Source organism: Ranitomeya imitator, chromosome 1 (genome assembly GCF_032444005.1).
Source record: "Ranitomeya imitator isolate aRanImi1 chromosome 1, aRanImi1.pri, whole genome shotgun sequence".
In the NCBI taxonomy this organism is placed as follows: domain Eukaryota; kingdom Metazoa; phylum Chordata; class Amphibia; order Anura; family Dendrobatidae; genus Ranitomeya; species Ranitomeya imitator.
In genome coordinates this window covers 510,679,637-510,751,725 of record NC_091282.1, presented here as the reverse complement: position 1 = coordinate 510,751,725, position 72,089 = coordinate 510,679,637, and positions in this window count along the sequence as shown.

Below are 72,089 nucleotides of genomic sequence, written 5' to 3'. Positions count from 1 at the left end.
ACTCCTTCAAGCCAATGACGCCACTCCTCGAATGCCCACTTCATGGCCAACAACTCACGATTACCAACATCATAATTGCGCTCAGCAAGCGAAAACTTTCTAGAAAAGAAAGCACATGGCTTCATCACTGAGCCATCAGAACTTCTTTGCGACAAAACAGCCCCTGCTCCAATCTCGGAAGCATCAACCTCAACCTGAAACGGGAGCGAAACATCTGGCTGGCACAACACAGGGGCAGAAGAAAAACGACGCTTCAACTCCTGAAAAGCCTCTACAGCTGCAGAAGACCAATTGACCACATCAGCACCCTTCTTGGTCAAATCAGTCAAAGGTTTAGCAACACTAGAAAAATTAGCGATGAAGCGCCGATAAAAATTAGCAAAGCCCAGAAACTTTTGCAGGCTCTTCACAGATGTCGGCTGAGTCCAATCGTAAATGGCCTGGACTTTAACAGGGTCCATCTCGAAAGTAGAAGGGGAAAAAATGAACCCCAAAAATGAAACCTTCTGAACTCCAAAGAGACACTTTGACCCCTTCACAAACAAGGAATTCGCACGAAGGACCTGAAACACCATTCTGACCTGCTTAACATGAGACTCCCAATCATCCGAAAGGACCAAAATATCATCCAAATACACAATCAGGAATTTATCCAGGTACTCTCGGAAGATGTCATGCATAAAGGACTGAAATACTGATGGAGTATTGGAAAGCCCGAATGGCATAACCAGGTACTCAAAATGGCCCTCGGGCGTATTAAATGCTGTTTTCCATTCATCGCCTTGTTTAATACGCACAAGATTATACGCCCATCGAAGATCTATCTTGGTGAACCAACTAGCCCCTTTAATATGAGCAAACAAATCAGACAGCAACGGCAAAGGACACTGAAATTTGACTGTAATTTTATTAAGAAGGCGGTAATCAATACAAGGTCTCAAAGAACCATCCTTCTTGGCCACAAAAAAGAACCCTGCTCCTAACGGTGATGACGACGGGCGAAGATGGCCTTTCTCCAAGGATTCCTTTACATAACTCCGCATAGCGGCGTGTTCTGGCACAGATAAATTCAACAATCGGCCCTTAGGAAACTTACTACCAGGAATCAAATCAATTGCACAATCGCAATCCCTATGAGGAGGTAGGGCACTGGCTTTGGGCTCATCAAATACATCCCGATAATCCGACAAAAACTCTGGAACTTCAGAAGGAGTGGAAGACGAAATAGACAAAAATGGAACATCACCATGTACCCCCTGGCAACCCCAGCTGGACACAGACATAGATTTCCAGTCCAATACTGGATTATGAACCTGTAGCCATGGCAACCCCAAAACGACCACATCATGCAGATTATGCAACACCAGAAAGCGGATATCCTCCTGATGTGCAGGAGCCATGCACATGGTCAATTGGGTCCAGTACTGAGGCTTATTCTTGGCCAAAGGCGTAGCATCAATTCCTCTCAATGGAATAGGATACTGCAAGGGCCCCAAGAAAAAACCACAGCGCCTAGCAAACTCCAAGTCCATCAAATTCAGGGCAGCGCCTGAATCCACAAATGCCATAACAGAATAGGATGACAAAGAGAAAATCAGAGTAACAGACAACAGAAATTTAGACTGTACCGTACCAATGGTGGCAGACCTAGCGAACCGCTTAGTGCGCTTAGGACAATCGGAAATAGCATGAGTGGAATCACCACAGTAAAAACATAGCCCATTCCGACGTCTGTGTTCTTGCCGTTCAGCTCTGGTCAAAGTCCTATCACATTGCATAGGCTCAGGCCCATGCTCAGATAGTACTGCCAAATGGTGCACAGCTTTACGCTCACGCAAGCGTCGATCGATCTGAATGGCCAAAGACAGACTCATTCAGACCAGCAGGCATGGGAAATCCCACCATGACATCCTTAAGGGCTTCAGAGAGACCCTTTCTGAAGATTGCTGCCAGGGCACATTCATTCCACTGAGTGAGCACAGACCACCTTCTAAACTTCTGACAATATATCTCCGCTTCATCCTGACACAGAGCCAGCAAGACTTTCTCTGCCTGATCCACTGAATTAGGCTCGTCATAAAGCAATCCAAGCGCCAGGAAAAACGCATCAACATCACGCAATGTCGGATCTCCTGGCGCAAGGGAAAATGCCCAGTCTTGAGGGTCACCACGTAACAAAGAAATAATGATCTTTACTTGTTGAACAGGGTCACCTGAGGAGCGAGGTTTCAAGGCAAGAAACAATTTACAATTATTTTTGAAATTCAAGAACCTAGATCTATCACCAAAAAACAAATCAGGAATTGGAATCCTAGGCTCTGACTTCGGATTCTGAACCACAAAATCTTGAATGTTTTGTACCCTTGTAGTGAGATTATCCATCCAAGAGAACAGACCTTGAATGTCCATGTTTACACCTGTGTCCTGAACCACCCAGAGGTAAAGGGGAAAAGAGAGACAAAACACAGTGCAAAGAAAAAAAAATGGTCTCAGAAATTCTCTTATCCCTCTATTGAGATGCATTAGTACTTTTGGCCACCTGTACTGTTATGACCTGGTGGTTAGGACAATAATGGACCTGGTGGTTAAGAGCACACGGAATGACCTGATAGTTACTGATAATAAAGGACGAGCTCTGGGACGTGGGAACTCTGCTGACCGCAATCCCTAATCCTATCACACACACTAGAAATAGCCGTGGATTGCTCCTAACGCTCCCTATGCAACTCAGCACAGCCTAAGGAACTAGCTAGCCCTGAAGATAGAAAGATAAAGCCTACCTTGCCTCAGAGAAATTCCCCAAAGGAAAAGGCAGCCCCCCACATATAATGACTGAGTAAAGATGAAAATACAAACACAGATTAAATAGATTTAGCAAAATGAGGCCTGACTTACTGAACAGACTGAGGATAGGAAAGGTTGCTTTGCGGTCAGCACAAAAACCTACAAAAAGACCACGCAGAGGGCGCAAAAAGACCCTCCGCACCGACTCATGGTGCGGAGGCGCTCCCTCTGCGTCCCAGAGCTTCCAGCAAGCAAGACAACAATCAAAATAGCAAGCTGGACAGAAAAATAGCAAACCAAAGAAAAATAAGCAGGAACTTAGCTTCTGCTGGGAAGACAGGTCACAAGAACGATCCAGGAGTGAACTAGACCAATACTGGAACATTGACAGGTGGCATGGAGCAAAGATCTAAGTGGAGTTAAATAGAGCAGCCAGCTAACGAATTAACCTCGTCGCCTGTGGAAGGAAACTCAGAAACACCCACAGCCACCAGAGGAATTCCATGGATAGAACTAGCCGAAGTACCATTCATGACCACAGGAGGGAGCCCGACAACAGAATTCACAACACCTAACCCTACCCCTAACCCTAACCCTAGCCCTAACATTAGTGGAAAAAAAAATTCTTTATTTTTTTATTGTCCCTACCTATGGAGGTGACAAAGGAGGGGGGGGGTCACTTATTATTTTTTTTATTTTGATCACTGAGATATAATCTATCTCAGTGATCAAAATGCACTTTGGAACGAATCTGCCGGCCGATTCGGCGGGCGCACTGCGCATGCGCCCGCCATTTTAGAAGATGGCGGCGCCCAGGGAGAAGACGGACGGACCCCGGCAGGAACGGTAAGTATGATGGGGTGGGGGGGAGCACAGGGGGCGGGATCGGAGCATGGGGGGGTGGATCGGAGCGCGGGAGGGGTGGAACGGAGCACGGTGGGGGTGGATCGGAGTGCAGGGGGGGTGATTGGAGCATGGGGAGGGTGATTGGAGCACGGGGGGAGCGGACAAGAGCATGGGAGAGCAGAGCACAGGACGGAGGGGAGCCGGAGCAGTGTACCGGACAGATCAGAGGGCTGGGGGGGCGATCGGTGGGGTGGGGTGGGAGCACATTAGTGTTTCCAGCCATGGCCGATGATATTGCAGCATCGGCCATGGCTGGATTGTAATATTTCACCAGTTATAATAGGTGAAATATTACAAATCGCTCTGATTGGCAGTTTCACTTTCAACAGCCAATCAGAGCGATCGTAGCCACGGGGGGGGGGGTGAAGCCGCCCCCCCTGGGCTAAACTACCACTCTGCCTGTCCCTGCAGATCGGGTGAAATGGGAGTTAACCCTTTCACCCGATCTGCAGGGACGCGATCTTTCCATGACGCCACATAGGCGTCATGGGTCGGATTGGCACCGACTTTCATGACGCCTACGTGGCGTCAAAGGTCGGGAAGGGGTTAATGCATCCCATTATTTTATTTGCCTTTGTAGCAGCTGCCTCACACTGGCCACTGAATATGAGTTTGTCATCCACACATACACCCAGGTCTTTTTCATTGACGGTTTTGCCCAGAGTTTTAGAATTAAGCATATAATTATACATCTTATTACTTCTACCCAAGTGCATGACCTTACATTTATCCACATTAAAGCTCCTTTGCCATTTATCAGCCCAAGCTTCTAGTTTACATAAATCATCCTGTAATATAAAATTGTCCTCCTCTGCATTAATTACCCTGCAGAGTTTAGTGTCATCTGCAAATATTGAAATTCTACTCTGAATGCCCCCCACAAGGTCATTAATAAATATGTTAAAAAGAAGAGGGCCCAATACTGACCCCTGTGGTACCCCACTGCTAACCGCGACCCAGTCCGAGTGTGCTCCATTAATAAACACCCTTTGTTTCCTATCCCTGAGCCAGCTCTCAACCCACTTGCACATATTTTCCCCTATCCCCATTATTCTCATTTTATGCATCAACCTTTTGTGTGGCACCGTATCAAAAGCTTTTGAAAAGTCCATATACACTACATCCACTGGGTTCCCTTGATCCAATCCGGAACTTACCTCTTCATAGAAACTGATCAAATTAGTCTGACATGAACGGTCCCTAGTAAACCCGTGCTGATACTGGGTCATGAGGTTATTCCTCTTCAGATACTCCAGTATAGCATCCCTTAAAAAACCTTCCAGGATTTTACCCACAGTAGAGGTTAAGCTTACTGGCCTATAATTTCCGAGTTCAGTTTTTGTCCCCTTTTTGAATATTGGCAGCACATTTGCTATACGCCAGTCCTGAGGTACAGACCCTGTTATTATGGAGTCTTTAAAGATTAAAAATAATGGTCTATCAATGACTGTACTTAATTCCTGCAGTACTCGAGGGTGTATCCCATCCGGGCCCGGAGATTTATCAATTTTAGTGATTTTTAGATGCCGCCGCACTTCCTGCTGGGTTAAGCCGGTGACATTTAATTGGGAATTTTTATCACTAGTCATTTTGTCTGCCATGGGATTTTCTTGTGTAAGTACTGATGAAAAAAAAGTCATTTAGCATATTGGCTTTTTCCTCATCCTCATACACCATTTCACCCAGACAATTTTTAAGGGGGCCAACACTATCATTTTTTAGTATTTATGTAGTTAAAGAATATTTTAGGATTATTTTTACTCTCTCTGGCAATGAGTCTCTCTGTCTCAATCTTTGCTGCCTTGATTTGCGTTTTACAGAATTTATTTAATTTTCTGTATTTATTTAATGCCTCATCACTACCTACTTCCTTTAATTCTCTAAATGCTTTCTTTTTGTCACTTATTGCGCCCCTTACAGCTCTATTTAGTAGGGTTGAGCGAAACGGGTCGTTCATTTTCAAAACTCGCCGACTTTTGGCAAAGTCGGGTTTCATGAAACCCGATCCGACCCCTGTGCGGGGTCGGCCATGCGGTACGCGACTTTCGTGCCAAAGTCGCGTTTCAATGACGCGAAAAGCGCCATTTCTCAGCCAATGAAGGTAAACGCAGAGTGTGGGCAGCGTGATGACATAGGTCCTGGTCCCCACCATCTTAGAGAAGGGCATTGCAGTGATTGGCTTGCTGTCTGCGGCGTCACAGGGGCTATAAAGGGGCGTTCCCGCCGACCGCCATGTTACTGCTGCTGATCTGAGCTTAGGGAGAGGTTGCTGCCGCTTCGTCAGAAGCAGGGATAGCGTTAGGCAGGGTCCATTAACCACCAAACCGCTTGTGCTGTAGCGATTTCCACTGTCCAACACCACCTTCGGTGTGCAGGGACAGTGGAAGCTACATTTTTTTTTTTCCTCAGCGCTGTAGCTCATTGGGCTGCCCTAGAAGGCTCCCTGATAGCTGCATTGCTGTGTGTACGCCGCTGTGCAAACCAACTGCTTTTTTCAAAGCACAAATCCTCTTGTTCCTTCCTTTCTGCACAGCTATCTTGTTTGTTTGTCCACACTTTTTATTTAATTTGTGCATCAGTCCACTCCTTATTGCTGCCTGCCAGACCTGGCTAAGATTACTGCAGGGAGATAGTAATTGTTGGACACTCCCTGTTTTTATATTTATTTATTTTTTTTTTTGTGGGAGATTAAGATTGGCATTTTTGCTAGAGTGCCATCCCTGTCTGTGTCATCTCTCACTCAGTGGGCCATAGAAAGCCTATTTATTTTTTTGCTTGATTTGGGTTCTAAATTCTACCTGAAAAAATCACTACATCAATCAGTGGGAGAAAAATATTGGCCTCAGGGCTTGTGTGCCACTCCTGACTCCTGTGTGTGCCATCTCTCACTCAGTGGGCCATAGAAAGCCTATTTATTTTTTTGCTTTATTTGGGTTCTAAATTCTACCTGAAAAAATCAATAAATCAATCAGTGGGAAATTAATATTGGCCTTTGGGCTTGTGTGCCAGTCCTAAGCGTGCCATCTCTCTCTCTCAGATAGTGGGACATAGAAAGCCTATTTATTTTTTTTATTGGGTTTATAAACTTTCCCTGAAAAAAAAAAAAAAAAGGTGGGAGATTAATATTGGCCTCTGGGCTTGTGTGCCAGTCCTGAGCGTGCCATCTCTCTCACAAATAGTGGGCCATAGAAAGCCTATTTATTATTTATTTTATTGGTTTTATAAATTTTCCCTGAAAAAAAAAGGGAGATTAATATTGGCCTTTGGGCTTGTGCGCCAGTCCTGAGCGTGCCATCTCTCTCACAAATAGTGGGCCATATAAAGCCTATTTATTTTTTTGGTTGATTTGGGTTCTAAATTCTACCTGAAAAAAATCAATAAATCAATCATTGGGAGAACAATAGTGGCCTCTGGGCTTGTGTGCCACTCCTGACTCCTGTGTGCGTAATCTCTCACTCAGTGGGCCATAGAAAGCCTATTTTTTGTTTTATTTGTTTTCTAAATTCTCCCTGAAGAAATCATTTTATTTTATTTGGTTTCTAAATTCTTCCTTAAAAAATCATTTTATTCTATTATTTTTTTTTCTAAAGTCTCCCTGAAAAAAAAAAAAAAAAAAAAAAAAATCAGTGGGAGATTAATATTTACATTTGTGCTTCAGTGACAGTGCTGCGTGTGTGGCATCTCTCTCATTTGTTGCCACCAAAAACAGAGTGTGTAACATTGTGCCTGATTTTCGTTGTGGTCTCACCCACCTGTAAAGGGGTAGCTGAATCATACTGAAGTTATAGCTCACCGTGTAAGTTGTGTGACAGCAACAAATACCGTTAGTTTGGTTACGTTTTTAAAACAATGAGGAAGTCTGGTGGAAGAGGTCGTGGCCGGGGGCGTTCATTGTCAGCTGGTAATGAGGGTAGTGGTAGTGGTGGAGCATCAGGTGGTCGTGGGAAAAAAAATATTGCACCTAAGTCTGGAGCTGTGGAGCCAGGTTCGTCGTCGTCTACACAAGGCCTCGAACGCTCCCTTTTCTGGGAGTAGGAAAACCGCTTTTAAAGCTGGAGCAGCAAGAGCAAGTTTTGGCTTATCTTGCTGACTCAGCCTCTAGCTCTTTTGCCTCCTCTCGTGAAACTGGTAAATGTAAAAGCAGCGCGTCGTTAGTGGATGTTCACGGTCAGGGACAAGTCGCTTCCTTGTCCTCTTCAGCAAAAACAACAACAGAGAAGAATGCAGCAGGCGACACAATGGGTTACTCCATGGAGCTCTGTACACATACCGTCCCTGGCTTAGAAAGTGAAGCAGTTAACAGTCCATGCCCATTACAAGTTGAATCTGACATGGAGTGCACTGATGCACAGCCACAGCCAGACTACTATGCTGGTTCTTTGACTCAGACCACAACATTGCCCTCGCAGGGTAATGATCAAGAATCAGACCCTGATGAGACTATGTTGCCCCATCACGAACGCTATACCACCGACCGACACGGTGACACAGACGAAGTTGCACACGAGCTACAAGAAGAGATAATAGATGACCCAGTTCTTGACCCCGATTGGCAGCCATTGGGGGAACAGGGTGCAGGCGGCAGCAGTTCTGAAGCGGAGGAGGAGGGGCCGCATCAGGCATCAACATCGCAACAGGTTCCATCTGCCGGGCCCGTATCTTGCCCAAAACGCGTGGCAAAGCTAAAACCTGTTGGAGGACAGCGTGGCCATCCGGTTAAAGCTCAGTCTGCAATGCCTGAAAAGGTATCCGATGCTAGAAAGAGTGCAGTCTGGCATTTTTTTAAACAACATCCAATTGATCAGCGCAAAGTCATCTGTCAAAAATGTTCAACTACCTTAAGCAGAGGGCAGAATCTGAAAAGTCTCAATACAAGTTGCATGCATAGACATTTAACCACCATGCATTTGCAAGCTTGGACTAACTACCAAACGTCCCTTAAAGTTGTAGCACCCTCGGCCAATGAAGCTAGTCATCAACGCAACATCCCTTCCGGCAGTGTAGGGCCACCATTTTCCGCACCACCTGCAGTATCTGTGCAGGTTTCTTTGCCAGGCCAAAGCAGTCAGGGTCAGGGAATCACCAGTTTCGTAGTAGGAAACACTGCATGTAGGGCACCGGCGGCAACAATATCTCCCACCGTCTCTCAGTCTGCCATGTCCACCGGCACCCCCGCTAGTTCCACGATCTCCAGCTCTCCAGTCCAGCTCACCCTACATGAGACTATGGTTAGAAAAAGGAAGTACTTAGCCTCGCATCCGCGTACACAGGGTTTGAACGCCCACATAGCTAGACTAATCTCGTTAGAGATGATGCCCTACCGGTTAGTTGAATGCGAAGATTTCAAAGCCCTGATGGACTACGCTGTACCACGCTACGAGCTACCCAGTCGACACTTTTTTTTCCAGAAAAGCCATCCCAGCCCTCCACCAGCATGTTAAAGAGCGCATCGTCCATGCACTCAGGCAATCTGTGAGCACAAAGGTGCACCTGACAACAGATGCATGGACCAGTAGGCATGGCCAGGGACGTTACGTGTCCATCATGGCACACTGGGTGAATGTTGTGGATGCAGGGTCCACAGGGGACAGCAATTTTGGGACAGTTCTGCCTAGCCCACGGTCTAGGAAACAGTTGGCTGTAGCCGTTCGCACCCCCTCCTCCTCCTCCTCGTCCTCCTGCAGAAGCGAGAGCTCGTCCACAGACCGCAGTCGCACAACCACTCCATCCGCAGCTGCCACTGTTGCACACCAGGTCTCCCATTATGGGGCAGCTACTGGCAAACGTCAGCAGGCTGTTTCGGCTATGAAGTGTTTGGGCGACAACAGACACACCGCGGAAGTTCTGTCCGAGTTCTTGCAGAAAGAAACGCAGTCGTGGCTGGGCACTGTAGATCTTGAGGCAGGCAAGGTAGTGAGTGATAACGGAAGGAATTTCATGGCTGCCATCTCCCTTTCCCAACTGAAACATTCCTTGCCTGGCTCACACCTTAAACCTGGTGGTGCAGTGCTTCCTGAAAAGTTATCCGGGGTTATCCGACCTGCTCCTCAAAGTGCGTGGACTTTGCTCACATATCCGCCGTTCGCCCGTACACTCCAGCCGTATGCAGACCTATCAGCGTTCTTTGAACCTTCCCCAGCATCGCCTAATCATAGACGTTGCAACAAGGTGGAACTCAACACTGCACATGCTTCAGAGACTGTGCGAACAGAGGCGGGCTGTTATGTTTTTGTGGGAGGATACACATACACGGGCAGGCAGTAGGATGGCAGACATGGAGTTGTCAGGTGTGCAGTGGTCGAAGATTCAAGACATGTGTCAAGTCCTTCAGTGTTTTGAGGAATGCACACGGCTGGTTAGTGCAGACAACGCCATAATAAGCATGAGCATCCCCCTAATGCGTCTGCTGATGCAAAGTTTGACGCACATAAAGGATCAGGCGTCTGCAGCTGAGGAAGAGGAAAGCCTTGATGACAGTCAGCCATTGTCTGGCCAGGGCAGTGTACAGGACGAGGTAGCGGGCGAAGAGGAGGAGGAGGATGATGGGGATGATTATATTTTTAATGAGGAAGCTTTTCCGGGGCCACTGGAAATTGTTGGCGCGGCAAGGCCAGGTTCTGGTTTTTGGAGGGACACAAGTGACGTGGATTTGCCTGAAACTGCCCCTCAACCAAGCACAACCGCAGATTTGAGAACTGGAACTTTGGCCCACATGGCGGATTATGCCTTACGTATCCTCAAAAGGGACACACGCATTACTAAAATGATGAACGATGACGATTACTGGTTGGCCTGCCTCCTTGATCCTCGCTATAAAGGCAAATTGCAAAATATAATGCCACATGACAACTTGGAAATAGCAACCAAACAATCAACTCTTGTTGACCGTTTGCTTCTGGCATTCCCTGCACACAGCGCCCGTGATCGTTCTCACACGAGCTGCAGGGGCCAGCAGACCAGAGGTGTTAGAGAGGCAGAAATCAGAAGTGGCGTTGGCCAGAGGGGTTTTCTGACCAGGTTGTGGAGTGATTTTGCTATGACCGCAGACCGGACAGGTACTGCAGCATCAATTCAAAGTGACAGGAGACAACATTTGTCCAGTATGGTTACAAACTATTTTTCATCCCTTATCGACGTTCTCCCTCAACCGTCATTCCCATTTGATTACTGGGCATCCAAATTAGACACCTGGCCAGAATTGGCAGAATATGCATTGCAGGAGCTTGCTTGCCTGGCAGCTAGTGTCCTATCAGAAAGAGTATTCAGTGCTGCAGGTTCAATACTAACAGAAAAAAGGACTCGTCTGGCTACCCAAAATGTAGATGATCTAACCTTCATTAAAATGAACCACAACTGGATTTCGAAATCTTTTGCCCCACCTTGCCCGGCTGACACCTAGCTTTCCTATGAAAAGGTCTTGCCTGTGGACTATTATGAATGACTTTTCCAATATCGTAATTTGCTGCACCTGATTGTCCAGCATACGACATGTTTACACCTCCCTAAATGGCCAAACTCCCCACACGGGGCCATGGTATCGCCACTTGGCGCCAGCACCCGTGAGAGTGCTGTTTTTTTTCCTGAAGAGGTGGGTGTGCCCGCTTTTGGTCGACGGCACTGCCACTGGGTCCCTCATAGTACAATAAAGTGTCTCTGGCGGTGGTGGTGCGCACCCAACGTCAGACACACCGTTGTAATATGAGGGGCCCTGGGCCTGTACCGCCGGCCACAAGACAGTTCCCCCCCCCAGCTCAAACAGTGCTCTACCACTTGCAAAATTATCTCTCACAGCTCCACCAATGTTTAGTCTATGCACTGACATCCTTCAATGACTGGCACTGACAATACCATTGTATTGACATTTTTGTTATGTTAGGCCTTCGAAGCCTGTCTGCGGTCCCTCCTTCCACTAGGCCTCCACTGACCATTGTACTGCTGCCCGTGTACCCCTGGAACCAATTTTAAATTGCCAACAGCCCAATTTTGTTATGTTAGGCCTTCGAAGCCTGTCTGCAGTCCCTTCTTTCTACTACTACTACACTGACCAGACCACTGCTGCCCGTGTAGTCCTGGAACCAATTTTAAATTGCCAACAGCCCAATTTTGTTATGTTAGGCCTTCGAAGCCTGTCTGCGGTCCCTCCTTCCACTAGGCCTCCACTGACCACACCACTGCTGCCCGTGTACCCCTGGAACCAAGTTAAAATTGCCTACAGCCAGCCCAATTTTTTTATTTTAGGCCTTCGATGCCTGTCTGCGGTCCGTTCTTTCTACTACTACTACACTGACCAGGCCACTGCTGCCCGTGTTCCCCTGGAACCAATTTAAAATTGCCAAGAGCAATGTGTTATTATGTTAGGCCTTCGAAGCGTGTCTGCGGTCACTCCTTCCACTAGGCCTCCACTGACCACACCACTGCTGCCCGTGTACCCCTGGAACCAATTTAAAATTGCCTACAGCCATCTGTTATTATGTTAGGCCTTCGAAGCGTGTCTGCGGTCCTTCCTTCCAATAGTTCTCCACTGACCAGACCAATGCTGTACGTGTACCCCTGGAACCCAGCTGAAAGTGCATGTAGCCTCCTTTTTTTCTTTGTTTTATATTTAGAAAGCCCAGATGAACTACGCTGTGCAACGGTTCAAGCTACCAAGTCGACATTTCTTTTGCGAGAAAAGCCATCCCAGCCCTCCACCGGCATGAAAAAGTCTGCATTGTCATAGCACTCAGGCAATCAAACAGTAGAAAGGTGCGCCTGACAAGAGACGCATGGACCAGTAGGCATGTCCACAAAAAGTTACGTGTCCATTACGGCGCACTGGGTTAATGTGTTGGATGCATGGTCCACAGGGGACAGCCTACAAAGTCTGTCTGCAGTCCCTAATTCCAATTTTCCTCCGCTGACAACACAACTGCTGCCCGTGTACCCCTGGAACCAATTTTACAGTGTCTACAGCCTAATTTTGTTATGTTAGGCCTACTACGCCTGTCTGCGGTCCCTCCTTCCACTAGGCCTCCACTGACCACACCACTGCTGCCCGTGTACCCCTGGAACCAAGTTAAAATTGCCTACAGCCAGCCCAATTTTTTTATTTTAGGCCTTCGATGCCTGTCTGCGGTCCGTTCTTTCTACTACTACTACACTGACCAGGCCACTGCTGCCCGTGTTCCCCTGGAACCAATTTAAAATTGCCTACAGCCATCTGTTATTATGTTAGGCCTTCGAAGCGTGTCTGCGGTCCTTCCTTCCAATAGTTCTCCACTGACCAGACCAATGCTGTACGTGTACCCCTGGAACCCAGCTGAAAGTGCATGTAGCCTCCTTTTTTTTTTTGTTTTATATTTAGAAAGCCCAGATGAACTACGCTGTGCAACGGTTCAAGCTACCAAGTCGACATTTCTTTTGCGAGAAAAGCCATCCCAGCCCTCCACCGGCATGAAAAAGTCTGCATTGTCATAGCACTCAGGCAATCAAACAGTAGAAAGGTGCACCTGACAAGAGACGCATGGACCAGTAGGCATGTCCACAAAAAGTTACGTGTCCATTACGGCGCACTGGGTTAATGTGTTGGATGCATGGTCCACAGGGGACAGCCTACAAAGTCTGTCTGCAGTCCCTAATTCCAATTTTCCTCCGCTGACAACACCACTGCTGCCCGTGTACCCCTGGAACCAATTTTACAGTGTCTACAGCCTAATTTTGTTATGTTAGGCCTACTACGCCTGTCTGCGGTCCCTCCTTCCAATACTCATCCACTGACCACACCACTGCTGCCCGTGGACCCCTGGAACCTATTTTTAATTGCAAAGAGCATCCTTTTTTTAATAGTAGGCGTACAAAGTCTGTCTGCGGTCCACTATTGAAATTGTCCTCCACTGCCCAGAGCACTGCTGCTTGTGTACCCCTGTAACTTTTTTAAGCTGCAGTGAGCCACATTTTTGGGTTAAGTCCTACTACCTTTGTCTGTCTGCGCCACTCAATTCAGCTGTGTTCCTTTGAAAAAAGCTGAGCGTCAATAGTCTTGTTTTCAGCCTCTAGGAATTTTAAAACTGCATTGGGGGTACAACTTTGGTAGGGCCTACTAACGGTGTCTGCCTCCCCAAGGTGTGCCCCAGGTTTCCTCTCCATTGCTTCGATCTTCATGCTCTCGTTTAGTAGTTGTTGGAAACTACACTGCATTAGGCCTACAAATTGGGTATGGGGTGTAGAGAGATGGTGTGTTCCACTCCAAGGTGTTCCCCAGGTTTCCTCTCCATTGCATCGATCTTCATGCTCTCGTTTAGTAGTTGTTGGAAACTACACTGCATTAGGCCTACAAATTGGGTATGGGGTGTAGAGAGATGGTGTGTTCCACTCCAAGGTGTTCTCCAGGTTGCCTTTCCTGAGCTTCGATCTTCCGGCTCTCGTTTAGTAGTTCTTGGAAACTACACTGCATTAGGCCTACAAATTGGGTATGGGGTGTAGAGAGATGGTGTGTTCCACTCCAAGGTGTTCTCCAGGTTGCCTTTCCTGAGCTTCAATCTTCCGGCTCTCGTTTAGTAGTTCTTGGAAACTACACTGCATTAGGCCTACAAATTGGGTATGGGGTGTAGAGAGATGGTGTGTTCCACTCCAAGGTGTTCTCCAGGTTGCCTTTCCTGAGCTTCGATCTTCCGGCTCTCGTTTAGTAGTTGTTGGAAACTACGCTGCATTAGGCCTACAAATTGGGTATGGGGTGTAGAGAGATGGTGTGTTCCACTCCAAGGTGTTCCCCAGGTTTCGTCCACATTGCTTCGGTCTTCCGACTCTCGTTTAGTAGTTGTAGAAAACTACACTGCATTAGGCCTGCAAATTGGGTATGGGGTGTAGAGAGATGGTGTGTTCCACTCCAAGGTGTTCTCCAGGTTGCCTTTCTTGAGCTTCGATCTTCCGGATCTCGTTTAGTAATTCTTGGAAACTACACTGCATTAGGCCTACAAATTGGGTATTGGGTGTAGAGAGATGGTGTGTTCCACTCCAAGGTGTTCTCCAGGTTGCCTTTCCTGAGCTTCGATCTTCCGGCTCTCGTTTAGTATTTCTTGGAAACTACACTGCATTAGGCCTACAAATTGGGTATGGGGTGTAGAGAGATGGTGTGTTCCACTCCAAGGTGTTCTCCAGGTTGCCTTTCCTGAGCTTCAATCTTCTGGCTCTCGTTTAGTAGTTGTTGGAAACTACGCTGCATTAGGCCTATAAATTGGGTATGGGGTGTAGAGAGATGGTGTATTCCACTCCAAGGTGTTCCCCAGGTTTCCTCGCCAATGCTTCGATCTTCATGCTCTCGTTTAGTAGTTGTTGGAAACTACACTGCATTAGGCCTACAAATTGGGTATGGGGTGTAGAGAGATGGTGTGTTCCACTCCAAGGTGTTCTCCAGGTTGCCTTTCCTGAGCTTCTATCTTCAGGCTCTCATTAAATTGTGGTTAAATGGAACAACTGCATTTGGCGTACTAGTTGGTTTGGGGCCTACTATCGGTGTCTGCCACTCCTTACTGTTCTCCTGGTTTCCTGTCCTGAAATTCCATTTTCAGGCTCTCGTTAAGTAGTTGTTAATGTTAGACTGCATTTGGCCTAGTTGGGTTGGGGCCTACTATCGGTGTCTGCCACTCCTTGCTGTTCTCCTCCACTGAACAAAGCTGTGCCGCCTGTTTACTACGGTTGCCAATTTTGAACTGCATTTCGACTACTTACTGATTTGGGCCTACTCTCTGTGTCAGCCTCTCATTCCAGTTGTCCTCCACTGCAATGCCCCCTGGTTAGTCCTGTGTTACCAATTTTGAACTGCATTTAGCCAACTTTATTCTTTGGGCCTATATCTGTGTTTCCTCCTCATCCTGCCCATTGCCCAGCCAGTGATAGATGAGTCTGCTGGTACATTGACCCATAACGCAAAATTCCCCGTGCACGCTACACAGCAAGATTGTGACCCTGCTGAAAGTCAGGTTCCTCTTCCCGCATACCACCTTACACAGGGACAAAGAGGAAGGTGCAGATGAAAGTGCAGGTTCCTTCATCAGGTGGGGGGAGGAATACTAGTTGGCGACGTCACTGGCACAGGGCCTCTCATAGTACGCAAAAGTGTTGCTGCCGGTGGGAGGCGCCCCCGCCGTGCAAACACACCGCTGTACTTTGAGGGGCCTTGTGCCAGTGCCAATGCCAACAAGTGGGCCCCCCCTGCTTGCTCAGGATCACAGCACTTGCAAAGTTGAAATACTTACCTCTCCCTGCTCCACTGCCTTGACGTGGTCCAGATTTACTGGGCCCACTAATTACTTGAACCAGCCCTACCCCCCACAACTTTAGCCAAATGACCCCCAATTTCAAATGCCTTCCAATTATTATAAGCTAAATTACGATTGACAAGCTTCTGTAACAAGAATGGATGTTTTTGCCATTAAAATGGGCAGTGTAGGTGTTTTCCTGGCCTCCACTCACTGCCGACTATGCTCCCCCATTGACTTGCATTGGGTTTCGTGTTTCGGGCGAAACCCGACTTTTCGCCATAATCGGCCGAATCCACTCGACTCGACTTCTAAGATAGTCGGGTTTCGCGAAACACGACTCGACTCTAAAAAGGTCAAGGTCGCTCAACCCTACTATTTAGCCATATCAGTTTCCTCCTATTTCTAGTATGTTTATTCCCATACGGTATATACTGTGCACAGGTCCTATCCAGGATGCTAATAAATGTCTCCCATTTTCTTTGTATATTTTGGTGTCTCAGGATATCGTCCTAGTTAATTGCACCAAGATCATCTCTCATCCGTTGGAAATTTGCCCTCCTACAATTTAGTGTCCTTGTAACCCCTCTATTACACATCTTTTTAACCCCTTAATCCCATAAGACGTACTATCCCGTCCAGGTGACCTGGGACTTAATTCCCAGTGACGGGATAGTACGTCATATGCGATCGGCCGCGCTCACGGGAGCGCGGCCGATCGCGGCCGGGTGTCAGCTGCCTATCGCAGCTGGCATCCGGCACTATGTGCCAGGAGCGGTCACGGACCGCTCCCGGCACATTAACCCCCGGCACACCGCGATCAAAGATGATCGCGATGTGCCGGTGGTGCGGCGAAGCATCGCGCAGGGAGGGGGCTCCCTGCGTGCTTCCCTGAGACGATCGGTACACGGTGATGTACTCACCGTGTACCGAGCGTCTTCTCCCTGCAGTCCCCGGATCCAAAATGGCCGCCGGGCTGCATCCGGGTCCTGCAGGGAGCACTTCCGGGTCAGGATCAGACTGCAGCTGCAGCTCTAATCCTGCCCGGCTGTATGTCAGATCACCGATCTGATAGAGTGCTGTGCACACTGTCAGATCGGTGATCTGTGATGTCCCCCCCTGGGACAAAGTGAAAAAGTAAAAAAAAAAATTTCCACACATGTAAAAAAAAATTAAAAAAAAATTCCTAAATAAAGTGGAAAAAAAAAATATTATTCCCATAAATACATTTCTTTATCTAAAAAAAAACAAAAAAACAATAAAAGTACACATATTTAGTATCTCCGCGTCCGTAACGACCCGACCTATAAAACTGGCCCACTAGTTAACTCCTTCAGTGAACACCGTAAGAAGAAAAAAAAAAAGCGAGCCAAACAAACAACGCTTTATTATCATAACGCTGAACATAAAGTGGAATAAAACGCGATCAAAAAGACGGATATAAATAACCATGGTACCTCTGAAAATGTCATCTTGTCCCGCAAAAAACGAGCCACCATGTAGCATCATAACCAAAAAAATAAAAAAGTTATAGTCCTCAGAATAAAGCAATGCCAAAATAATTATTTTTTCTATAAAATAGCTTTTATCGTATAAAAGCGCCAAAACATAAAAAAAATGATATAAATGAGGTATCGCTGTAATCGTACTGAACCGAAGAATAAAACTGCTTTATCAATTTTACCAAACGCGGAACGGTATAAACGCCTTCCCCAAAAGAAATTCATGAATAGCTGGTTTTTGGTCATTCTGCCTCACAAAAAAATCGGAATAAAAAGCAATCAAAAATGGTCACGTGTCCAAAAATGTAACCGATAAAAACGTCAACTCGTCCCGCAAAAAACAAGACCTCACATGACTCTGTGGACCAAAATATGGAAAAATTATAGGTCTCAAAATGTGGAGACGCAAAAACTTTTTTGCTATAAAAAGCGTCTTTTAGTGTGTGACGGCTGCCAATCATAAAAATCCGATATAAAAAACGCTATAAAAGTAAATCAAACCCCCCTTCATCACCCCCTTAGTTAGGCTAGGTTCACATTGCATTAATGGATTAACGCTAACGGACAGCATTGCACGGCGAAAATGTCACAATTAACGCCGTGCAACGGGTCCGTTAGCACACCCATTGACAGCAATGTGATTTTCGGGTGTAGCGCATCGCTAGAGCGTGCCACTTTCGGCTCGCGCTAGCAAGGTGCCGTTCTTTTGTGGCGCGCCTCGGACGCTGCTTGCAGTGTCCGCGGCGCGCCCGAGGTCCGATCCCCGATCTTCCAGAGCGGGGACGTTAACGCGACCATCTAAACACGACACCTAAAAAGACATTGCGTTAGCGCAATCCACTAGCGCTAAACGGATTTCTCTAACGCAATGTGAACCTAGCCTTAGGGAAAAATAATAAAATTAAAAAAAATGTATTTATTTCCATTTTCCCATTAGGGTTAGGGCTAGGGTTAGGGCTAGGGTTAGGGTTAGGGTTTGGATTACATTTACGGTTGGGATTAGGGTTGGGATTAGAATTAGGGGTGTGTCAGGGTTAGGTGTGTGGTTAGGGTTACAGTTGGGATTAGGGTTAGGGGTGTGTCTGGGTTAGAGGTGTGGTTAGGGTTACAGTTGGGATTAGGGTTAGGTGTGCGTTTGGATTAGGGTTTCATTTATAATTGGGGGGTTTCCTCTGTTTAGGCACATCAGGGGCTCTCCAAACGCGACATGGCGTCCGATCTCAATTCCAGCCAATTCTGCATTGAAAAAGTAAAACAGTGCTCCTTCACTTCCGAGCTCTCCCGTGCGCCCAAAAAGGGGTTTACCCCAACATATGGGGTATCATCGTACTCGAGACAAATTGGACAACAACTTTTTCGGTCCAAGTTCTCTTGTTATCCTTGGGAAAATAAAAATTTGGGGGGCTAAAAATCATTTTTGTGGGAAAAAGAAGGATTTTTATATTCACGGCTCTGCGTTATAAACTGTAGTGAAACACTTAGGGGTTCAAAGTTCTCACAACACATCTAGATAAGTTCCTTGGGAGGTCTAGTTTCTAATTTGGGGTCACTTGTGGGGGGTTTGTACTGTTTGGGTACATCAGGGGCTCTGCAAATGCAACGTGACTCCTGCAGACCAATCCATCTAAGTCTGCATTCCAAATGGCGCTCCTTCCCTTCCGAGCTCTGCCATGCGCCCAAACAGTGGTTCCCCCCACATATTGGGTATCAGCGTACTCAGGACAAATTGGACAACAACTTTTGGGGTCCAATTTATTCTGTTACCCTTGTGAAAATACAAAACTGGGGGCTAAAAAATAATTTTTGCGAAAAAAAAAAAAATATTTTAACGGCTCTGCGTTATAAACTGTAGTGAAACACTTGGAGGTTCAAAGCTCTCAAAACACATCTAGATAAGTTCCTTAGGGGGTCTAGTTTCCAAAATGGTGTCACTTGTGGGGGGTTTTAATGTTTAGGCACATCAGGGGCTCTCCAAACGCAACATGGCGTCCCATCTCAATTCCAGTCAATTTTGCATTGAAAAGTCAAATGGCGCTCCTTTCCTTCCGAGCTCTGTCATGCGCCCAAACAGTGGTTTACCCCCACATATGGGGTATCGTCGCACTCAGGACAAATTGCACAACAACTTTTGTGGTCTAATTTCTTCTCTTACCCTTGGGAAAATAAAAAATTGGTGGCGAAAAGATCATTTTTGTGAAAAAATATGATTTTTTATTTTACGGCTCTGCATTATAAACTTCTGTGAAGCACTTGTTGGGTCAAAGTGCTCACCACACCTCTAGATAAGTTCCTTAAGGGGTCTACTTTCCAAAATGGTGTCACTTGTGGGGATTTCAATGTTTAGGCACATCAGGGGCTCTCCAAACGCAACATGGCATCTCATCTCAATTCCAGTCAATTTTGCATTGAAAAGTAAAATGGCGCTCCTTCCCTTCCGAGCTCTGCCATACGCCCAAACAATCGTTTACACCCATATATGGGGTATCAGCGTACTCAGTACAGATTGTACAACAATGTTTGGCATCCATTTTATCTTGATACCCTTGGTAAAATAAAACAAATTGGAGCTGAAATAAATTTTGTGTGAAAAAAAGTTAAATATTCATTTTTATTTAAACATTCCAAAAATTCCTGTGAAACCCCTGAAGGGTTAATAAACTTCTTGAATGTGGTTTTGAGCACCTTGAGGGGTGCAGTTTTTAGAATGGTGTCACACTTGGGTATTTTCTATCATATAGACCCCTCAAAATGACTTCAAATGAGATGTGGTCCCTAAAAAAAAATGGTGTTGTAAAAATGAGAAATTGCTGGTCAACTTTTAACCCTTATAACTCCCTAACAAAAAAAAATTTTGGTTCCAAAATTGTGCTGATGTAAAGTAGACATGTGGGAAATGTTACCTATTAAGTTTTTTTGCGTGACATATCTCTGATTTAAGGGCATAAAAATTTAACGTTGGAAAATTGCGAAATTTTCTAAATTTTCGCCAAATTTCCGTTTTTTTCACAAATAAACGCAAGTTATATCGAATAAATGTTACCACTAAAATGAAGTACAATATGTCACGAGAAAACAATGTCAGAATCGCCAAGATCCGTTGAAGCGTTCCAGAGTTATAACCTCATAAAGGGACAGTGGTCAGAATTGTAAAAATTGGCCCGGTCATTAACGTGCAAACCACCCTCGGGGCTTAAGGGGTTAAAGGATACATGAAAACTTATTATTTTGTGATCGCTATTACCCAAGTGACCCCCAACCCTTATATTTGATCTGCAGTCTGGCCTGTTGGTTAATATTAGGTCTAGCAGTGCCCCCCTTCTTGTTGGGTCCTGAACCAGTTGTGAAAGGTAATTGTCTCGCATAGTTGTCAAAAACTGATTACCTTTGCTAGAACTGCAGGTTTCTGTTCCCCAATCTATTTCAGGGTAGTTGAAGTCCCCCATAATAATGACTTCTCCTTGAGTCGCAGCTTCATCTATTTGCTTTACAAGGATATTCTCCATTGCTTCCATTATTTTTGGAGATTTATAACAAACCCCTATCAGTAATTTATTATTTTTTCCCCCTCCCCTTATCTCCACCCACAGGGACTCTACATTTTCATTAAATTCACCAATATTATCAAGCCGGATGGGTTTTAAGGACGATTTTACATACAGACACACCCCTCCCCCTCGCTTATCTGTACAGTCATTTCTGAAAAGGCTATAGCCCTGCAAGTTAACAGCCCAGTCATGGCTCTCATCCAGCCATGTCTCAGATATCCCCACCATGTCATAATTATGCTCCAACAACATTACTTCTAATTCGTCCATTTTGTTGTCGAGGCTTCTAGCATTAGTATACATGCACTTGATGTTCCTCTCTGTACCTCTATTCTTTCTTAAATTATTAACTGTTCTAACCCCAACCCCCATGCCAACGCCACCCCCAACTTCCTTATTTGTTCCCAGGTCTCTATCTGCACTATCTTCCCCTCCTATAAAATGAATACCCTCCCCCCCAATCCCTAGTTTAAACACTCCTCCAACCTTCTAGCCATTTTCTCCCCCAGCACAGCTGCACCTTCCTCATTGAGATGCAGCCCGTCCCTAGCGTAGAGCCTGTAGCCAACTGAGAAGTCGGCCCAGTTCTGCGGGAACCCAAACCCCTCCTTCCTACACCAATTCTTGAGCCACTTATTAACCTCCCTAATCTCCCGTTGCCTCTCTGGCGTGGCACGTGGTACCGGCAGTATTTCGGAAAATACCATGTTGGAGGTCCTTGCTTTCAGCTTGCGGCCTAATTCCCTGAAATCATCTTTAAGGACCTTCCACCTACCTCTAACTTTGTCATTTGTGCCAATGTGCACCATGACCGCTGGGTCCTCACCAGCCCCTCCCAGTAAGCTGTCCACCCGATCAGCGATGTGTCGGACTCGAGCGCCAGGTAGGCAGCACACCGTTCGACGATCCCTGTCTTTGTGACAGATTGCCCTATCTGTTCCCCTAATAATTGAGTCTCCCACTACCAGCACCTGTCTGGCCTGCCCTGCTCTCTTATTTCCCTCCTTACTGGAGCAGTCACTCCTCCGGCTTTCAGAGGACATGCCTGGCTGCAGCAGTGCTACCCCTGTACTGGCACCCCCCTCATCTGCCAACTTAGCAAACTTATTGGGGTGTTCCAGATCAGGACTAGCCTTCCTTGCACTCTTCCCTCTACCCCGCTTCCTAACTGTCACCCAGCTTGCTACTTCACCATCCTGCAGCTCCATCCTACCATCCCCCCCCTCATCTGTCCCATTGAGCGTCTGCTCCGTGAGCAGAAGACTCCTCTCCATATTGTCTATGGATCTCAGTGTTGTCAGCTGCACATTTAGAGTCAGAATCTGGGTTTCCAAATGCACAACATGCTCACATCTCGCACAGCAGTATGCACCCTCGATCGGTTGCTCAAGGACTGCATACATGTGGCAAGATGTGCACTGGATGGCATTAACAAGAGTGGAGCACATTTCCTAATGGGGATTGTACCAGACAGAAAAGTTAAATAAAAAAAATAAAAAATAAATACAAAGTATTAATAAGAAACAGACAGCAATTCAGTAATTCCTCCCCTGGAAACTCCCTGACTCCAAAGTCACTGAATCACAAGTCACACTTACCGCCATCCACACTTACGCTCAGGCCACACTCAGCTCGCTCACACTCGCTATACTGAAGATTTATAGATTTCTTTTTTCTCTAGTTCCCTTAAGAGCAATCCACCTTGCTGTTCAAATGCACTTCCAAAAAGGACTGGAGCCCCAAACAGCTGCCCCTTATAAACCCTTAACTATGAGCCCCCACCCTTAGTTAACCCCTTATGAATATAGCTACTCCCAATTCAGCAACTTACACCAATTCACACAGGTATCTGTAAGGGTCTGTTTCCACGATCAGGAAACGCTGCGTGTCTGACGCTGCATAGAGCCGCAGCGTCAGACACGCAGCGTCCAGATGTTACAGCATAGTGGAGGGGATTTAATGAAATCCCGTCTCCACTATGCGTGGTAACACGCACGCGGCGGCCCTGCGACTCCGGACATGCTGCGCGTCTTTTCAGATCGCAGCATGTCCGTATATCTTGCGGCGACGCTGCGTCGCCGCAAGATATAGCACAGGGCCCTATGGTGGGGAGCGATGATGCCGGATGTGTGCTGTGAACACATCCGGCATCATCGCGTCTCCAGAAGGGGGCGGGGCTTACCGCAGAGCGGCTAAGCCGCTCCGACGATACCGCCGGCTATCCTGATCGTGGACACGCAGCCTTAAAGGCTTTCCAAATACCTCTTCACTGAATCACAAGTCACACTTACCGCCATCCACACTTACGCTCAGGCCACACTCAGCTCGCTCACACTCGCTATACTGAAGATTTATAGATTTTTTTTTCTCTAGTTCCCTTAAGAGCAATCCACCTTGCTGTTCAAATGCACTTCCAAAAAGGAGATCCCTCTGAAGATGGATCCACTCACCATTGGTGCGCGTCCCGGCATGGAGCCGCCGCGGAAGTGGGTTTCAGCGCTGTTCTGTGCAGCGTGGACGGTGCAGGGATAAGCCTCAATCCATCATCCGTTTGTTAGGGAGGTGGAGAGGACCCGTCCGCCTCCTTGTGCCATCCGCTTTCACAGTGGTGGGACAGTGGGGGCTGCTCGGACGCCATAGAGAGGGGCCTCTGTACAGCCACGGAGTTCAGTCCGGGTGGACAGGGTCAGTTGTCCGGCATTGGGCCTGGCTCCAGGAGAGGATACATGGAGGCGACACTCCATATGGTCGCCTGCTGCTGGTGTGCGGAGATCGGGACCATGAAAGGAACCATCGCCCCTGAAGTGAGCTCAGGCCTGGCTTCCCATGTCGCAGGAAAGGGTACGGGGAGGAATACTCGCCGTGCTCACCTGTTGATGGTTCGGGGGAGATCGGAACCTTGAAAAGAACCGTCGCCCCCTTCACTCCGTTAATTAAAAAATAAAAATTTACAGAAAAGTAAACAATAAAATAAAAACGTTGCGGTCTGACAGACCCATGTGCCTCCTACAGACACTAAGCAAGAACTGGTTAGCTGAGAGCCAGCAGGAGGGTGTATACTGCAGGGGAGGAGCTAACTTTTTTTGTATCACTTAGTGTCAGCCTTCTATTGGCAGCAGCATACACCCCACGGTCTGTGTCCCCCAATGAGGCGAAGGAGAAAAAAATGGTTTTGTAAACTTTGTTGAAAAAATGAGAAATCGCTGTTTAACTTTTAACCCTTATAACTCCCTAACAAAAAAAAAATCGGTTCCAAAATTGTGCTGATGTAAAGTAGACATGTGGGAAATGTTATTTATTAACTAATTTGTGCGATATGAGTCTCTGATGCAATGGTATAAAAATTCAAAGTTTGAAAATTGCAAAATTTTCAAAATTTTAACCAAATTTCAATTTTTTTCACAAATAAACGCAAGTAATATCAAATACTGGAAAGAAATATATCTTGGTACCGTGTTAGCCAGTAGATAGAAAAATATTTAGAATTGAGAGTCCTCAGTGGACTCTCATGTGAGGAGTGAGGACTCTCAATTCTAAGTAATATCAAAAAAATTTTGCCACTATCATAAAGTACAATGTGTCTCGAGAAAACAATGTTAGAATCACCAGGATCTGTTGAAGCGTTTCAGAGTTATTACCTCATAAATTGACAATGGTCAGAATTGTAAAAATTGGCCATGTCACTTAGGTGAAAACAGGCTTCGGGGTGAAAGGGTTAAAGGAGTCTTCCCCATGCTATTATCCTTCCATTGAGCACTTTTCCACTCATTTCAACATTTTCACTAACCACAGACCTCCTTGAAGAGTCTGCCGGAAAAATGCTCGGATTTCCCATTTACTCCCACTATATTCGTTACTCGAACCGTGCATCCGAGCATTAGAAATTGCTTTGTTTGAGCAATGAGCACCCGAACATTTTAGTGCTTGCTCATCCTTAGTGTTACTGTTTACCATTTGAGTTAATTACTTTTATATTTTGATAGATCTCACTTCTCTGAATGCGGCAATGTCACATATGTATTTTTTATTATCTTTATTTTAATGGTAAAGGGGAAGATATGTGTTAGGACTAGCGGAACGCACCAAGAAAGGTGATATAGATGCGTTCGCAGTCCGGGGTCCACCGTACAGGTGAAAACCTGCTGCTAGTAAATACAGGCTATGTGGCGGTACACTAAAGTATATACACGTGGGTTCAACCTCACCCAGCGTGAAGGGAGCAATCCTGTTGTGTCACAGGATCGTGGTACCGCACCTAAAGCGCGAGCGAGTAGTCAGCGTACTTAACCCCAACTGGGATTGAAGTCCGATTAGACCCTCGCTGGCACTACACCGCAACTGGGTGTGAAAGGAAACTAAATATAAATATATAAATGCACAGGAGTGCGAGCAATGCCGCACTGACGGACGCCACCAACCACACTGGCTTGGGTATGGAAAGCGCTAGGCAAGCGCACGGCGCCGTACAGGCGGACACAGCAAGAGGACGCTGTAATGTGTGTATCGTGCAGATGATTAGTCGGGCGCTAGATAGCTACCAACATCCGCGAGCAGACAACAACTCTAGGGAGGGATATTTAGGAGCTTTCATCCATCGACATACATTCATCTACACACACACATATAACATTATGAGACAATACTAGCACATGGCCGTGCGGTCATGCGCAGTTTATATAGTTGCAGCACAGGAAGTGGCCACAGAACTTTTGCCCTTCCAAGACCTGCCAAGAGGACCAATGGAATGTGCCGCAGAGCCTGAGCACATGACCCTCGATCTCCAACGGGAGATCTTGCCCTGGGCATGCTCAGTGTGTGCAGATAAGGACTTAGTCCCAGAGAAGTCCGCTCGCTGCTGACCAGTATTGGCTTTAAAGGCAGAAACTGGAGAAGCAGCAGTAACTCTTCTCACAGAGCCAGACTGAGCGAGACGCTGGGATCGACGTCCCTGCTGAGCAGACTCCACTGCGGCTGAAGGAGAATGGGAAACCGCAGCGGAGATGGATCAAGATTCCCCCTGTGCAGCAGAGGAAACTCGACTCCTAACATTACCCCCCCTCCTAGGGCCCCCCCCCCCCCCTTGGGCCTCGCTACGTTCGAAGGCAGCAATGAGCTGCGGAGCCCGAATGTGCTCAACAGGCTCCCAGGACCTGTCCTTGGGGCCATAACCCTTCCAGTCCACCAAATAAAATTTTTTACCACGCACCACCTTGCACCCCAAAATAGCGTTCACCTCATAATCGTCCGAAGACGAACCCGATGTCCCAGCAGATGACTCGGAGAACCGGGGAATATACACGGGTTTCAAGAGGGACACATGAAAGGTGTCGGTGATACCCAGGCGTGGTGGAAGGGCCAAACAATAGACCACAGGATTAACCTGCTCGAGGACCTTGAAAGGACCCAAGTAGCGAGGAGCAAATTTAGTGGACTCAACTCGCAGCCTGATGTTACGGGCGGAGAGCCACACCAAGTCGCCAGGAGCAAAGGTCGGAGCAGGGCGCCGATGAGCATCGGCGGAGGACCTCATTCTCTCCTTAGAGGCCCGAATGGCATCCTGAGTGCGGTCCCAAATATCCCGTGCCTCCACAGCCCAGTCTGCCACCCTGGAGTCGGCGGAAGACACGGGCATAGGCACAGGTACCCGTGGATGCTGACCATAGTTGAGGAGGAATGGGGTTTGTCCAGTGGAGTCGGCTACGGCGTTGTTCAGTGCAAACTCTGCCCATGATAGCAAGGATGCCCAGTCATCCTGCCTGGCTGAAACAAAATGTCGCAGATATGTGACCAAGGTCTGGTTGGCCCTCTCTACCAACCCATTCGTCTCGGGATGATAAGCGGAAGAGAGATTCAACTCAATACTGAGAAGATGACAGAGCTCTCTCCAGAACCGAGACGCAAACTGGGGACCCCGGTCACTGACAATTTTGTCTGGCATACCATGCAGGCGGATGATATGTCTAATGAACAACGCTGCCAAGGCCCGTGCAGAAGGTAACCGTGGTAGCGGCACCAAATGCACCATTTTTGAGAAATGATCGGTGATGACCCAAATGATGGTACAGCTGCGAGACTTGGGCAAACCCACAACAAAGTCCATCCCGACCATCTCCCAGGGCCTATCTGCCACCGCAAGGGATAGAGCAAACCAGCTGGCCTTTGACACGGAGATTTATTTTTGGCGCAGGAGACACACGCCAGAACATAATCCCTGACATCCCGGACCATATGCGGCCACCAGTACGTCCTCGCCAGTAGCTCAGATGTCCTCTTTGTCCCAAAGTGTCCACCCACCCTGGACGAATGAGCCCAAAAGAGAACCTCTGGTCGCAAATTAATGGGCACAAAAGTCTTGCCCGGAGGCACAGACTCTAGCGAAACCGGCGCCACAGTTTTCAGGCTTGCGGAAGGGACAATAAGCCGAGGCTCCTCGTCCTCCTCCTCAGTTGACATAAGGGAGCGAGAGAGAGCGTCAGCACGGATATTCTTCTCCCCGGCGAGATAATGAAGAGAAAAGTGGAACCGGGAGAAGAACAGGGACCATCTGGCCTGGCGAGAATTTAGCCGCTGGGTTGTCTGCAAATAGACCAAATTTTTGTGGTCCGTGTAAACTTGGAAGGGAAACCGCACACCCTCCAGAAGGTGTCTCCACTCCGAAAAGGCCAACTTCATTGCTAGCAACTCCCTGTCCCCGATGGAGTAGTTCCTCTCCACTGGCGTGAAGGTCTTAGAGAAGAAGAAGCATGGATGCTTCCGACCTTGAGCATCCTTTTGGTAGAGGATTGCTCCAGCACCAACGGACGAGGCATCCACCTCCATTAGGAATGGCTTATCCACATCGGAACGATGTAAGATGGGAGCGCTAGCAAAGTGGGACTTAATAGAAGTGAAGGCCTTGGAGACCTCTTCTGACCACAATTTGGGATTCGCTCCCTTCTTGGTGAGGGCTACCAAGGGAGCTACCAGAGTTGAGAAGTGGGGAATGAACTGGCGGTAATAGTTTATGAACCCCATAAAGCGCTGCACCGCTTTAAGAGAATGGGGCTCTTGCCAGTCCATCACAGCCTGTAGTTTGGCAGGATCCATAGCCAATCCCTGGGCGGAGATGATATAGCCCAGAAAAGGTAAGGACTCCTGCTCAAACACACACTTCTCCAACTTTGCATAAAGAGAGTTTGCCTGTAGGAGATCGAAGACTCTGCCAACATCTCTCCGGTGGGAGTCAATATCTGGAGAAAAGATGAGAATATCATCCACATAGACTACTACCGAGGTGGAAAGCATATCCCGAAAGATATCGCTGACAAAGTCTTGGAACACGGCAGGTGCATTACAGAGCCCGAAGGGCATCACCAGATACTCATAGTGCCCATCTCTGGTGTTAAATGCTGTTTTCCACTTGTCCCCCTCACGGATGCTAATCAGGTTATAAGCACCCCGCAGATCTAGTTTAGTAAACACTCTAGCTCCCCGAAGCCTATCGAAAAGCTCAGATATCAACGGCAAAGGGTACTTGTTCTTAACTGTGATAGCATTAAGACCCCTGTAGTCTATGCATGGATGTAGTTCTCCATTCTTCTTCTGCACGAAAAAGAACCCTGCCCCAGCAGGTGACACTGACTTCCTGATGAACCCTCTTGCCAAATTCTCTTGTATGTACTGAGACATTGCCTCCGTTTCCGGGAGAGATAATGGATAGACTCGACCCCGGGGAGGCTCAGCACCAGGCAAGAGATCAATAGGACAGTCATAGGGGCGATGGGGCGGAAGAGTCTCCGCTGCCTTTTTGGAGAACACGTCTGCATAAGACCAATATTGCTTGGGGAGAGAGGAGAGATCTGCGGGTACCTCTGTAGTAGTAACCTGAATGCACTCTCGATGACACCTGTTCCCACAAGATTCACCCCATCCCAGAATTCTGCCTGAGGACCACTCGATGTGAGGAGAGTGGTACCGTAACCAAGGTATCCCCAAGAGAACCTCATCAATTCCCTCAGGAATGACGAGTAGAGATATAATCTCCTGATGAGATGGTGACATGGACAGAGTAAAAAGGATAGTTTGATGTGTAATCTGTGTGGGCAGTGTCGACCCATTCACCACTCGTACCGTTACTGGTTGAGATAGCATGACCAGAGGAATTGCGTGACGTTGGGCGAAGGCTGAAGACATAAAATTGCCCTCCGCCCCAGAATCCACGCAGAGTTCTACCGAGTGAGAGGATGAGCCCAATGTTATTGTCCCCTTAAAGGACAATTTGGAGGCAAACGTCGCCGTGTCTAGTGCACCTCCACCAACTACCACTAGACGCTGACGTTTCCTCGACCGCTGGAGACATCTGGAGGCAAGATGTCCAGACTGTTGGCAAAGATGACAAATCTGGAGTGCACGAGCGGTCCGGGACTTAAATCCTGCTCGAGACTCTACCACAGGCTCATGGGGCTCAGGAGCCTGGTCTGGAGATTCCAAAGGTTTGGCGAAGGTGGGAGCCAGCCGAAACCTCTGCCTACACTGGGCTTGCTCTAACCTCCGCTCGTGAAAACGGAGATCAATACGAGTGGATAGAGTTATTAAATCCTCCAGTGTAGCGGGAATCTCCCTAGTGGCCAGGGCATCCTTAACGTGGTCAGCCAGCCCCCTCCAAAATATTGGAATGAGGGCTTTATCCGACCACTCCAGCTCAGATGCTAGGGTGCGGAAGTGGACGGCAAAATGACTGACCAAGGACGAGCCCTGAGTCAATGCCAACAATTGGAGCGCCATATCATGGGTGACACGAGGTCCCAAAAAGACCTGTTTCAGAGTGCTCAGAAACAACGGAGCACTCTGCACCACATGATCGCTACGCTCCCATAGCGGCGTAGCCAACTGCAACGCTCTGTCCGACAGAAGAGACACTATATATCCCACCTTAGCCCGCTCTGTTGGGAAACGGAAGCTCGAGATGGATAGAGCACTGACTCACGAAACCCCTACAAGACTTACAGTCACCAGAGAATTTCTCTGGAAGCGGGAGGCGAGTTACAGTCGGGACAGGAGCGGCAGTGGACAAGGTGGCTGCAGCAACACTAGCAGCCTGAACAGCGACAGCAGTGACATCCACAGCTGAGGTTGAACGCTCAAGAGCCGCCAACCTTCCCTCCAGCTGCTGGATGTACCGCTGTGAACGCTGATCGTCCATCATTTACTAGCCAGACCCTGGCGCTAGTATTCTGTTAGGACTGGTGGAACGCACCAAGAAAGGTGATATAGATGCGTTCGCAGTCCGGGGTCCACCGTACAGGTGAAAACCTGCTGCTAGTAAATACAGACTATGTGGCGGTACACTAAAGTATATACACGTGGGTTCAACCTCACCCAGCGTGAAGGGAGCAATCCTGTTGTGTCACAGGATCGTGGTACCGCACCTAAAGCGCGAGCGAGTAGTCAGCGTACTTAACCCCAACTGGGATTGAAGTCCGATTAGACCCTCGCTGGCACTACACCGCAACTGGGTGTGAAAGGAAACTAAATATAAATATACTAGATTGTGGCCCGATTCTAACGCATCGGGTATTCTAGAATATGTATGTCCCCGTAGTATATGGACAATGATGATTCCAGAATTCGCGGCAGACTGTGCCCGTCGCTGATTGGTCGAGGCAACCTTTATGACATCATCGTCGCCATGGCAACCATTATGTCATCTACGTCGATACTGTGCCCGTCGCTGAATCAGAAACGTGAGATGTCTACGTCCTTTATGACATCATCGTCGCTGTGCCCGTTGCTGATTGGTCGAGGCCTGGCGGCCTCGACCAATCAGAGACGCGGGATTTCTACGTCGATGCTGTGCCGGTCTCTGATTGGTCGAGGCCTGGCGGCCTCGACCAATCAGAGAGCCCGCATTTCCAGGACAGACAGACAGACAGACAGACAGACGGAAAAACCCTTAGACAATTATATATATAGATAAATGCACAGGAGTGCGAGCAATGCCGCACTGACGGACGCCACCAACCACACTGGCTTGGATATGGAAAGCGCTAGGCAAGCGCACGGCGCCGTACAGGCGGACACAGCAAGAGGACGCTGTAATGTGTGTATCGTGCAGATGATTAGTCGGGCGCTAGATAGCTACCAACATCTGCGAGCAGACAACAACTCTAGGGAGGGATATTTAGGAGCTTTCATCCATCGACATACATTCATCTACACACACACATATAACATTATGAGACAATACTAGCGCATGGCCGTGCGGTCATGCGCAGTTTATATAGTTGCAGCACAGGAAGTGGCCACAGAACTTTTGCCCTTCCAAGACCTGCCAAGAGGACCAATGGAATGTGCCGCAGAGCCTGAGCACATGACCCTCGATCTCCAACGGGAGATCTTGCCCTGGGCATGCTCAGTGTGTGCAGATAAGGACTTAGTCCCAGAGAAGTCCGCTCGCTGCTGACCAGTATTGGCTTTAAAGGCAGAAATTGGAGAAGCAGCAGTAACTCTTCTCACAGAGCCAGACTGAGCGAGATGCTGGGATCGACGTCCTTGCTGAGCAGACTCCACTGCGGCTGGAGAAGAATGGGAGACCGCAGCGGAGACGGATCAAGATTCCTCCTGTGCAGCAGAGGAAACTCGACTCCTAACAATATGTTTGAAGTTTTATGTTTTTTTAAAAAATGTAAAACTTTTTTTAATTTCTCACTGTACTTGTTAGGGTATGTTTCCATGGTCAGTAAACTCTGCGGGTTGGACGCTGCGTTCAAGATGTTACAGCATAGTGGATGGGATTTCAAGAAATCCCATGTCCACTATGCGTGCGCCCGCGGCATCTTTACAGACCACAGCATGTCTATTTATCTTGCAGAGACACTCAGTCTCCGTTCGATAAATATCATCCGTACAATGTATTGGATGCGGTGATTCTGTGCGGTTCTATGAACACATGCGGAATCACCTGTGTTCAAAAGCCGGCAGTACGTTGGACGCAGTGGACATGTGCTGTGTCAAAAGTGCTGCCTAGGGTTGAGCGACCTTGACCTTTTTAGAGTCGAGTCGTGTTTCGTGAAACCCGACTACATTAGAAGTCGAGTCGAGTGGAATCGGCCGATTATCGCGAAAAGTCGGGTATCGCCCGAAACACGAAACCCAATGCAAGTCAATGGGGGAGCATAGTCGGCAGTGAGTGGAGGCCAGGAAAACACCTACACTGCCCATTTTAATGGCAAAAACATCCATTCTTGTTACTGAAGATTGTCAATCGTAATTAAGCTTATAATAATTGGAAGGCATTTGAAATTGGGGGTCATTTGGCTAAAGTTGTGGGGGGTAGGGATGGTTCAAGTAATTAGTGGGCCCAGGAAATCTGGAACACGTCACGGCAGTGGAGCAGGGAGAGGTAAGTATTTCAACTTTGCAAGTGCTGTGATCCTGAGCAAGCAGGGTGGGCCCACTCGTTGGCATTGGCACTGGCACAGGGCCCCTCAAAGTACAGCGGTGTGTTTGCACGGCGGGGGCGCCTCCCACCGGCAGCAACACTTTTGCGTACTATGAGAGGCTCTGTGCCAGTGACGTCACCAACTAGTATTCCTCCCCCCACCTGATGAAGGAACCTGCACTTTCATCTGCACCTTCCTCTTTGTCCCCGTGTAAGGTGGTATGGTATGCGGGAAGAGGAACCTGACTTTCAGCAGGGTCACAATCTTGCTGTGTAGCGTGCACGGGGAATTTTGCGTTATGGGTCAATGTACCAGCAGACTCATCTATCACTGGCTGGGCAATGGGCAGGATGAGGAGGAAACACAGATATAGGCCCAAAGAATAAAGTTGGCTAAATGCAGTTCAAAATTGGTAACACAGGACTAACCAGGGGGCATTGCAGTGGAGGACAACTGGAATGAGAGGCTGACACAGAGAGTAGGCCCAAATCAGTAAGTAGTCGAAATGCAGTTCAAAATTGGCAACCGTAGTAAACAGGCGGCACAGCTTTGTTCAGTGGAGGAGAACAGCAAGGAGTGGCAGACACCGATAGTAGGCCCCAACCCAACTAGTAGGCCAAATGCAGTCTAACATTAACAACTACTTAACGAGAGCCTGAAAATGGAATTTCAGGACAGGAAACCAGGAGAACAGCAAGGAGCGGCAGACACTGTTAGTAGGCCCCAAACCAACTAGTACGCCAAATGCAGTTGTTCCATTTAACCACTATTTAACAAGAGCCTGAAGATAGAAGCTCAGGAAAGGCAACCTGGAGAACACCTTGGAGTGTAACAAACCATCTCTCTACACCCCATACCCAATTTGTAGGCCTAATGCAGTGTAGTTTCCAACAACTACTAAACAAGAGCATGAAGATCAAAGCAATGGAGAGGAAACCTGGGGAAAACCTTGGAGTGGAACACACCATCTCTCTACACCCCATACCCAATTTGTAGGCCTAATGCAGCGTAGTTTCCAACAACTACTAAACGAGAGCATTAAGATCGAAGCAATGGCGAGGTAACCTGGGGAACACCTTGGAGTGGAACACACCATCTCTCTACACCCCATACCCAATTTGTAGGCCTAATGCAGTGTAGTTTTCTACAACTACTAAACGAGAGTCGGAAGACCGAAGCAATGTGGACGAAACCTGGGGAACACCTTGGAGTGTAACACACCATCTCTCTACACCCCATACCCAATTTGTAGGCCTAATGCAGTGTAGTTTCCAACAACTACTAAACGAGAGCCTGAAGATCGAAGCAATGGAGAGGAAACCTGGGGAACACCTTGGAGTGCAACACACCATCTCTCTACACCCCATACCCAATTTGTAGGCCTAATGCAGCGTAGTTTCCAACAACTACTAAACGAGAGCATTAAGATCGAAGCAATGGCGAGGAAACCTGGGGAACACCTTGGAGTGGAACACACCATCTCTCTACACCCCATACCCATTTTGTAGGCCTAATGCAGTGTAGTTTCCAACAACTTCTAAACGAGAGCCTGAAGATAGAAGCTCAGGAAAGGCAACCTGGAGAACACCTTGGAGTGTAACACACCATCTCTCTACACCCCATACCCAATTTGTAGGCCTAATGCAGCGTAGTTTCCAACAACTACTAAACGAGAGCATTAAGATCGAAGCAATGGCGAGGAAACCTGGGGAACACCTTGGAGTGGAACACACCATCTCTCTACACCCCATACCCATTTTGTAGGCTTAATGCAGCGTAGTTTCCAACAACTACTAAACGAGAGCATGAAGATCGAAGCAATGGAGAGGAAACCTGGGGAACACCTTGGAGTGGAACACACCATCTCTCTACACCCCATACCCATTTTGTAGGCCTAATGCAGCGTAGTTTCCAACAACTACTAAACGAGAGCATGAAGATCGATGCAATGGCGAGGAAACCTGGGGAACACCTTGGAGTGGAACACACCATCTCTCTACACCCCATACCCATTTTGTAGGCCTAATGCAGCGTAGTTTCCAACAACTACTAAATGAGAGCCTGAAGATAGAAGCTCAGGAAAGGCAACCTGGAGAACACCTTGGAGTGTAACACACCATCTCTCTACACCCCATACCCAATTTGTAGGCCTAATGCAGTGTAGTTTCCAACAACTACTAAACGAGAGCCTGAAGATCGAAGCAATGGAGAGGAAACCTGGGGAACACCTTGGAGTGCAACACACCATCTCTCTACAGCCCATACCCAATTTGTAGGCCTAATGCAGCGTAGTTTCCAACAACTACTAAATGAGAGCATTAAGATCGAAGCAATGGCGAGGAAACCTGGGGAACACCTTGGAGTGGAACACACCATCTCTCTATACCCCATACCCATTTTGTAGGCCTAATGCAGCGTAGTTTCCAACAACTACTAAACGAGAGCCTGAAGATCGAAGCAATGGAGAGGAAACCTGGGGAACACCTTGGAGTGCAACACACCATCTCTCTACAGCCCATACCCAATTTGTAGGCCTAATGCAGTGTAGTTTTCTACAACTACTAAACGAGAGTCGGAAGACCGAAGCAATGTGGACGAAACCTGGGGAACACCTTGGAGTGTAACACACCATCTCTCTATACCCCATACCCAATTTGTAGGCCTAATGCAGTGTAGTTTCCAACAACTACTAAACGAGAGCCTGAAGATCGAAGCAATGGAGAGGAAACCTGGGGAACACCTTGGAGTGCAACACACCATCTCTCTACACCCCATACCCAATTTGTAGGCCTAATGCAGCGTAGTTTCCAACAACTACTAAACGAGAGCATTAAGATCGAAGCAATGGCGAGGAAACCTGGGGAACACCTTGGAGTGGAACACACCATCTCTCTACACCCCGTACCCATTTTGTAGGCCTAATGCAGTGTAGTTTCCAACAACTACTAAACGAGAGCCTGAAGATAGAAGCTCAGGAAAGGCAACCTGGAGAACACCTTGGAGTGTAACACACCATCTCTCTACACCCCATACCCAATTTGTAGGCCTAATGCAGCGTAGTTTCCAACAACTACTAAACGAGAGCATTAAGATCGAAGCAATGGCGAGGAAACCTGGGGAACACCTTGGAGTGGAACACACCATCTCTCTACACCCCATACCCATTTTGTAGGCTTAATGCAGCGTAGTTTCCAACAACTACTAAACGAGAGCATGAAGATCGAAGCAATGGAGAGGAAACCTGGGGAACACCTTGGAGTGGAACACACCATCTCTCTACACCCCATACCCATTTTGTAGGCCTAATGCAGCGTAGTTTCCAACAACTACTAAACGAGAGCATGAAGATCGAAGCAATGGCGAGGAAACCTGGGGAACACCTTGGAGTGGAACACACCATCTCTCTACACCCCATACCCATTTTGTAGGCCTAATGCAGCGTAGTTTCCAACAACTACTAAACGAGAGCATGAAGATCGAAGCAATGGCGAGGAAACCTGGGGAACACCTTGGAGTGGAACACACCATCTCTCTACACCCCATACCCATTTTGTAGGCCTAATGCAGCGTAGTTTCCAACAACTACTAAATGAGAGCCTGAAGATAGAAGCTCAGGAAAGGCAACCTGGAGAACACCTTGGAGTGTAACACACCATCTCTCTACACCCCATACCCAATTTGTAGGCCTAATGCAGTGTAGTTTCCAACAACTACTAAACGAGAGCCTGAAGATCGAAGCAATGGAGAGGAAACCTGGGGAACACCTTGGAGTGCAACACACCATCTCTCTACAGCCCATACCCAATTTGTAGGCCTAATGCAGCGTAGTTTCCAACAACTACTAAATGAGAGCATTAAGATCGAAGCAATGGCGAGGAAACCTGGGGAACACCTTGGAGTGGAACACACCATCTCTCTATACCCCATACCCATTTTGTAGGCCTAATGCAGCGTAGTTTCCAACAACTACTAAACGAGAGCCTGAAGATCGAAGCAATGGAGAGGAAACCTGGGGAACACCTTGGAGTGCAACACACCATCTCTCTACAGCCCATACCCAATTTGTAGGCCTAATGCAGCGTAGTTTCCAACAACTACTAAACGAGAGCATTAAGATCGAAGCAATGGCGAGGTAACCTGGGGAGCACCTTGGAGTGGAACACACCATCTCTCTACACCCCATACCCAATTTGTTGGCCTAATGCAGTATAGTTTTCTACAACTACTAAACGAGAGTCAGAAGACCGAAGCAATGTGGACGAAACCTGGGGCACACCTTGGGGCGGCAGACACCGTTAGTAGGCCCTACCAAAGTTGTACCCCCAATGCAGTTTTAAAATTCCTAGAGGCTGAAAACAAGACTATTGACGCTCAGCTTTTTTCAAAGGAACACAGCTGAATTGAGTGGCGCAGACAGACACAGGTAGTAGGCCTTAAACCAAAAATGTTTAAATAAATAGGGCAGCACACTGCAGCGCCAAAACATGCAAACTTGAAAAAACGAAATTTGAACTGCATTACTGCACTAGAAATATGAAAAATGAGAGCTTTTAGCGCACAAAAATGGCCAATTTTATGTGTACCTCGTAGCCACGTTAAGTCATCTCTCTTATACGAGGTCCTACGCTTGACCTACCTCACTGAGAATAAACGTCTCCATCTGAATGGGTACATGCAAAAACCTCTTCTTGGACTCAAATTCTCTCTTTCTGTGGAGGGGTATTGGACCTACTATAATTAAAACACCTGTGGCTAGGAGGCGGGGAGTGCACGATCAGAAGGCTAGAGAATACATTTCAAAAACCTGACCTGCACATCCAAACATAGACTGAGTGTGAACAGGTGCTGAACCCAGAGTCGCCAACTCGTATATAGTTAAATAAATAGGGCAGCACACTGCAGCGCCAAAACATGCAAACTTGAAAAAACGAAATTTGAACTGCATTACTGCACTAGAAATATGAAAAATGAGAGCTTTTAGCGCACAAAAATGGCCAATTTTATGTGTACCTCGTAGCCACGTTAAGGCATCTCTCTTATACGAGGTCCTACGCTTGACCTACCTCACTGAGAATAAACGTCTCCATCTGAATGGGTACATGCAAAAACCTCTTCTTGGACTCAAATTCTCTCTTTCTGTGGAGGGGTATTGGACCTACTATAATTAAAACACCTGTGGCTAGGAGGCGGGGAGTGCACGATCAGAAGGCTAGAGAATACATTTCAAAAACCTGACCTGCACATCCAAACATAGACTGAGTGTGAACAGGTGCTGAACCCAGAGTCGCCAACTCGTATATAGTTAAATAAATAGGGCAGCACACTGCAGCGCCAAAACATGCAAACTTGAAAAAACGAAATTTGAACTGCATTACTGCACTAGAAATATGAAAAATGAGAGCTTTTAGCGCACAAAAATGGCCAATTTTATGTGTACCTCGTAGCCACGTTAAGGCATCTCTCTTATACGAGGTCCTACGCTTGACCTACCTCACTGAGAATAAACGTCTCCATCTGAATGGGTACATGCAAAAACCTCTTCTTGGACTCAAATTCTCTCTTTCTGTCGAGGGGTATTGGACCTACTATAATTAAAACACCTGTGGCTAGGAGGCGGGGAGTGCACGATCAGAAGGCTAGAGAATACATTTCAAAAACCTGACCTGCACATCCAAACATAGACTGAGTGTGAACAGGTGCTGAACCCAGAGTCGCCAACTCGTATATAGTTAAATAAATAGGGCAGCACACTGCAGCGCCAAAACATGCAAACTTGAAAAAACGAAATTTGAACTGCATTACTGCACTAGAAATATGAAAAATGAGAGCTTTTAGCGCACAAAAATGGCCAATTTTATGTGTACCTCGTAGCCACGTTAAGGCATCTCTCTTATACGAGGTCCTACGCTTGACCTACCTCACTGAGAATAAACGTCTCCATCTGAATGGGTACATGCAAAAACCTCTTCTTGGACTCAAATTCTCTCTTTCTGTGGAGGGGTATTGGACCTACTATAATTAAAACACCTGTGGCTAGGAGGCGGGGAGTGCACGATCAGAAGGCTAGAGAATACATTTCAAAAACCTGACCTGCACATCCAAACATAGACTGAGTGTGAACAGGTGCTGAACCCAGAGTCGCCAACTCGTATATAGTTAAATAAATAGGGCAGCACACTGCAGCGCCAAAACATGCAAACTTGAAAAAACGAAATTTGAACTGCATTACTGCACTAGAAATATGAAAAATGAGAGCTTTTAGCGCACAAAAATGGCCAATTTTATGTGTACCTCGTAGCCACGTTAAGGCATCTCTCTTATACGAGGTCCTACGCTTGACCTACCTCACTGAGAATAAACGTCTCCATCTGAATGGGTACATGCAAAAACCTCTTCTTGGACTCAAATTCTCTCTTTCTGTGGAGGGGTATTGGACCTACTATAATTAAAACACCTGTGGCTAGGAGGCGGGGAGTGCACGATCAGAAGGCTAGAGAATACATTTCAAAAACCTGACCTGCACATCCAAACATAGACTGAGTGTGAACAGGTGCTGAACCCAGAGTCGCCAACTCGTATATAGTTAAATAAATAGGGCAGCACACTGCAGCCCCAAAACATGCAAACTTGAAAAAACGAAATTTGAACTGCATTACTGCACTAGAAATATGAAAAATGAGAGCTTTTAGCGCACAAAAATGGCCAATTTTATGTGTACCTCGTAGCCACGTTAAGGCATCTCTCTTATACGAGGTCCTACGCTTGACCTACCTCACTGAGAATAAACGTCTCCATCTGAATGGGTACATGCAAAAACCTCTTCTTGGACTCAAATTCTCTCTTTCTGTGGAGGGGTATTGGACCTACTATAATTAAAACACCTGTGGCTAGGAGGCGGGGAGTGCACGATCAGAAGGCTAGAGAATACATTTCAAAAACCTGACCTGCACATCCAAACATAGACTGAGTGTGAACAGGTGCTGAACCCAGAGTCGCCAACTCGTATATAGTTAAATAAATAGGGCAGCACACTGCAGCGCCAAAACATGCAAACTTGAAAAAACGAAATTTGAACTGCATTACTGCACTAGAAATATGAAAAATGAGAGCTTTTAGCGCACAAAAATGGCCAATTTTATGTGTACCTCGTAGCCACGTTAAGGCATCTCTCTTATACGAGGTCCTACGCTTGACCTACCTCACTGAGAATAAACGTCTCCATCTGAATGGGTACATGCAAAAACCTCTTCTTGGACTCAAATTCTCTCTTTCTGTGGAGGGGTATTGGACCTACTATAATTAAAACACCTGTGGCTAGGAGGCGGGGAGTGCACGATCAGAAGGCTAGAGAATACATTTCAAAAACCTGACCTGCACATCCAAACATAGACTGAGTGTGAACAGGTGCTGAACCCAGAGTCGCCAACTCGTATATAGTTAAATAAATAGGGCAGCACACTGCAGCGCCAAAACATGCAAACTTGAAAAAACGAAATTTGAACTGCATTACTGCACTAGAAATATGAAAAATGAGAGCTTTTAGCGCACAAAAATGGCCAATTTTATGTGTACCTCGTAGCCACGTTAAGGCATCTCTCTTATACGAGGTCCTACGCTTGACCTACCTCACTGAGAATAAACGTCTCCATCTGAATGGGTACATGCAAAAACCTCTTCTTGGACTCAAATTCTCTCTTTCTGTGGAGGGGTATTGGACCTACTATAATTAAAACACCTGTGGCTAGGAGGCGGGGAGTGCACAATCAGAAGGCTAGAGAATACATTTCAAAAACCTGACCTGCACATCCAAACATAGACTGAGTGTGAACAGGTGCTGAACCCAGAGTCGCCAACTCGTATATAGTTAAATAAATAGGGCAGCACACTGCAGCGCCAAAACATGCAAACTTGAAAAAACGAAATTTGAACTGCATTACTGCACTAGAAATATGAAAAATGAGAGCTTTTAGCGCACAAAAATGGCCAATTTTATGTGTACCTCGTAGCCACGTTAAGGCATCTCTCTTATACGAGGTCCTACGCTTGACCTACCTCACTGAGAATAAACGTCTCCATCTGAATGGGTACATGCAAAAACCTCTTCTTGGACTCAAATTCTCTCTTTCTGTGGAGGGGTATTGGACCTACTATAATTAAAACACCTGTGGCTAGGAGGCGGGGAGTGCACGATCAGAAGGCTAGAGAATACATTTCAAAAACCTGACCTGCACATCCAAACATAGACTGAGTGTGAACAGGTGCTGAACCCAGAGTCGCCAACTCGTATATAGTTAAATAAATAGGGCAGCACACTGCAGCGCCAAAACATGCAAACTTGAAAAAACGAAATTTGAACTGCATTACTGCACTAGAAATATGAAAAATGAGAGCTTTTAGCGCACAAAAATGGCCAATTTTATGTGTACCTCGTAGCCACGTTAAGGCATCTCTCTTATACGAGGTCCTACGCTTGACCTACCTCACTGAGAATAAACGTCTCCATCTGAATGGGTACATGCAAAAACCTCTTCTTGGACTCAAATTCTCTCTTTCTGTGGAGGGGTATTGGACCTACTATAATTAAAACACCTGTGGCTAGGAGGCGGGGAGTGCACGATCAGAAGGCTAGAGAATACATTTCAAAAACCTGACCTGCACATCCAAACATAGACTGAGTGTGAACAGGTGCTGAACCCAGAGTCGCCAACTCGTATATAGTTAAATAAATAGGGCAGCACACTGCAGCGCCAAAACATGCAAACTTGAAAAAACGAAATTTGAACTGCATTACTGCACTAGAAATATGAAAAATGAGAGCTTTTAGCGCACAAAAATGGCCAATTTTATGTGTACCTCGTAGCCACGTTAAGGCATCTCTCTTATACGAGGTCCTACGCTTGACCTACCTCACTGAGAATAAACGTCTCCATCTGAATGGGTACATGCAAAAACCTCTTCTTGGACTCAAATTCTCTCTTTCTGTGGAGGGGTATTGGACCTACTATAATTAAAACACCTGTGGCTAGGAGGCGGGGAGTGCACGATCAGAAGGCTAGAGAATACATTTCAAAAACCTGACCTGCACATCCAAACATAGACTGAGTGTGAACAGGTGCTGAACCCAGAGTCGCCAACTCGTATATAGTTAAATAAATAGGGCAGCACACTGCAGCGCCAAAACATGCAAACTTGAAAAAACGAAATTTGAACTGCATTACTGCACTAGAAATATGAAAAATGAGAGCTTTTAGCGCACAAAAATGGCCAATTTTATGTGTGCCTCGTAGCCACGTTAAGGCATCTCTCTTATACGAGGTCCTACGCTTGACCTACCTCACTGAGAATAAATGTCTCCATCTGAATGGGTACATGCAAAAACCTCTTCTTGGACTCAAATTCTCTCTTTCTGTGGAGGGGTATTGGACCTACTATAATTAAAACACCTGTGGCTAGGAGGCGGGGAGTGCACGATCAGAAGGCTAGAGAATACATTTCAAAAACCTGACCTGCACATCCAAACATAGACTGAGTGTGAACAGGTGCTGAACCCAGAGTCGCCAACTCGTATATAGTTAAATAAATAGGGCAGCACACTGCAGCGCCAAAACATGCAAACTTGAAAAAACGAAATTTGAACTGCATTACTGCACTAGAAATATGAAAAATGAGAGCTTTTAGCGCACAAAAATGGCCAATTTTATGTGTACCTCGTAGCCACGTTAAGGCATCTCTCTTATACGAGGTCCTACGCTTGACCTACCTCACTGAGAATAAACGTCTCCATCTGAATGGGTACATGCAAAAACCTCTTCTTGGACTCAAATTCTCTCTTTCTGTGGAGGGGTATTGGACCTACTATAATTAAAACACCTGTGGCTAGGAGGCGGGGAGTGCACGATCAGAAGGCTAGAGAATACATTTCAAAAACCTGACCTGCACATCCAAACATAGACTGAGTGTGAACAGGTGCTGAACCCAGAGTCGCCAACTCGTATATAGTTAAATAAATAGGGCAGCACACTGCAGCGCCAAAACATGCAAACTTGAAAAAACGAAATTTGAACTGCATTACTGCACTAGAAATATGAAAAATGAGAGCTTTTAGCGCACAAAAATGGCCAATTTTATGTGTACCTCGTAGCCACGTTAAGGCATCTCTCTTATACGAGGTCCTACGCTTGACCTACCTCACTGAGAATAAACGTCTCCATCTGAATGGGTACATGCAAAAACCTCTTCTTGGACTCAAATTCTCTCTTTCTGTGAAGGGGTATTGGACCTACTATAATTAAAACACCTGTGGCTAGGAGGCGGGGAGTGCACAATCAGAAGGCTAGAGAATACATTTCAAAAACCTGACCTGCACATCCAAACATAGACTGAGTGTGAACAGGTGCTGAACCCAGAGTCGCCAACTCGTATATAGTTAAATAAATAGGGCAGCACACTGCAGCGCCAAAACATGCAAACTTGAAAAAACGAAATTTGAACTGCATTACTGCACTAGAAATATGAAAAATGAGAGCTTTTAGCGCACAAAAATGGCCAATTTTATGTGTACCTCGTAGCCACGTTAAGGCATCTCTCTTATACGAGGTCCTACGCTTGACCTACCTCACTGAGAATAAACGTCTCCATCTGAATGGGTACATGCAAAAACCTCTTCTTGGACTCAAATTCTCTCTTTCTGTGGAGGGGTATTGGACCTACTATAATTAAAACACCTGTGGCTAGGAGGCGGGGAGTGCACGATCAGAAGGCTAGAGAATACATTTCAAAAACCTGACCTGCACATCCAAACATAGACTGAGTGTGAACAGGTGCTGAACCCAGAGTCGCCAACTCGTATATAGTTAAATAAATAGGGCAGCACACTGCAGCGCCAAAACATGCAAACTTGAAAAAACGAAATTTGAACTGCATTACTGCACTAGAAATATGAAAAATGAGAGCTTTTAGCGCACAAAAATGGCCAATTTTATGTGTACCTCGTAGCCACGTTAAGGCATCTCTCTTATACGAGGTCCTACGCTTGACCTACCTCACTGAGAATAAACGTCTCCATCTGAATGGGTACATGCAAAAACCTCTTCTTGGACTCAAATTCTCTCTTTCTGTGGAGGGGTATTGGACCTACTATAATTAAAACACCTGTGGCTAGGAGGCGGGGAGTGCACGATCAGAAGGCTAGAGAATACATTTCAAAAACCTGACCTGCACATCCAAACATAGACTGAGTGTGAACAGGTGCTGAACCCAGAGTCGCCAACTCGTATATAGTTAAATAAATAGGGCAGCACACTGCAGCGCCAAAACATGCAAACTTGAAAAAACGAAATTTGAACTGCATTACTGCACTAGAAATATGAAAAATGAGAGCTTTTAGCGCACAAAAATGGCCAATTTTATGTGTACCTCGTAGCCACGTTAAGGCATCTCTCTTATACGAGGTCCTACGCTTGACCTACCTCACTGAGAATAAACGTCTCCATCTGAATGGGTACATGCAAAAACCTCTTCTTGGACTCAAATTCTCTCTTTCTGTGGAGGGGTATTGGACCTACTATAATTAAAACACCTGTGGCTAGGAGGCGGGGAGTGCACGATCAGAAGGCTAGAGAATACATTTCAAAAACCTGACCTGCACATCCAAACATAGACTGAGTGTGAACAGGTGCTGAACCCAGAGTCGCCAACTCGTATATAGTTAAATAAATAGGGCAGCACACTGCAGCGCCAAAACATGCAAACTTGAAAAAACGAAATTTGAACTGCATTACTGCACTAGAAATATGAAAAATGAGAGCTTTTAGCGCACAAAAATGGCCAATTTTATGTGTGCCTCGTAGCCACGTTAAGGCATCTCTCTTATACGAGGTCCTACGCTTGACCTACCTCACTGAGAATAAATGTCTCCATCTGAATGGGTACATGCAAAAACCTCTTCTTGGACTCAAATTCTCTCTTTCTGTGGAGGGGTATTGGACCTACTATAATTAAAACACCTGTGGCTAGGAGGCGGGGAGTGCACGATCAGAAGGCTAGAGAATACATTTCAAAAACCTGACCTGCACATCCAAACATAGACTGAGTGTGAACAGGTGCTGAACCCAGAGTCGCCAACTCGTATATAGTTAAATAAATAGGGCAGCACACTGCAGCGCCAAAACATGCAAACTTGAAAAAACGAAATTTGAACTGCATTACTGCACTAGAAATATGAAAAATGAGAGCTTTTAGCGCACAAAAATGGCCAATTTTATGTGTACCTCGTAGCCACGTTAAGGCATCTCTCTTATACGAGGTCCTACGCTTGACCTACCTCACTGAGAATAAACGTCTCCATCTGAATGGGTACATGCAAAAACCTCTTCTTGGACTCAAATTCTCTCTTTCTGTGGAGGGGTATTGGACCTACTATAATTAAAACACCTGTGGCTAGGAGGCGGGGAGTGCACGATCAGAAGGCTAGAGAATACATTTCAAAAACCTGACCTGCACATCCAAACATAGACTGAGTGTGAACAGGTGCTGAACCCAGAGTCGCCAACTCGTATATAGTTAAATAAATAGGGCAGCACACTGCAGCGCCAAAACATGCAAACTTGAAAAAACGAAATTTGAACTGCATTACTGCACTAGAAATATGAAAAATGAGAGCTTTTAGCGCACAAAAATGGCCAATTTTATGTGTACCTCGTAGCCACGTTAAGGCATCTCTCTTATACGAGGTCCTACGCTTGACCTACCTCACTGAGAATAAACGTCTCCATCTGAATGGGTACATGCAAAAACCTCTTCTTGGACTCAAATTCTCTCTTTCTGTGGAGGGGTATTGGACCTACTATAATTAAAACACCTGTGGCTAGGAGGCGGGGAGTGCACGATCAGAAGGCTAGAGAATACATTTCAAAAACCTGACCTGCACATCCAAACATAGACTGAGTGTGAACAGGTGCTGAACCCAGAGTCGCCAACTCGTATATAGTTAAATAAATAGGGCAGCACACTGCAGCGCCAAAACATGCAAACTTGAAAAAACGAAATTTGAACTGCATTACTGCACTAGAAATATGAAAAATGAGAGCTTTTAGCGCACAAAAATGGCCAATTTTATGTGTACCTCGTAGCCACGTTAAGGCATCTCTCTTATACGAGGTCCTACGCTTGACCTACCTCACTGAGAATAAACGTCTCCATCTGAATGGGTACATGCAAAAACCTCTTCTTGGACTCAAATTCTCTCTTTCTGTGGAGGGGTATTGGACCTACTATAATTAAAACACCTGTGGCTAGGAGGCGGGGAGTGCACGATCAGAAGGCTAGAGAATACATTTCAAAAACCTGACCTGCACATCCAAACATAGACTGAGTGTGAACAGGTGCTGAACCCAGAGTCGCCAACTCGTATATAGTTAAATAAATAGGGCAGCACACTGCAGCGCCAAAACATGCAAACTTGAAAAAACGAAATTTGAACTGCATTACTGCACTAGAAATATGACAAATGAGAGCTTTTAGCGCACAAAAATGGCCAATTTTATGTGTACCTCGTAGCCACGTTAAGGCATCTCTCTTATACGAGGTCCTACGCTTGACCTACCTCACTGAGAATAAACGTCTCCATCTGAATGGGTACATGCAAAAACCTCTTCTTGGACTCAAATTCTCTCTTTCTGTGGAGGGGTATTGGACCTACTATAATTAAAACACCTGTGGCTAGGAGGCGGGGAGTGCACGATCAGAAGGCTAGAGAATACATTTCAAAAACCTGACCTGCACATCCAAACATAGACTGAGTGTGAACAGGTGCTGAACCCAGAGTCGCCAACTCGTATATAGTTAAATAAATAGGGCAGCACACTGCAGCGCCAAAACATGCAAACTTGAAAAAACGAAATTTGAACTGCATTACTGCACTAGAAATATGAAAAATGAGAGCTTTTAGCGCACAAAAATGGCCAATTTTATGTGTACCTCGTAGCCACGTTAAGGCATCTCTCTTATACGAGGTCCTACGCTTGACCTACCTCACTGAGAATAAACGTCTCCATCTGAATGGGTACATGCAAAAACCTCTTCTTGGACTCAAATTCTCTCTTTCTGTGGAGGGGTATTGGACCTACTATAATTAAAACACCTGTGGCTAGGAGGCGGGGAGTGCACGATCAGAAGGCTAGAGAATACATTTCAAAAACCTGACCTGCACATCCAAACATAGACTGAGTGTGAACAGGTGCTGAACCCAGAGTCGCCAACTCGTATATAGTTAAATAAATAGGGCAGCACACTGCAGCGCCAAAACATGCAAACTTGAAAAAACGAAATTTGAACTGCATTACTGCACTAGAAATATGAAAAATGAGAGCTTTTAGCGCACAAAAATGGCCAATTTTATGTGTACCTCGTAGCCACGTTAAGGCATCTCTCTTATACGAGGTCCTACGCTTGACCTACCTCACTGAGAATAAACGTCTCCATCTGAATGGGTACATGCAAAAACCTCTTCTTGGACTCAAATTCTCTCTTTCTGTGGAGGGGTATTGGACCTACTATAATTAAAACACCTGTGGCTAGGAGGCGGGGAGTGCACGATCAGAAGGCTAGAGAATACATTTCAAAAACCTGACCTGCACATCCAAACATAGACTGAGTGTGAACAGGTGCTGAACCCAGAGTCGCCAACTCGTATATAGTTAAATAAATAGGGCAGCACACTGCAGCGCCAAAACATGCAAACTTGAAAAAACGAAATTTGAACTGCATTACTGCACTAGAAATATGAAAAATGAGAGCTTTTAGCGCACAAAAATGGCCAATTTTATGTGTACCTCGTAGCCACGTTAAGGCATCTCTCTTATACGAGGTCCTACGCTTGACCTACCTCACTGAGAATAAACGTCTCCATCTGAATGGGTACATGCAAAAACCTCTTCTTGGACTCAAATTCTCTCTTTCTGTGGAGGGGTATTGGACCTACTATAATTAAAACACCTGTGGCTAGGAGGCGGGGAGTGCACGATCAGAAGGCTAGAGAATACATTTCAAAAACCTGACCTGCACATCCAAACATAGACTGAGTGTGAACAGGTGCTGAACCCAGAGTCGCCAACTCGTATATAGTTAAATAAATAGGGCAGCACACTGCAGCGCCAAAACATGCAAACTTGAAAAAACGAAATTTGAACTGCATTACTGCACTAGAAATATGAAAAATGAGAGCTTTTAGCGCACAAAAATGGCCAATTTTATGTGTACCTCGTAGCCACGTTAAGGCATCTCTCTTATACGAGGTCCTACGCTTGACCTACCTCACTGAGAATAAACGTCTCCATCTGAATGGGTACATGCAAAAACCTCTTCTTGGACTCAAATTCTCTCTTTCTGTGGAGGGGTATTGGACCTACTATAATTAAAACACCTGTGGCTAGGAGGCGGGGAGTGCACGATCAGAAGGCTAGAGAATACATTTCAAAAACCTGACCTGCACATCCAAACATAGACTGAGTGTGAACAGGTGCTGAACCCAGAGTCGCCAACTCGTATATAGTTAAATAAATAGGGCAGCACACTGCAGCGCCAAAACATGCAAACTTGAAAAAACGAAATTTGAACTGCATTACTGCACTAGAAATATGAAAAATGAGAGCTTTTAGCGCACAAAAATGGCCAATTTTATGTGTACCTCGTAGCCACGTTAAGGCATCTCTCTTATACGAGGTCCTACCCCTCCACAGAAAGAGAGAATTTGAGTCCAAGAAGAGGTTTTTGCATGTACCCATTCAGATGGAGACGTTTATTCTCAGTGAGGTAGGTCAAGCGTAGGACCTCGTATAAGAGAGATGCCTTAACGTGGCTACGAGGTACACATAAAATTGGCCATTTTTGTGCGCTAAAAGCTCTCATGTTTCATATTTCTAGTGCAGTAATGCAGTTCAAATTTCGTTTTTTCAAGTTTGCATGTTTTGGCGCTGCAGTGTGCTGCCCTATTTATTTAACTATATACGAGTTGGCGACTCTGGGTTCAGCACCTGTTCACACTCAGTCTATGTTTGGATGTGCAGGTCAGGTTTTTGAAATGTATTCTCTAGCCTTCTGATCGTGCACTCCCCGCCTCCTAGCCACAGGTGTTTTAATTATAGTAGGTCCAATACCCCTCCACAGAAAGAGAGAATTTGAGTCCAAGAAGAGGTTTTTGCATGTACCCATTCAGATGGAGACGTTTATTCTCAGTGAGGTAGGTCAAGCGTAGGACCTCGTATAAGAGAGATGCCTTAACGTGGCTACGAGGTACACATAAAATTGGCCATTTTTGTGCGCTAAAAGCTCTCATTTTTCATATTTCTAGTGCAGTAATGCAGTTCAAATTTCGTTTTTTCAAGTTTGCATGTTTTGGCGCTGCAGTGTGCTGCCCTATTTATTTAACTATATACGAGTTGGCGACTCTGGGTTCAGCACCTGTTCACACTCAGTCTATGTTTGGATGTGCAGGTCAGGTTTTTGAAATTAAACCAAAAATGTGGCTCACTGCAGCTTAAAAAAGGTTACAGGGGTACACAGGCAGCATTGCTCTGGGCAGTGGAGGACAATTTCAATAGTGGACCGCAGACAGACTTTGTACGCCTACTATTAAAAAAAGGATGCTCTTTGCAATAAAAAATAGGTTCCAGGGGTACACGGGCAGCAGTGGTCTGGTCAGTGTAGGAGTAGTAGAAAGAACGGGCCGCAGACAGGCTTCGAAGGCCTAACATAATAAAATGGGCTGGCTGTAGGCAATTTAAAATTGGTTCCAGGGGTAGACGGGCAGCAGTAGACAGGTCATTGGAGGCCTAGTGGAAGGAGGGACCGCAGACAGGCTTCGAAGGCCTAACATAATAAAATAGGACAGGCTGTAGGCACTTTATAATTGGTTCCAGGGGTACACGGGCAGCAGTAGACAGGTCAGTGGAGGCCTAGTGGAAGGAGGGACCACAGACAGGTTTCGAAGGCCTAACATAATAAAATTGGACAAGCTGTAGGCACTTTATAATTGGTTCCAGGGGTACACGGGCAGCAGTAGACAGGTCAGTGGAGGCCTAGTGGAAGGAGGGACCACAGACAGGTTTCGAAGGCCTAACATAATAAAATTGGACAGGCTGTAGGCACTTTATAATTGGTTCCAGGGGTACACGGGCAGCAGGAGACAGGTCAGTGGAGGCCTAGTGGAAGGAGGGACCGCAGACAGGCTTCGAAGGCCTAACATAATAAAATGGGCTGGCTGTAGGCAATTTAAAATTGGTTCCAGGAGTACACGGGCAGCAGTAGACAGGTCAGTGTAGTAGTAGTTGAAAGAACGGGCCGCAGACAGGCTTCGAAGGCCTAACATAATAAAATGGGCTGGCTGTAGGCAATTTAAAATTGGTTCCAGGGGTACACGGGCAGCAGTAGACAGGTCAGTGGAGGCCTAGTGGAAGGAGGGACCACAGACAGGTTTCGAAGACCTAACATAATAAAATTGGACAGGCTGTAGGCACTTTATAATTGGTTCCAGGGGTACACGGGCAGCAGTAGACAGGTCAGTGGAGGCCTAGTGGAAGGAGGGACCACAGACAGGTTTCGAAGGCCTAACATAATAAAATTGGACAGGCTGTAGGCACTTTATAATTGGTTCCAGGGGTACACGGGCAGCAGTAGACAGGTCAGTGGAGGCCTAGTGGAAGGAGGGACCACAGACAGGTTTCGAAGGCCTAACATAATAAAATTGGACAGGCTGTAGGCACTTTATAATTGGTTCCAGGGGTACACGGGCAGCAGGAGACAGGTCAGTGGAGGCCTAGTGGAAGGAGGGACCGCAGACAGGCTTCGAAGGCCTAACATAATAAAATGGGCTGGCTGTAGGCAATTTAAAATTGGTTCCAGGAGTACACGGGCAGCAGTAGACAGGTCAGTGTAGTAGTAGTTGAAAGAACGGGCCGCAGACAGGCTTCGAAGGCCTAACATAATAAAATGGGCTGGCTGTAGGCAATTTAAAATTGGTTCCAGGGGTACACGGGCAGCAGTAGACAGGTCAGTGGAGGCCTAGTGGAAGGAGGGACCACAGACAGGTTTCGAAGGCCTAACATAATAAAATTGGACAGGCTGTAGGCACTTTATAATTGGTTCCAGGGGTACACGGGCAGCAGGAGACAGGTCAGTGGAGGCCTAGTGGAAGGAGGGACCGCAGACAGGCTTCGAAGGCCTAACATAATAAAATGGGCTGGCTGTAGGCAATTTAAAATTGGTTCCAGGGGTAGACGGGCAGCAGTGGTCTGGTCAGCGGGGGCCGATTGTAATGAGTGTCTGCCAGTTAGTAGTCCAAAACAATAAATAAATGTGAATGTCTCGCATTAAAACAAAACGAAAACACTAAAGGGTGCAATCATTAGGTTCAGGGGTGGGATCCTCTGCGTAGTTTCAGACCTACTAATTTAGCGCAAAGTATTTACTGTGGTCAATAGAGGACACTGCCCCTGACTATGTTAAGTACCATCATACAAGGCAACACAATGGTATTGTCAGTGGCAGGAATGGAAGGATGTCAGCGCATAGACTAAACATTGGTGGAAGTGTGAGAGATAACTGTGGAAGTGGTAGAGCAATGTTTGACCTGGGGTTGGGTGAACTCTCTAGTGGCCGGCGGTACAGGCCCAGGGCCCCTCATGTTACAACAGTGTGTCTGACATTGGGTGCGCACCACCACCGCCAGAGACACTTTATTGTACTATGAGGGACCCAGTGGCAGTGCCGTCGACCAAAAGCGGGCACACCCACCTCTTCAGACAAACAGCACTCTCACGGGTGCTTGCGCCAAGTCGCGATACCACGGCCCCGTGTGGGGAGTTTGGCCATTTAGGGAGGTGTAAACATGTCATATGCTGGACAATCAGCTGCAGCAAATTAGACATTAGAAAAGTAATTCACAGTAGTCCACAGGCAAGAGCTTTTCATAGGAAAGCTAGGTGTATGCCGGGCAAGGTGGGGCAAAAGAATTCGAAATCCAGTTGTGGTTCATTTTAATGAATGTTAGATCATCAACATTTTGGGTAGCCAGACGAGTCGGTTAATATTGAACCTGCAGCACTGAATACTCTTTCTGATAGGACACTAGCTGCCGGGCAAGCAAGCTCCTGCAATGCATATTCTGCCAATTCTGGCCAGGTGTCTAATTTTAATGCCCAGTAATCAAATGGGAATGACGGTTGAGGGAGAACATCGATAAGGGATGAAAAATAGTTAGTAACCATACTGGACAAATGTTGTCTCCTGTCACTTTCAATTGATGCAGCAGTACCTGTCCTGTCTGCGGTCATAGCAAAATCACTCCACAACCTGGTCAGAAAACTCCTCTGTCCAATGCCACTTCTGATGTGTGCACCCCTAACACTCCTGGTCTGCTGCCCCCTGGAGCTCGTGTGAGAACGATCATGTGCGCTGTGTGCTGGGAATGCCTGAAGCAAACGGTCAACAAGAGTTGATTGTTTGGTTGCTAATATTAGTTCCAAGTTCTCATGTGGCATAATATTTTGCAATTTGCCTTTATAGCGTGGATCAAGGAGGCAGGCCAACCAGTAATCGTCATTGTTCATCATTTTAGTAATGCGTGTGTCCCTTTTGAGGATACGTAAGGCATAATCCGCCATGTGGGCCAAAGTTTCAGTTGTCAAATCTGCGGTTGTGATTGGTTGAGGGGCAGTTTCAGTCAAATCTACGTCACTTGTGTCCCTCAAAAAACCAGAACCCGGCCTTGCCACGCAACCAATTTCCAGTGCCCCCGGGAAAGCTTCCTCATTAAAAATATACTCATCCCCATCATCCTCCTCGTCCTCCACCTCCTCTTCGCCCGCTACCTCGTCCTGTACACTGCCCTGACCAGACAATGGCTGACTGTCATCAAGGCTTTCCTCTTCCTCTGGTGCAGACGCCTGATCCTTTATGTGCGTCAAACTTTGCATCAGCAGACACATTAGGGGGATGCTCATGCTTATTATGGCGTTGTCTGCACTAACCAGCCGTGTGCATTCCTCAAAACACTGAAGGACTTGACACATGTCTTGTATCTTCGACCACTGCACACCTGACAACTCCATGTCTGCCATCCTACTGCCTGCCCGTGTATGTGTATCCTCCCACAAAAACATAACAGCCCGCCTCTGTTGGCACAGTCTCTGAAGCATGTGCAGTGTTGAGTTCCACCTTGTTGCAACGTCTATGATTAGGCGATGCTGGGGAAGGTTCAAAGACCGCTGATAGGTCTGCATACGGCTGGAGTGTACAGGCGAACGTCGGATATGTGAGCAAAGTCCACGCACTTTGAGGAGCAGGTCGGAGAACCCAGGATAAGTTTTCAATAAGCACTGCACCACCAGGTTTAAGGTGTGAGCCAGGCAAGGAATGTGTTTCAGTTGGGAAAGGGAGATGGCAGCCATGAAATTCCTTCCGTTATCACTCACTACCTTGCCTGCCTCAAGATCTACTGTGCCAAGCCACGACTGCGTTTCTTGTTGCAAGAACTCGGACAGAACTTCCGAGGTGTGTCTGTTGTCGCCCATACACTTCATAGCCAATACAGCCTGCTGACGCTTGCCAGTAGCTGCCCCATAATGGGACAACTGGTGTGCAACAGTGTCAGCTGCCGATGGAGTGGTTGGCCGACTGCGGTCTGTGGAAGAGCTGTCGCTTCTGCAGGAGGACGAGGAGGAGGAGGAGGGTGTGCGAACGCCTACAGCCAACTGTTTCCTAGACCGTGGGCTAGGCACAACTGTCCCGAAATTGATGTCCCCTGTGGACCCTGCATCCACCACATTCACCCAGTGTGCCGTGATGGACACGTAACGTCCCTAGCCATGCCTACTGGTCCATGCATCTGTAGTTAGGTGCACCTTTGTACTCACAGATTGCCTGAGTGCATGGACGATGCGCTGTTTAACATGCTGGTGCAGGGCTGGGATGGCTTTTCTGGAAAAAAAGTGTCGACTGGGTAGCTCGTAGCGTGGTTCAGCGTACTTCATCAGGGCTTTGAAAGATTCGCTTTCAACTAACCGGTAGGGCATCATCTCTAACGAGATTAGTCTATCTATGTGGGCGTTAAAACCCTGTGTACGCGGATGCGATTATAAGTACTTCCTTTTTCTAACCAGAGTCTCATGTAGGGTGAACTGGACTGGAGAGCTGGAGATCGTGGAACTTGCGGGTGTGCCGTTGGACATGGCAGACTGAGAGACGGTTGGAGACGGTATTGTTTCCGCCGGTGCCCTAGATGCAATATTTCCTCCTACAAAACTGGTGATTCCCTGACCCTGACTGCTTTTGGCTGGCAAAGAAACCTGCACAGATACTGCCGGTGGTGCGGAACATGGTGGCCTTACAGTGACGGAAGGGATGTTGCGTTGCTGACTAGCTTCATTGGCCGAGGGTGCTACAACCTTAAGGGACGTTTGGTAGTTAGTCCAGGCTTGAAAATGCATGGTGGTTAAATGTCTATGCATGCAACTTGTATTGAGACTTTTCAGATTCTGACCTCTGCTTAAGCTAGTTGAACATTTTTGACAGATGACTTTGCGCTGATCAATTGGATGTTGTTTAAAAAAATGCCAGACTGCACTCTTCCTAGCATTGGATCCCTTTTCAGGGATTGCAGACTGAGCTTTAACCGGATGGCCACGCTGTCCTCCAACAGGTTTTGGCTTTGACACGCGTTTTGGGCCAGATACGGGCCCGGCAGATGGAACCTGTTGCGATGTTGATGCCTGCTGCGGCCCCTCCTCCACCTCCGCTTCTGAACTACTGCCGCCTGCACCCTGTTCCCCCAATGGCTGCCAATCGGGGTCAACAACTGGGTTATCTATTACCTCCTCTTCTAGCTCGTGTGCAACTTCGTCTGTGTCACCGTGTCGGTCGGTGGTATAGCGTTCGTGACGGGGCAACATAGTCTCATCAGGGTCTGATTGTGGATCAGTACCCTGAGAGGGCAATGTTGTGGTCTGAGTCAAAGGACCAGCATAGTCGTCTGGCTGTGGCTGTGCTTCAGTGCACTCCATGTCAGAATCTACTTGTAATGGGCATGGCCTGTTAAGTGTTTCACTTTCTAAGCCAGGGACGGTAAGTGTAAAGAGCTCCATGGAGTAACCCGTTGTGTCGCCTGCTGCATCCTTCTCTCTTGTTGTTGTTTTTGCTGAAGAGGACAAGGAAGCGACTTGTCCCTGACCGTGAACATCCACAAACGACGGGCTGCTTTTACATTTACCAGTTTCAGAAGAGGAGGCAAAAGAGCTAGAGTCTGAGTCTGCAAGGTAAGCCAAAACTTGCTGTTGCTGCTTCGGCTTTAAAAGCGGTTTTCCTACTCCCAGAAATTAGAGCGTTCGAGGCCTTGTGTAGCCAGACGACGAACCTGGCTCCACAGCTCCAGACTTAGGTGGAATATTTTTTTTCCCACGACCACCTGATGCTCCACTACCACTACCATCATTACCAGCTGACAATGAACGCCCACGGCCACGACCTCTTGCACCAAACTTCCTCATTGTTTTAAAAACTTAACCAAAGTAACTTTATTTGTTGCTGTCAAACAACTTACACGGTAACTTATAACTTCAGTATGATTTCAATATCCCTTTACAGGTTGGTGAGACCACAAGGAAAATCAGGCACAATGTTACACACTCTGTGGCACCAAATCACAGAGATGCCACACACGCAGGACTGTCACTCAAGCACAAATGTCAATATTAATCTCCCACTGTTTTATTTTATTTATTTTTTTCAGGGAGACTTTAGAAACAAAATAAAATAAAATGATTTTTTCAGGAAGAGTTTAGAAACCAAATAACATAAAATTATTTTTTCAATGACAATTTAGAAACCAACTAAAAAAAAAAAAAAAAAGGCTTTCTATGGCCCACTGAGTCAGAGATGGCACACACAGGAGTCAGGAGTGGCACACAAGCCCAGAGGCCAATATTTTTCTCCCACTGATTGATGTAGTGATTTTTTCAGGTAGATTTTGGAACCCAAATCAAGCAAAAAAATTAATAGGCTTTCTATGGCCCACAATTTGAGAGAGAGAGAGAGAGATGGCACACCCAGGAGTCAAGACTGGCACACAAGCAGAAAGGGCAATATTAATCTCCCACTGATTTCTTTTTGATTTTTTCAGGGAGACTTTATAAACAAAATAAAATAAAATGATCTTTTCAGGAAGAATTTAGAAACCAAATAAAATAAAATGATTTTTTCAGGGATAATTTAGAAACCAAATAAAAAAAAATAGGCTTTCTATGGCCCAGTGCCCACTATTTGAGAGAGAGAGATGGCACACCCAGGAGTCAGGAGTGGCACACAAGCAGAAAGGGCAATATTAATCTCACACTGATTTCTTTTTGATTTTTTCAGGGAGAATTTAGAAACACAATAAAAAAAGAAAAAATAGGCTTTCTATGGCCCAGTGCCCACTATTTGAGAGAGAGAGAGAGAGATGGCACACACAGGAGTCAGGAGTGGCACACAAGCAGAAAGGGCAATATTAATCTCCCACTGATTTCTTTTTGATTTTTTCAGGGAGAATTTAGAAACACAATAATAAAAAAAAATAGGCTTTCTATGGCCCAGTGCCCACTATTTGAAAGAGATCGATGGCACACCCAGGAGTCAGGAGTGGCACACAAGCAGAAAGGGCAATATTAATCTCCCACTGATTTCTTTTTGATTTTTTTCAGGGAGAATTTAGAAACACAATAAAAAAAGGCTTTCTATGGCCCAGTGCCCACTATTTGAGAGAGAGAGATGGCACACCCAGGAGTCAGGAGTGGCACACAAGCAGAAAGGGCAATATTAATCTCCCACTGATTTCTTTTTGATTTTTTCAGGGAGAATTTAGAAACACAATAAAAAAAATTGGCTTTCTATGGCCCAGTGCCCACTATTTGAGAGAGAGAGAGATGGCACACCCAGGAGTCAGGAGTGGCACACAAGCAGAAAGGGCAATATTAATCTCCCACTGATTTCTTTTTGATTTTTTCAGGGAGAATTTAGAAACACAATAATAAAAAAAAAGGCTTTCTATGGCCCAGTGCCCACTATTTGAAAGAGACAGATGGCACACCCAGGAGTCAGGAGTGGCACACAAGCAGAAAGGGCAATATTAATCTCCCACTGATTTTTTTTTTCAGGGAGACTTTAGAAACAAAATAAAATAAAATGATTTTTTCAGGAAGAATTTAGAAACCAAATAAAATAAAATGATTTTTTCAGGGATTATTTAGAAACCAAATAAAAAATAAATAGGCTTTCTATGGCCCAGTGCCCACTATTTGAGAGAGAGAGATGGCACACCCAGGAGTCAGGAGTGGCACACAAGCATAAAGGGCAATATTAATCTCCCACTGATTTCTTTTTGATTTTTTCAGGGAGAATTTAGAAACACAATAAAAAAAAAATAGGCTTTCTATGGCCCAGTGCCCACTATTTGAGAGAGAGAGAGATGGCACACCCAGGAGTCAGGAGTGGCACACAAGCAGAAAGGGCAATATTAATCTCCCACTGATTTCTTTTTGATTTTTTCAGGGAGAATTTAGAAACACGATAATAAAAAAAAAAATTAGGCTTTCTATGGCCCAGTGCCCACTATTTGAAAGAGAGAGATGGCACACCCAGGAGTCAGGAGTGGCACACAAGCAGAAAGGGCAATATTAATCTTACACTGATTTTTTTATGAATTTTTCTGGGAGTATTTAGAAACCCAATATAAAAGAAAAATTAATAGGCTTTCTATGGCCCACTATTTGAGAGAGAGATGGCACACTCAGGACTGGCACACAAGCCCAAAGGCCAATATTAATCTCCCACTGTTTTTTTTTTTTTCAGGGAGAATTTATAAACCCAATAAAAAAAAAAGAAAAAAGGCTTTCTATGGCCCACTATGTGAGAGAGATGGCACACACAGGGATGGCACTTTAGCAGAAATGCCAAATTGCCAATCTTAATCTCCCACAAAAAAAAAAATAAAATAAACAGGGACTGTCCTCCAATTACTATCTCCCTGCAGTAATCTCAGCCAGGTATGGCAGGCAGCAATAAGGAGTGGACTGATGCACAAATGAAATAAAAAGTGTGGACAAACAAACAAGATAGCTGTGCAGAAAGGAAGGAACAACAGGATTTGTGCTTTGAAAAAAGCAGTTGGTTTGCACAGCGGTGTACACACAGCAATGCAGCTATCAGGGAGCCTTCTAGGGCAGCCCAATGAGCTACAGCGCTGAGAAAAAAAAAATGTAGCTTCCACTGTCCCTGCAAACAAAAGGTAGTGTTGGACAGTGGAAATCGCTACAGCACAAGCGGTTTGGGGGTTTATATTCCCTGTCTAACGCTATCCCTGCTTCTGACGAAGCGGCAGCTGTTGTGAATTCTGTGGCTGAGTTCACTTCTGTGGTCACAAGTGGTATTGCAGTCTCTGGGCTTCCTCCCTCAGGTGTTTTGGTGAGCTCGTTGGCTGCCTTGCTATTTAGCTCCACCTGAGTCTGTCTTCCTTGCTCCTTGTCAATGTTCCAGTGTTGGATCTGAGCTACTGCATCTTTCCTTGGGCCTGCTGCTCTGCTAGATAAGTGCTTCTAGTTTGTTTTCTGTTTTTTCTGTCCAGCTTGTTATTATCTTTTGCTGGAAGCTCTGAGAAGCAAAGGGGTGCACCGCCGTGCTGTTAGTTCGGCACGGTGGGTCTTTTTGCCCCTTTGCGTGGTTTTCGTTTTAGGGTTTTTGTAGACTGCATAGTTCTCTTTGCTATCCTCGCTCTGTCTAGAATATCGGGCCTCACTTTGCTGAATCTATTTCATTCCTACGTTTGTCTTTTCATCTTGCTAACAGTCATTATATGTGGGGGCTGCCTATTCCTTTGGGGTATTTCTCTGAGGTAAGTCAGGCTTGTATTTCTATCTTCAGGCTAGTCAGTTCCTCAGGCAGTGCCGAGTTGCATAGGTAGTTGATAGGCGCAATCCACTGCTGCTTCCAGTTGTGTGAGGATAGATCAGGTACTGCAGTCTACAGAGATTCCACGTCTCAGAGCTCGTCCTATTGTTTTGGGTTATTGCCAGATCTCTGTATGTGCGCTGATTACTGCACGCTGTGTTGCCTGATTGCCAGCCATAACAGTACAAGGAGCCTTTCAATGATTTCCAATAGAGGGAAAAAAGAAATCCTGACATCATTTTTTTTTCTTAGCTCTGTCTTCAGTCTTTTTTTTCCCCTAGACATTAGAGTGCTTCAGGACACAGCTGTGGGCATGGATATTCAGGCTCTGTGCTCCTCAATGGATAATCTCGTTGTAAATGTACAAAAGATTCAAGATACTATTGATCAGAAATCGATGCTAGAACCAAGAATTCCGATTCCTGATTTGTTTTTTGGTGACAGAACTAAGTTCCTGAGCTTCAGAAATAATTGTAAGCTATTTTTGGCCTTGAAACCTCATTCTTCTGGTAATCCTATTCAACAGGTTTTGATTATTATTTCTTTTTTGCGCGGCGACCCACAGGACTGGGCGTTTTCTCTTGCACCAGGAGATTCTGCATTGAGTAATGTTGATGCATTTTTCCAGGCGCTGGGATTGCTTTACGATGAGCCTAATTCAGTGGATCAAGCTGAGAAAAATCTGCTGGCTTTATGCCAGGGTCAGGATGATGTAGAAGTATATTGTCAGAAATTTAGAAAATGGTCAGTACTCACTCTGTGGAATGAATCTGCACTAGCGGCTTTGTTCAGAAAGGGTCTCTCTGAAGCTCTTAAGGATGTAATGGTGGGATTTCCTATGCCTGCTGGTTTGAATGAGTCTATGTCCTTGGCCATTCAGATCGGTCGTCGCTTGCGCGAGCGTAAATCTGTGCACCATCTGGCGGTATTGTCTGAGAGTAAGCCTGAGCCTATGCAGTGCGACAGGACTATGACTAAAGTAGAACGGCACGAACACAGACGTCTGAACAGACTGTGTTTCTATTGTGGTGATTCTACTCATGCTATTTCTAATTGTCCTAAACGCACTAGGCGGTTCGATAGCTCTGCCGTTATTGGTACTGTACAGTCCAAATTCCTTTTGTCCATTACCTTAATGTGCTCTTTGTCATCATATTCTGTCATGGCGTTTGTGGATTCAGGCGCTGCCCTGAATCTGATGGATTTGGATTATGCTAAACGTTGTGGATTTTTCTTGGAGCCTTTGCGGTGTCCTATTCCGTTGAGAGGAATTGATGCTACACCTCTGGCCAAGAATAAGCCTCAGTACTGGGCCCAGCTGACCATGTGCATGGCTCCTGCACATCAGGAAGTTATTCGCTTTTTGGTACTGCATAATTTGCATGATGTGGTCGTGTTGGGGTTGCCATGGCTACAAACCCATAATCCAGTATTGGATTGGAACTCTATGTCGGTAACCAGCTGGGGTTGTCAGGGAGTACATGGTGATGTTCCATTTTTGTCTATTTCGTCATCCATTCCTTCTGACATCCCAGAGTTCTTGTCGGACTTTCAGGATGTATTTGAAGAGTCCAAGTCTGATGCCCTTCCTCCGCATAGGAATTGTGATTGTGCTATCGATTTGATTCCTGGTAGTAAATTCCCTAAGGGTCGTTTATTTAATTTGTCCGTACCTGAACACACCGCTATGCGCAGTTATTTGAAGGAGTCCCTGGAGAAGGGACATATTCGCCCATCTTCGTCACCATTGGGAGCAGGGTTCTTTTTTGTAGCCAAGAAGGATGGTTCGCTAAGACCGTGTATTGATTACCGCCTTCTTAATAAGATCACTGTTAAGTTTCAGTATCCCTTGCCATTGATTTCTGACTTGTTTGCTCGGATTAAGGGGGCTAGTTGGTTTACTAAGATTGATCTTCGTGGTGCGTATAATCTGGTGAGAATCAGGCAGGGAGATGAATGGAAAACGGCATTTAATACGCCCGAGGGTCATTTTGAGTATCTGGTGATGCCGTTCGGACTTGCCAATGCTCCATCTGTTTTTCAGTCTTTTATGCATGACATTTTCCGTGAGTATCTGGATAAATTCTTGATTGTTTACTTGGATGACATTTTGATCTTCTCAGATGATTGGGAGTCTCATGTGAAGCAAGTCAGAATGGTTTTCCAGGTACTGCGTGCTAATTCCTTGTTCGTGAAGGGATCAAAGTGTCTCTTCGGTGTGCAGAAAGTTTCATTTTTGGGGTTCATCTTTTCCCCTTCTACTATCGAGATGGATCCGGTTAAGGTTCAGGCCATCCAGGATTGGACTCAGCCGACATCTCTAAAAAGTTTGCAGAAATTCCTGGGCTTTGCTAATTTTTATCGTCGCTTCATCTGTAATTTTTCTAGCATTGCCAGACCATTGACCGATTTGACCAAGAAGGGTGCTGATTTGGTTAATTGGTCTTCTGCTGCCGTGGAAGCTTTTCAGGAGTTGAAGCGTCGTTTTTGCTGTGCCCCTGTGTTGTGTCAACCTGATGTTTCTCTTCCGTTCCAGGTCGAGGTTGATGCTTCTGAGATTGGTGCAGGGGCGGTTTTGTCACAGAGAGGTTCTGGTTGCTCAGTGTTCAAACCATGTGCTTTCTTTTCCAGGAAATTTTCTGCTGCTGAGCGTAATTATGATGTGGGCAACCGAGAGTTGCTGGCCATGAAGTGGGCATTCGAGGAGTGGCGTCATTGGCTTGAGGGTGCTAAGCATCGCGTGGTGGTTTTGACTGATCATAAGAACCTTACTTATCTTGAGTCTGCCAAGCGCTTGAATCCTAGACAGGCCCGTTGGTCGTTATTTTTTGCTCGTTTTGATTTTGTGATTTCATACCTTCCGGGCTCTAAAAATGTGAAGGCGGATGCTCTGTCTAGGAGTTTTGTGCCCGACTCTCCGGGGTTATCTGAGCCGGCGAGTATCCTCAAGGAAGGAGTCATTGTGTCTGCCATCTCCCCTGATTTGCGGAGAGTGTTGCAGAAATTTCAGGCTAATAAACCTGATCGTTGTCCGGCCGAGAAACTGTTCGTCCCTGATAGGTGGACTAGTAAAGTTATCTCTGAACTTCATTGTTCGGTGCTGGCCGGTCATCCAGGAATCTTTGGTACCAGGGAGTTGGTTGCTAGATCCTTCTGGTGGCCATCTCTGTCACGGGATGTGCGTGCTTTTGTGCAGTCCTGTGGAATTTGTGCTAGGGCTAAGCCCTGCTGTTCACGTGCCAGTGGGTTGCTTTTGCCCTTACCGGTCCCGAAGAGGCCTTGGACACATATTTCGATGGATTTCATTTCTGACCTTCCCGTTTCTCAAAAGATGTCTGTCATTTGGGTGGTCTGTGATCGCTTTTCTAAAATGGTCCATCTGGTGCCCTTGGTTAAATTGCCTTCCTCCTCTGATTTGGTGCCTTTGTTCTTCCAGCATGTGGTTCGTTTACATGGCATTCCTGAGAATATTGTTTCTGACAGAGGTTCCCAGTTTGTCTCGAGGTTCTGGCGAGCCTTTTGTGGTAGGATGGGCATTGACCTATCTTTTTCCTCGGCCTTCCATCCTCAGACTAATGGCCAGACCGAACGAACCAATCAGACCTTGGAAACATATCTGAGATGTTTTGTTTCCGCTGACCAGGATGATTGGGTGTCATTTTTGCCGTTGGCTGAGTTCGCCCTTAATAATCGGGCCAGCTCGGCTACCTTGGTCTCTCCATTTTTCTGCAATTCTGGGTTCCATCCTCGTTTCTCTTCAGGACAGGTTGAGTCTTCGGACTGTCCTGGTGTGGATTATGTGGTGGACAGGTTGCAGCAGATCTGGACTCAGGTAGTGGACAATTTGACCTTGTCCCAGGAGAAGGCTCAGCTTTTCGCTAATCGCAGACGCCGTGTGGGACCCCGACTTCGTGTTGGGGATCTGGTTTGGTTATCTTCTCGTCATATACCTATGAAGGTTTCCTCTCCTAAATTTAAACCTCGTTTTATTGGTCCGTATAGGATTTCTGAGATTCTCAATCCGGTGTCTTTTCGTCTGACCCTCCCAGACTCCTTTTCCATACATAATGTATTCCATAGGTCGTTGTTGAGGAGATACGTGGCACCTATGGTTCCATCTGTGGAGCCTCCTGCCCCTGTTTTGGTGGAGGGGGAATTGGAGTATATTGTGGAGAAGATTTTGGATTCTCGTGTCTCTAGACGGAAACTCCAGTATCTGGTCAAATGGAAGGGTTATGCTCAGGAAGATAATTCCTGGGTTTTTGCCTCTGATGTCCATGCCCCAGATCTTGTTCGTGCCTTTCATGTGGCTCATCCTGGTCGGCCTGGGGGTTCTGGTGAGGGTTTGGTGACCCCTCCTCAAGGGGGGGGTACTGTTGTGAATTCTGTGGCTGAGTTCACTTCTGTGGTCACAAGTGGTATTGCAGTCTCTGGGCTTCCTCCCTCAGGTGTTTTGGTGAGCTCGTTGGCTGCCTTGCTATTTAGCTCCACCTGAGTCTGTCTTCCTTGCTCCTTGTCAATGTTCCAGTGTTGGATCTGAGCTCCTGCATCTTTCCTTGGGCCTGCTGCTCTGCTAGATAAGTGCTTCTAGTTTGTTTTCTGTTTTTTCTGTCCAGCTTGTTATTATCTTTTGCTGGAAGCTCTGAGAAGCAAAGGGGTGCACCGCCGTGCTGTTAGTTCGGCACGGTGGGTCTTTTTGCCCCTTTGCGTGGTTTTCGTTTTAGGGTTTTTGTAGACTGCATAGTTCTCTTTGCTATCCTCGCTCTGTCTAGAATATCGGGCCTCACTTTGCTGAATCTATTTCATTCCTACGTTTGTCTTTTCATCTTGCTAACAGTCATTATATGTGGGGGCTGCCTATTCCTTTGGGGTATTTCTCTGAGGTAAGTCAGGCTTGTATTTCTATCTTCAGGCTAGTCAGTTCCTCAGGCAGTGCCGAGTTGCATAGGTAGTTGATAGGCGCAATCCACTGCTGCTTCCAGTTGTGTGAGGATAGATCAGGTACTGCAGTCTACAGAGATTCCACGTCTCAGAGCTCGTCCTATTGTTTTGGGTTATTGCCAGATCTCTGTATGTGCGCTGATTACTGCACGCTGTGTTGCCTGATTGCCAGCCATAACAGGCAGCAACCTCTCCCTAAGCTCAGATCAGCAGCAGTAAGATGGCGGTCGGCGGGAACGCCTCTTAATAGCCCCTGTGACGCCTCAGACAGCAAGCCAATCACTGCAATGCCCTTCTCTAAGATGGTGGGGACCAGGACCTATGTCATCACACTGCCCACACTCTGCTTTCACCTTCATTGGCTGAGAAATGGCGCTTTTCGCGTCATTGAAACGCGACTTTGGCGCGAAAGTCGCGTACCGCATGGCTGACCACGCACAGGGGTCGGATCGGGTTTCATGAAACCCGACTTTGCCAAAAGTCGGCGACTTTTGAATATGAACGACCCGTTTCGCTCAACCCTAGTGCTGCCGGTTACTGACCATGGGGACGTAGCCTTTTAGTCCCCTTAGGAAACATGAACATGCAATCATCTGATCACAGTATTGCTGCATATAGTGAAAATCACTTTGAAGCCTGGCTACTTGCAAGGCTTCAAGGGAGATCCATATTGACAAACACAGAGATCTTCAACAAACCACCAGCTCTCAAAGCAACCCACACCGATGCAGGCATAGAATGATGTGCCCCCTGCTCGCTCATTGTTAATGCCACTGTCAGGTGTCACCACCCGTGATTGTTGGAGGCAGGATTTGGTTGTGGCACACAGTCATTACTTGCCGGGAATGGGAAGCGATCACCCCGTGAACCCACTCCATACACGCCCTTCCAAGTTGCACTGTATATATACAGCACATGTTGTGAAGGAGTTTAAGAGTAACTGTCATTTTAATTTTTATTTCTTAGATAGATGAAAATAAACAACTTTGTTATATGTCTTATCAAAAAAATCTGCTTCTTTCTGATAAGTTTACAAGTTTCTGTAATGGGGGAGAAGCTCTGCCTTCAGCTCCTTCATTCTCCCATATACATAGAGTCTAATCAATAGCAGCTGCCATCTCTTATCTCAGTAATGGGAAAGTTTGTCTTCACTGAATACAGATTTTACATCAGAAATGAGAATTTTGAGAATGAACAGTCCAGGAGGACAAAGAAACAGATCTGTCTGATCAGATATATTACAAAGTTGCTTATTTTCATGTGTTTTAATGATTTATGAAATAAAAACTACTCTTTAATTCCTGTCCCAGTAGCTGAGTTTTTATTTTAGTAACAAATATAGCATAATTTCACTTAATTCTATACAGATTTATGTATTTCCATGATTGCAGTCATAATCATGATCGAAACGTATAGAGGACTTTTTTCTTTTTAGCTATGTACAGAAAATAGTAGAATAATTATTTTCTGTATTTTAAATCTGATACACAAAATGAAAAGGATAGTTAAAAACATAGTGGCTCGACAAAGCTCAGAACTCTTACTTCTTAAGACTTAAGGGTATTGCTTAAAAACTCAAAAAGCATAGTCAATAGATTTGGAATTTGTGATGCCACCCTTCTCTAACTGTTTGTGTGCACTCACATAGAAAATAGCACAAAGAGAAGAGTTATAGGCGTAATTGTACTTTTTATGTTTTTGCTTCTTATAGCTCAAAAGTCAGTAATAGTTAAGTAGCATTTTAGTTGTGTTTTAACAGCTGCTGGCAAAAAGGCTTAACGTACTTTGGCGCCTATAATGACACAGTCCCATTCACAAAGATCAGTGTAACCCACTATGTCCTTATAGCCATGTGCAAAACGGTAGCATATAAATAACTATTGCCCTTTCTTAACCCTTGCTCTCATCGTTTGTACTAACTGACTAATTGGGGACAACATACTTGATAAAAGTGAATTTCTCACCGCCTAGTTTAACCCCTTACCGGCATCGGACGTACTATACCGTCCGATGCCGGCTCCCCTGCTTTGATGCAGGGCTCCGGCGGTGAGCCCGCACCAAAGCCGGGACATGTCAGCTGTTTTGAACAGCTGACATGTGCCCGTAATAGGCGCGGGCAGAATCGCGATCTGCCCGCACCTATTAACTAGTTAAATGCCGCTGTCAAACGCAGACAGCGGCATTTAACTACCGCTTCCGGCCGGGCGGCCGGAAATGACGTCATCGCCGACCCCCGTCACATGTCCGGGGGTCGGCGATGTGTCTCCATTGTAGCCATAGAGGTCCTTGAGACCTCTATGGTTACTGATTGCCCGTCGCTGTGAACGCCACCCTGTGGTCGGCGCTCACAGCACACGTGCAATTCTGCTACATAGCAGCGATCAGCAGATCGCTGCTATGTAGCAGAGCCGATCGTGCTGTGCCTGCTTCTAGCCTCCCATGGAGGCTATTGAAGCATGGCAAAAGTTAAAAAAAAAAGTTTAAAAAAATGTGAAAAAAATAAAAAAAACATAAAAGTTTAAATCACCCCCCTTTCGCCCCAATCAAAATAAATCAATAAAAAAAATATCAAATCTACGCATGTTTGGTATCGCCGCGCTCAGAATTGCCCGATCTATCAAATAAAAAAAAGTATTAACCTGATCGCTAAACAGCGTAGCGGGAAAAAAACTCGAAACGCCAGAATTACGTTTTTTTGGTCGCCGTGACATTGCATTAAAATGCAATAACGGGCGATCAAAAGAACGTATCTGCACCGAAATGCTATCATTAAAAACGTCATCTCGGCACGCAAAAAATAAGCCCTCAACCGACCCCAGATCACGAAAAATGGAGACGCTACGAGTATCGGAAAATGGCGCAATTTTTTTTTTTTTTAGCAAAGTTTGGAATTTTTTTTCACCACTTAGATAAAAAATAACCTAGTCATGTTTGGTGTCGATGAACTCGTAATGACCTGGAGAATCATAATGGCAGGTCATTTTTAGCATTTAGTGAACCTAGCAAAAAAGCCAAACAAAAAACCAATGTGGGATTGCACTTTTTTTGCAATTTCACCGCACTTGGAATTTTTTTTGCCGTTTTCTAGTACACGACATGCTAAAACCAATGATGTCGTTCAAAAGTACAACTCGTCCTGCAAAAAATAAGCCCTCACATGGCCAAATTGACGGAAAAATAAAAAAGTTATGGCTCTGGGAAGTAGGGGAGCGAAAAACGAACACGGAAAAACGAAAAATCCCCTGGTCATGAAGGGGTTAATAGAAAAATAAAGTACATATAGAAAAGAGTGGAGTTTAAAGTAAAAAAATATTGTTCTGAAACCACAGCGAAACTAAAGGGGGAAAAAATTGTGGCATTTCCTATTTTGTTGTAATTTAATGATTTTTTAAAACTATTTCCTTGAAGCACAACATCAACTTTTTTTTTATTTCACTCCTGAAGTGGTATCACTACTGCATGTTTCCTGTCCATAGTGGAATACTTACCATCCATTTTAACCTGTCGGGTTGCTCCTGTGTTTGCTGGGCAGACCAGAAGTCAATTCTCAATGTAAGTCTATGGGAGCCAGAAGAAGGTTCTCAAAGACTGAGAGATGGTGTCCGTCACCTCTGACTTCTTGTCAGTCAAAAGCTGAGGTCACAAGATGATAAAATGGGATTGATGCAACAGAAAAGCAAAAGACTGTCTGCTACGTATTTTACTAGGGGCAAGGAACAAATAATTGTAAGACCACAAATAAAGAAAATTTACTGAGTGGTGCTGTAATCCCATTACACCTCAAGGTGGTTTGCACGTCAATGATCAGGCCAATTTTTACAATTCTGACCTTTGTCAATTTATGAGGTAATAACTCTGGAATGCTTTAATGGATCCCACTGATTCTGAGACTGTTTTTTTGTGGCACATTACATTCATATTAGTGGTAAAAGTTATTCATTATAACTTGCATTTATTTGTGAGCAAAAAATGAAATTTGGCAAAAATGTGGAAAATTTTGCAATTTCAAAACTTTAAATTCTTATTCCCTTATGTCAGAGAAAAAAGTTAACAAATAACATTTCCCACATATCTGCTTTGCCTCAGCACAATTTTTTAACTTTTTTTTGTTAGGAAGCTATAAGGGTGAAAAGCTGACCATCAATTTCTCATTTTTCCAACAAAATTTACAAAACCATTTTTTTGCAGGTCACATCATATTTGAAGTGACTTTGATGGTTCGATATGACAGAGTATACAGAAGTGACACCATTCTGAAAAATGCACTCCTCAAGGTGCTCAAAACCACATTCAAGAAGTTTATTAACCCATCACATGCTTCACAGGAATTTTTGTAATATGAAAAAAAACGATCATTTAACTTTTTTTTCACAAATACTTTTTTAGACCCAAAAGAGCAGTGAGACTATGGAACTCTCTGCCGTATGATGTTGTAATGAGTGATTCATTACTTAAATTTAAGAGGGGACTGGATACCTTTCTGGAAAAGTATAATGTTACAGGGTATATACACTAGATTCCTTGATAGGGCGTTGATCCAGGGAACTAGTCTGATTGCCGTATGTGGAGTCGGGAAGGAATTTTTTTCCCCAATGTGGAGCTTACTCTTTGCACATGGGGTTTTTTTGCCTTCCTCTGGATCAACATGTTAGGTTAGGCTATGGGTTGAACTAGATGGACATATAGTCTTCCTTCAACCTTAATAACTATGTAACTAAATTTGTTTATTTTTGCTATGGTATATGGAAAAATGGACCTCAAAATTTATTGTGCAATTTCTCCTGAGCATGCCGACACCCAATGTCCCATGTGTGGGGAAAACCACTGTTTGGGAGCATAGCAGAGTTCGTAAGTGAAGGAATGCTGTTTAAGTTTTTGAATGCAAAATTTGCTGGAACAGTGGAAACCCCCCACAAATTATACCATTTTGGAAACTAGACCTCTCAGGAAACTTATCTGGATGTATGGTGAGTACAATAAACCCTCTGGTGCTTCACAGAAGTTTATAACATTGAGCCGTGAAAATGAAAAAAAACTGATGTTCCCAATAAAAATGTTTTTGAACCAAATTCTGCATTTTCTGAAGAGTAACAGGACAAATTGCACCATACAATTTGTTGTGAAATTTCTCCTGAGTACTCCGATACCTGACATGTGAGAGAAAACTACGGTTTGGGCGTATGGCAGAGCTCAGAAAGAAAGTTTAACTTGCTGAAATTATTAGTGGGCGCCATGTCCCATTTGGGTCTAAGGGGTAAGGTTTCTCTTTGTGGAGGGTGACATACCAGCTCTGGCTTGTCAAGGTAAGGAGGCCTATTCGCCATGGAATGCTCCTCCTCATTTCGCAGACACAGTGTTTTGAATTGAGATACTTATTTGGCTTTTATCCTAAGTCATATTGCACGACTCGTTAAAGGGTTGATTGTAACTTGTAGGATCGCTACTTCCAACAGGTGGCGCTATACAGTTTAAGTACTCTTTTTCTCTGAAAAAGCAATTTGCATATTAAATGTCCCATTTCGAGAGCCACTCATGATCCTAAACAATGTAAATCCCCCACAATTGACCCCATTTTGGAAACTAGACCCCTCAAGGAATGTATTTAGATGTGTGGTGAGAACCTTGAACCCACAGGTGATTCACAAAATTTTATACGTTGAGCTGTGAAAATAATAAAATCACATTTACACACAAAAATGTTATTTTAGTCTCATTTTTTAAACTTTTACAAGCGTAACAGAATACATTTGCAGTGCAACTTCTCCTCAGTAAGCTGATACCACACAGGTGGAGGAATACTACTTTAGAGGCACAGTGCAAGTCTCAGGAGGGTAGGAAGACCATATTGGAGTTCAGATTATGCTGGAATGGTTTGAGGGTGTGACATCATACTGGCAGAGCCCCTGAAGTGCCAGAACAATAGAAATCTCCATAGATCTTGGTGACAAGATCTCCATCTGTACATACGCCTCCCTGGCAGCCATTTTACCGGAGTCCACCTCATCGCTAACCATGTAAATGCAGTGGCTCTGAGCTTTCACAAAATGTCTGTAGAGCCCCTGCACCACTGAACACCAGCAGCAGCGCACATCCGAACACCCCTTATCCCAGCCTGCAGCCTGCAGCAACGCTCCACTATTGCCTCCTCCAGCAGCAACCCTGGGACCCTGCTCCACGGCAGCTGGTAAGGTATATCTGCATTATAAGACACACCCCCATTTTTCCCACAAATTTTTGGGGAAAAAGTGTGTTTTATAATCTGAAAAATACAGTAAATAAAGTGTTAGTGCTTTAACCAGTGCTCAATAAAAAATGGTTTGGTTTCACTAGTATGCTGAATGCTCTTTGTAACAGGTTCAAGTTACACAGGAACAATGGGTATAGTCCATATATGATGAGGGAAATTCCCTGTTATTCCCTGTCGTGCCCCTGCATTGCTCCTGTCCTCACAAGGACAGTCCCTAAGTGTAGGTTGCTACAGGATACCAACCAAAGATGTATACAGGTTAGTCTCCCTATGCTTTTCCTCTCCAATAGGGGATGACCATTTGTCACAACCCATGTGTCACAACCCATGTACTGGAAGTGGATAGTACATACTGCTATTGATGAACACACCATCCAGCAAGTGGAGGTCGTCATTTTAGAAAATCGCCACGTAACCATTCACCACCTAGCCCAAAATGTCAATGTTAGTGTGAGCTATGTAGAAAAAAATCACCCAAGACCATCTTCACATGCATAAGGTACCCGCTTGATGGGTTTCCCGGCTGCTCACACCTTTCCGAAGCAGAAGCGAGTCGAATGTTCTGAGACTCTATTGATGATGTGCCATGGATACCCCGAGGACTTTTTCAACAGACTGATCACACAGGATGAAAGCTGGGTCCATCACTATGATCCTGAGACTAAAGTCCAGTCGAAAGTATCATGACTAACCACCTTCAAAGAAGGCACGTGCCAAACTCTTGGCAGGCAACGTCATGCTCATAGCATTTTAGGACGAGCACAGAGTAGTATTGATGGATTTGCTAGCAAAGGATTCCATGATCACAGGGGCATAATATGCTTCATTGATGTGGAAATAGCGCTAGGCAATCAAGATCGAGATATATACAGTTAGGGCCAGAAATATTTGGACAGTGACACAAGTTTTGTTATTTTAGCTGTTTACAAAAACATGTTCAGAAATACAATTATATATATAATATGGGCTGAAAGTGCACACTCCCAGCTGCAATATGATAGTTTCCACATCCAAATCGGAGAAAGGGTTTAGGAATCATAGCTCTGTAATGCATAGCGTCCTCTTTTTCAAGGGACCAAAAGTAATTGGACAATGGACTCTAAGGGCTGCAATTAACTCTGAAGGCGTCTCCCTCGTTAACCTGTAATCAATGAAGTAGTTAAAAGGTCAGGGGTGGATTCCAGGTGTGTGGTTTTGCATTTGGAAGCTGTTGCTGTGAGCAGACAACATGCGGTCAAAGGAACTCTCAATTGAGGTGAAGCAGAACATCCTGAGGCTGAAAAAAAAGAAAAAATCCATCAGAGAGATAGCAGACATGCTTGGAGTAGCAAAATCAACAGTTGGGTACATTCTGAGAAAAAAGGAATTGACTGGTGAGCTTGGGAACTCAAAAAGGCCTGGGCGTCCACGGATGACAACAGTGGTGGATGATCGCAGCATACTTAATTTGGTGAAGAAGAACCCGTTCACAACATCAACTGAAGTCCAGAACACTCTCAGTGAAGTAGGTGTATCTGTCTCTAAGTCAACAGTAAAGAGAAGACTCCATGATAGTAAATACAAAGGGTTCACATCTAGATGCAAACCATTCATCAATACCAAAAATAGACAGGCCAGAGTTAAATTTGCAGAAAAACACCTCAAGAAGCCAGCTCAGTTCTGGAAAAGTATTCTATGGACAGATGAGACAAAGATCAACCTATACCAGAATGATGGGAAGAAAAAAGTTTGGAGAAGAAAGGGAACGGCACATGATCCAAGGCACACCACATCCTCTGTAAAACATGGTGGAGGCAACGTGATGGCATGGGCATGCATGGCTTTCAATGGCACTGGGTCACTTGTGTTTATTGATGACATAAGAGCAGACAAGAGTAGCCGGATGAATTCTGAAGTGTACCGGGATATACTTTCAGCCCAGATTCAGCCAAATGCTGCAAAGTTGATTGGACGGCGCTTCATAGTACAGATGGACAATGACCCCAAGCATACATCCAAAGCTACCCAGGAGTTCATGAGTGCCAAAAAGTGGAACATTCTGCAATGGCCAAGTCAATCTCCAGATCTAAACCCAATTGAGCATGCATTTCACTTGCTCAAATCCAGACTTAAGACGGAAAGACCCACAAACAAGCAAGACCTGAAGGCTGCGGCTGTAAAGGCCTGGCAAAGCATTAAGAAGGAGGAAACCCAGCGTTTGGTGATGTCCATGGGTTCCAGACTTAAGGCAGTGATTGCCTCCAAAGGATTTGCAACAAAATATTGAAAATAAAAATATTTTGTTTGGGTTATGTTTATTTGTCCAATTACTTTTGACCTCCTAAAATGTGGAGTGTTTGTAAAGAAATGTGTACAATTCCTACATTTTCTATCAGATATTTTTGTTCAACCCTTCAAATTAAACGTTACAATCTGCACTTGAATTCTGTTGTAGAGGTTTCATTTCAAATCCAATGTGGTGGCATGCAGAGCCCAACTCGCGAAAATTGTGTCACTGTCCAAATATTTCTGGCCCTAACTGTAGCATGCTCACCAAA